Genomic DNA, 72,089 nt, shown 5'->3' with positions numbered 1-72,089 from the left:
TGGCTTACACGAAGGCATAATCACTATACCATTATTATTTGATTGTAAAATCTGAGTATTTCCAGGAGTGGCCTGAGGGGGCTGTAATCCAGCCCAATAAGGTTTGTATGTAAAGGTTGAGGTCAACCCTATGCTAATTGACCTGGTTTGTTTAGGTGTCGCTCCACCCGTTTAAGTGAGCACGTTATAGTGGTAATCCTTGTGTTTGTTGGCCTAGGCGGGGACATAGGTAATTGGCCGAACCTCAATAACATTTTTGTGTGTTGACTCTACTTTACTGCTTTCTGGTGCATGCGTGTTTGATTAAATTGTTTCATTTACTTTTTGGTATACATTTACATTACTTGTATTAGATTGACCATAGGGTTGTGAATATACTAGTGTCAGGAGATTAACCTAGGGCTTAAATTTTAAAAATATCAATTCACCCCCCTCTTGGGATCATGGTAAATCTAACAATTGGTATCAGAGCCACATAGCATAGACTAGCTATTAATTTGCAAAAGATCACATATGGCTCATAGCTCTATGACTCCTTTCCCTGAGGGACTATCTTCCACACGACCTCCTGTTTTCAGTGGTGTTAATTACACCTTCAGGAAACAGAGGATGCACATCTACCTTTAGAATACTAATTGGAAGGTGTGGAGGATTGTCTCTAAGGGAAATTATGTCCCTATGAAAAATGAGGGTTTAACTAGGGTTCCTAAGACTGAAGAAGAATTTAATGATGATGATATGAAAGCTGTTAGTTTAAATGCTACTTCCATGAATATTTTGTATTGTAGTCTTGATGTAAATGAATTTAACAGAATTATGGCATGCTCTACTGCTAAAGAAATATGGGATAAGTTATAAGTTACACATTAGGGTACTAAGGATGTGAAAGACAATAGGATAGACATGTTGGCCAATGAGCATAAGGCCTTTAGGATGAATGTAGGTGAGTCCATTTAAAGCATGTACACTAGATTCACACACATCATAAGCTCACTGCATGCATTAGGAAAGACCTATCCCACATATGAGATTATTAGGAAGATCATTAGAGGCTTATCTCCTGTTTGGGAAGTTAAGGCTACGGCCATCGCTAAGGGTGGAGACCCTAAGGCTATGACTCTAGATGAACTGATAGGTTCCCTGATTACTTATGAATTAGCCATAAATAAGAGACTCAATGAGCATAATAGGGCTGAGAAAGTAACTGCATTGAAAGTTTCTACTAACACATCTAGTGAGTACAGTGAATTTGACACGGATGATGAAAAGGCTATGCTAACTAGAAAATTTAGCAGATTCTTCGGGAAGAACAGGAAGTCGTCTTAAAAATATAGAGAGTCTACTATTGAGAAAGGAGAGTCCAGAAAAAGAAAAAAAAAAATCGAATGTTCGTACATGCTATAACTGCAACAAGGTCAGGAACATCAAACCCGACTTCCCACTGCTGAAAAAGGAGGGTAAGAAAAAGAAGAAAGTCATGAAGGCTGAAACATCATGGGACAAACGTAGCAGCAGCGACTCAGAATCAGATCACAGCGACTCAGATGTTGCTAATTTGTGCTTGATGGCACATGAGGATGAGGTATCTTTGTTAGAATTGGTGTATTCCCAAGAGGGGGGGGTGAATTGGAATTTTAAACTTTTCTCCTAGGTTGAACTAAATGTTAGCAAAATATTTTAACCTAGGGTCTTTCTATGCAGCTCCACATACGCTGATAAATATAATATACGAAATTTTAAATCAAGCGCATCATTCACATAATAACATACATGTGCAGTAAATATAAAGTGCGGAAAATATTAACAAACACACGATATGTTATCGGGGTTCGACCAACTGTGCATACGTCCTCGCCTCTAGCTCACAAGCCCGAGGATTCCACTAACAGCTCATTTAAGGGTGGAGCGACACCGATTACAACCAAGTCAAATTAATACAGGGCTGACCTCAACTTTAACAAGGTCAATTAGCGGGGCTGACCTCAACCTACACGCCTTAACCAAATGGCGCACCTAGCTTTCCTAATCGGGTCTAAGCTAATCCTAGACTATTCTAGGGCTAGTCTCCCTCTTTAGGCTCATTCCTGGAAATACAACAAATGTGTATTACAATCAAATGGTACATTGATTGTGCTTTTGTGTAAAGCACATATGTACCTATTACGTGCAATATCACATACACCACCAATGATATAATATGTAAGCTCAGTGTGGTCTAAATAGTTCAACTCTCAAATGAATTTCCTATTAGTGTAATGCGTACGTGAGAGTGTCAACCAGTATGATCTTTGTATCACAATATGTGTTCAATCTAATAGCTCACACAAAGATACAAGCCATACAATATATGTGTATATTTCAATCAGCAGATTTTCTCAGTTGTATGATGCTCAAGTAATGTATATGTTTGGTTTGCAAAAGGATATTCAATCTTTGTATTCAGCAAAGGATATATGAGTTAACGAATATTGCAACAAATATTTTATCACATAAACAAATATATCTTCAAATATTTTTCAAGATAAACACAATAGATATTTGAAAATGTTTTTGCAACCAAAATACAAATACAAACTTCTCGAGATATTGCAATGAAGGTGCAAGCTTACAAGATAAAAAGAAAGTCTTCTTAGGAGAGACTTATAAATGAAGTCCCCTAAGAGTACTTAGGTTTTGCTCCCAATAAAATCGTATCAACCAAGCAAGACAAGGAGAGCAAACCTATGAAAACAAGCACTCAATCCACTTACAAATGATGTAGGCACTAATAGAAGGTAAGCATGAGTGAATGAGGCTAAAAAATGAGTAGTATAAGTTTTTGGATTTTCAGAGAATTCTTCCTAATCAAAGTAGCTAATCCATGTCTAATTTTCACAAATGATCTCCTATATATAGACATGGGAGGAAATATGACCGTTGGGGACCTATTGGGTATTATTAAGAAAGTTTAATGACTTTTAAAACATTTTAACACTGTTTAAAATATATTTAATCGCGGTAAAAATCAGGGAAACCTGAGAGGTCCGGTTGACTAGAACTGTTTCGGTAGACCGAAAGTGCATTTCCAAAGGCGATCTTCTTATTTTACCGAGGTTCGGTAAACCGGGCCAATTTGAACTAGTTGGTTCGGTCGACCAGATAGCTGGAATTTTTCCGAGGACCCTCGATCGACCAGGTAGTTGGAGTACAAAAGTGGCTCGGTTGACCAAATGGTCAAAATGTTGACCCAAGGAGGTTTCGGTCGACCGGGGCTTTTTGAACTACCTAGTTCAGTCGACTAGGACCTTGGTCAGCTGTTGACCCAGGTCCAGTTCGGTCGACTAGGCCAAAGTGAACTGTGTTGGTTGGTCGACCGAAAGTACACCAAGTGTGCATTTTAGTCCCGTTTCGAAACATACAAATCCTATTTAAGTGCCTATCAAACATAGGTACAAATGTGTATGTCCTAGGGTCATTTAAGTCCAATTAAAGACACCGAAAAAGTCCGGTGTTGACTCCTAAGGTCTTCTAAGGTCATTTTTCACTTATGGTTTGTTTGAGCGTACGTAATAAATCATACATGTGATGTGTGTGCTTATTACAAACCAAATATCCTAATTACTATTACAGACCAAATAGATATGAAATGCATTACAAAAAGAGATTGGGTCTTCAACTTTACTTTCTCTTTGTGCCGTCAATGTATCTGCTAATGTAGATCTGCACATGAACTAGATATTTATTAAATTCAAGAGTATTTGTCATTATCAAAACCAGGGGTGACCTATAAGGTCAACATTCTCTTCCTTTTTGATGATGACAAATACGATTGGAAAAATATAGGGTTAAGCCCAAGAAGGCTCCCCCTCACAATATGCATCCAATGTATTGTTAAATAAACCCATTATTTTTGCCTTTTTCCATCTCCCCCTTTTGGCAACAGAAAAAAGGGCAATATGAATTAAAATTCTAGGCAATAGGTGATTATTACATTTATGCATGTTGAATTTTGGAAAGATATTTGAAAAATTTCGAAAAAGTGCCGTTTGTAAATCGGACTTTCCAAAAGGCATCCTATATAAACGTAACCTGTTTGAGTTTAAATTTCCTAACAATTTATCCACAACTACTCAAACGGTTCAATATGGTCCAATTACAACAAGTAAAATATCAATCTGAACATGAATTGGACAAGTAGTACAACACAGATGATAAACAGTATAAGCATGTGACAGAAATATGAACTGTGCATACAATCAACTTTTCATAAAGTCTCAAGCAAGAATATAAGTCCCATAAGAGAGCTCCCCTTAAAATTATGCAAGTTATGAGACATTTAAGTTTAGGAAGCATCTACTTATACTGACATTAATTATGAGAGTTCATTAAGTTTCTAATATTGTATAAGTAATGAAACAAATGAGACTCACAAAGTAAAACCAGTTAATAGCATGAGTCCAATGAGCTTGGTGAGTTATAATTCTCTTCTCAAGGATGGGGCTTAAACTCCCCAGTATAGTCTCAGGCATAAATAAGTGCATTTATGCTCAAGAATGAATTTCATTTAAGCACATCCATCGTATGTTCATTCTTCTTAGTATTACTTAGCATGCAAGAGATTAGGCATTAAGTTCTTACTGATTTATTCTAAGATTGGGACTTAAATTCCCATGTATATTTGCATGCACGCTTACTTGAATTAAGCTCAAGGATGATGTTCTCTTAAGTGTATTTCTTATATACTTATCCTATTAAATAAATTCAGCATGCAACAAAGATTAATCATGTAGCACATATGCATGACATATTACATTTCATTTTAAAAGCATGATAGTCAATTAAGACTATACTCAAAGTTATGCAATTTTGAAATACATGTGTGTATATAATAATAATGATGCAAGAGGAAAAAGAGTTTGTTTTGAAATTTGAACTTGCCAAAAGTTAATGTAGATATATATATATATATATATATATATATATATATATATATATATATATATATATACGTATGTAAATATATATCCCCCTATATGATGTTTGCTTAAAAATACAAAGGGTGCTTGCTGAAAAAGAAAATTTTAATTTTAAAACAAGCAAGCAACATTTTTCTGGTTTGTCAAGTATACAAATACAAAATTATAACAAGAAAAATGACAACCATAATGATCCTAAAAATTTAACATTCACATGCAAGATCATATGGCAAACACAAACAACTGTGGCGATATAAGCATGCTTCATATTATGATTTTCAATAAAAAGAAAATTTTAATTTTAAAACAAGCAAGCAACATTTTTCTGGTTTGTCAAGTATACACATACAAAATTATAACAAGAAAAATCACAACCATAATGATCCTAAAAATTTAACATTCACATGCAAGATCATATGGCAAACACAAACAACTGTGGCGATATAAGCATGCTTCATATTATGATTTTCAATAAAAACATTTCATTCAATCACATGCCATAATGAGTTCACAATAGATCTAAGCTAAACATATGAGTGAGCAAAATAGGGTAGCAATTTAATTTTACATGCTCCCCCTATCAATTTGAGTACGTGCTTTGATTCTTTAGCTACTTATACTAACCAAAGATTAGTTTCATTATGCTCAATAGTATAAGCCATCAATCAACATCTTTAAAATCAACTATACTGAGTATTTTTCAATTGCATTTTTCACTTGATTAGTATAGTTGTCCCTATAGACCATAGATGCATCGAAGAATATATATTAAGGTATGTAATATAGTTCAAGACCCACAAATATTCCATATCAAAATATTAGCCTTTAAGCACAAGATATAATGTTTATGGATTTTAGAAGAGCCTCAATATTTCAATAGACGAAAGTGACGTATATAAGTCATTTATGTGCTTCCTATAGGGATGAATCTGAGCCTTTCTAAATAATTGATGAGTATGCTAGGATAAATATTAATTATCTACTTGAGTTTTCACTCATCATTTCAAAAATGTTTTAACATTAATTTTATCATAATCATCTTTAGCACAAGGTTTTATTTTGGAAAAATTCCTGTCAAAATTTCGGCAGCATGTTGTCTGTAAATTAGACGTTTTTCCATAAAACCTACACCTGATAGGTTCAACTAAGCAATTTATAATTAAGTTCAAGATACACGAGAACCTATATCTGCTATCAGCATGCAATAAACAACATACTGCATCAGCCATGCAGTTGGCGTTCCATACAATCATGCAAGTAAATAAGTTTCTGCAACAGCCTTGCAGATGGCGTTCCATGCAATCAAGTATTATCAAAAAATATATTCAATAATAGCTCACAATACTAGATAATCATAAATCACTATCCATCAAGATATAATATGAACAATAAATAACAGTGGATAGTTTTGAGTTTGGTGTTGTGCTGCTTTTCATGAAGGCATATGGAACTACAATAATGAGAGCATTCAAAAGAGTCATGAAGTTTTGAAAGGAAATGCTCCCCCTAAGTTATGTACTTAACTCATTTAATGCATTTTCTTAATTATCTACTTTCTTTAGCCAAGGTTATTAAGATTTTCAATGAATTTAGACTTGGCATTTTGATTATAGGCTTAGTGGACCAAAAAGTCACAATGAATATCTTTTCTGTGAGTTAAGCCTATCTTGCCTCTTTTCTTATGAATCTAAATATGTGAAAGGCCTAAGTTTAAATGGCTTTTGATTTAAACTGCATGTGCATAGGTTTACTAAATTTTGATATAATCATCTAGATTGAGACCTAGGCAACCAATTTAGCCATTCAACTTAATTTATAAGGATGAAGCTCTAGTGAATTTTATTTAATGTTTGAGAGCATTTGAAGGGATGATAAATAAATACTCTTTGTAAATTTAAATCACTAATGGGTACAGAAGAGTATTTAGGATGAGTGGACATTTTCAAAAATATTTTCATGCTTAGTAATCATGTCCATGCTTGGGCAAAGAGCATATAGTATATGTGAATGTTGTGAACAATGCTCTTTGGTGATTGGAAAGTATCCTTTAGATATTATCACAATTTAGAATAAGGATACAAACCAGAGAAAGGATGAATCTATACCTGATATGATCATCATTTGGTATAGATCTCCTATGGAGGAATTGAACAAAAATTAAAAGGTTTACAATTTCAGCTCAAAGGGACCAATCCTCTAGTGGATGCCTCTAATTTGGTTATAGTTATGAGAAGCACTCAATATATATTAGCATTTATGATCAATAGTGCTTTAAGCCTAGAGTTATGACTTGATTTTGATTTTAGGATTTTCATATTTAAAAGTGAGTTTAGGGTATAGTAATATATGATATAAGATGGAACCCTAATACTTAATTTTGTGCAATGGACAACAATATGCTTAAACTTGTGATTTTTGTGTTAGCATGAGTTAAGCATTTTGAATTAAATGCCAGGCATAGATGTCTTGTCCATTAGGAAGTGGATGTGTATATAACGCTTCTACATTTTACACCTAAGCTACTTCCCAAATGTACAGTCATCACAACCCCCTAAACCTAAGCCTAGGAACTAAGGAAATATTAAATACTTAAGTAATATTTATTAAAACCATCCTTCCTTATCTCTAGTTGGGTTTGCTACCATGATAACCCACATCATTTCTTTACTCAAGCCTCTGGCACTTCTAAGTAGAAACTTAAACCATACGTGCCACATAGTTTTGCACAATAAGCAGGTATTGAATTTTCGTGAAGGGATATGCTTATTTATTCTATTTTTACTCAATGAGGCATGAAAATTTTGATGACAATGGGATTTATAAAATGAACCCTTTTTAAACGATTTACTTCTTTTAACTTCTAAGGGTTTGTTAGGATTATTCCTTTCATTTTTAATCTTAAGAGCAACTTTCGAATAATCATCTGTTTCTTCATCTAAGCATGCAATTTTCAATATTTTCTCAATCTTTTCCTTTTCAAGAATAACATGATAATTTTCTAACCCCTTTAGTTGTTTTGCTATTCTTTTGTTCTCATTCTTCAAAAATATTTCATGCTTAGATGCCCTAACTAAAAACTTGTGCATTTTCAATGAAGTCTTTTCTAGTTTTTCATACGATGACATGCATTTAATATTTAATTCATCACATGATTCAACACACAGTTCAACACAAGAATTATCATATGAATCTGTGCAAGAATTTTCAGCCAAAACATCACATGAGTTAATACATGCGTCATTGTCAAAGCAGTCGTTAGAGGCAACTGATGATTCAACATAAGGTATATCATAAGTTTTAGTATAAGAATCATCACATGCTTCATTACATGGATCAGTAAATGAGGCAGGGTAAGATTCATATACCTCATCATCTACTAACACAACCTGCTTATGATTAGCCACTACCTGATCATCATTTGGAGTGGCATTTTCTTTTTCCTGGGTCTCTCCATATCTCCTTTCCAGCTCAACCCAGATCTCCTGTGCACTATGACATGCCACACACTCAAGTAGAATATCAAAATCTAAAGCAGAGTAAAATAAGTCCATGACATAAGAATTCGCATGCATTATCCTGATATCATTTTCATTCAAGGGCATATGAATCCCATCAACAATCACCCGCCAGGCCATCCAATCAATTGATTTTATAAATATGCTCATCCTAATTTTCCAAGAGGTGTAATCGACACCATAAAACAATGGAGGACTGAAAGGTGACTATCCCTCTCCGAATGGGGATACACCAAATTGAGCCATTGTGATCTTTTTGCAAAAACGTTTAGGTCTAGTGCAACAAGACTCTGATATCAATTGTTAGAATTGGTGTATTCCCAAGAGGGGGGGGGGGTGAATTGGAATTTTAAACTTTTCTCCTAGGTTGAACTAGATCTTAGCAAAATATTTTAACCTAGGGTCTTTCTATGCAGTTCCACATATTCTAATAAATATAATATACGGAAGTTTAAATCAAGCCATCATTCACATAATAACATACACGTGCGGTAAATATAAAGTGCAGAAAATATTAACAAACACATGATATGTTATCGGGGTTCGGCCAACTATGCCTACATCCCCGCCTCTAGCTTGCAAGTCCGAGTATTCCACTAACAGCTCACTTAAGAGTGGAGCGACACCAATTACAACCAGGTCAAATTAACACAGGGCTGACCTCAACCTTAACTAAGTCAATTAGCGGGGCTGACCTCAACCTACATGCCATAACAAGATGGCGCACCTAGCTTTCCTAATTGGGTCTAAGCTAATTCGGGACTATTTTAGGGCTAGTCTCCCTCTTCAGGCCCGTCCCTAGAAATACAACAGATTTGTATTACAATCAAGTCGTACATTAATTGTACTTTCGTGTCAAGCACATATGTATCCAGTTATATGCAATATCACATACACCACCAATGATATAATATGTAAGCTCAGTGTGGTCTAAATAGTTCAACTCTCAAATGAATTTCCTATCAGTGTAATGCATACGTGAGAGTGTCAACCAGTATTATCTTTGTATCACAATATGTGTTCAATCTAATAGCTCATACAAAGATACAAACCAGACAATATATGTGTATATTTCAATCAGCAGATTTTCTCAGTTGTATGATGCTCAAGTAATGTATATGTTTGGTTTGCAAAAGGATATTCAATCTTTGTATTCAGCAAAGGATATATGAGTTAACGAATATTGCAACAAAGATTTTATCACATAAACAAATATCTCTTCAAATATTTTTCAAGATAAACACAATAGATATTTGAAAATGTTTTTGCAACCAAAATACAAATACAAACTTCTCGAGATATTGCAATGAAAGTGCAAGCTTAAAAGATAAAAAGAAAGTCTTCTTAGGAGGGACTTATAAACAAAGTCCCCTAAGAGTACTTAGGTTTTGCTCTCTGTCGCGACGTCCCGGAGGCGCGTGTGCCCCGGGCGGCGAAATAAAAATCAATTTTAATTTTCAATTAAAAATAAGATTATCGGAGTCGCCACTAACCTTTAGTGCGGTTAGAACACATGATTACTACCCCATTAGGGAATCGGTCTACATTACCAGAGTTGGGGTCGGGAGTTCGGTTACGCGAGGGGAAGGTACGAGCACCCCTTACGTGCCCGTTCTTACGAACGGTACCTAATTAATTTGAAATTATCCCTTAGTTAATCTAATAATTCTTTAAATTACTCCTTTTTATGAATTTATAAATACATAGAGAAAATAAATAAATAAATATATACATATATTCCCTCAGAGCTTAAGGTACGTGAAGCCCGAAGGCTCATACCCCCGCATTTAAATCATAGGGAAAAAAAATCGAAAATAATTTATAAAAATACACTCCCAAAATTTTTTTTAAATCTTATAGGGTTTTTTTCTAAGTATAAAACTACTAGCTCATGAGGTTTTTGAAATAACAAAATATATATATATATATATATATATAATTAAAGAAAATAGTGAAAGTCAAGTCAAAAATGTTTTTAGAATTTTCTCTTAGTTTTCTATTTTTTTTATTTTTCTGTATTTCACAAAAATTTCAAATAGCTAATAACAAAAAATAATATACTACTTAAATACAAATCATAACACGTAAATATTATATATCATAATAGTCCAATTTTCAATGATAAAACCCCAAGTATTAATAATCAAATCCTAATGATATACTCTAGAATGGAAATAATCAAACCCTAAAAATTAGGTACTTTTTATAAACATGTAAGGAGATAAGAACAAGATTATGGAAACCGTTCAAATAATAAATCTGCCATAGAATATGCACATAAATAATAAATACACAGGTCATTATATATACTACCATAATAATAATCTACCACAATACTTAATGAACTACCATAATGGCACACTACTTTTCTACATAATATGGTATCCTAATGATAAATTACCATAATAAATAATAAGAATACATTAATAAGGACTACTAAATATAAGCATATTAACAAAGTCATAATATTATATACACTAAAATACTAACAATACCATATAAAGCCAAATATAAGCAATACAATAATATAAGTACTTAATAATAATATAATAACAATATCTCATAATTATAACAACATAAAAATAACAATCAATAAAAACATATACAACAGTTAATCTATATAACAACAATGATAACATATAATAAATAAATAAATAATAATAAAATAAATATAAAAAAACTGGAACTTTAAATTTTAAACAGAACCAATATATATATATGTACGTAAATCGTGAGTGTGTGTATTGTGGCCGGCATGCAGAGGTCACCTTGGGATACCGCCGGAACTGGGTCGTGGTCGCTGTGCGGGTGGCTTGAGAAGGTGGCTGGAGTCTCGTGGAGTTTGGCGACTGGCTTGATGGGGGGCGTCGGCGACGGCGCCAGTTGCAGGAACAGGGGCTGGCCGACGAGCTGCTGGACGGAGGTGGTGCTTGCCGCCTGGTGTTGCCGGAGCTGGGCTGTGATGATTTTGTCGGAGCTGGGCTGTGATGGTGTTGCCGGAGGTTGGAGAAAGGCTCGGATGGATGACGGCGACTGGGCTGCTGCTGCGTCGTATCATGGCCGTGAGCAGTGACGGCGAGTGGGCAGTGGCAACAGCAACGAGGGCTGCGGGCTGGGCTCTTTGTGGCCGTGCTGAGGTTGCAGAAGGCTGCTGCTGGGAGCGGAGAGAGGAAGAAAGAGAGAGTGGGTGACGGAGACAAAAGATGAGGGAGGAAACGAGAGGCGAGGATGGGGATTGCAGAGGATGGTCGAGAGGAGGCTTGGTAGTTGAAACAGAGAGCTTTTTTTTCTTTGTTTTGGCTCTGCTGCGCGCCGGCTGGCTCTTGCTCGTCTGGCTGGAGGTCTGGAGTGGTGCAGCGGTGGCCGGAGGATGTGGAGGAGGGGCTGTGGGGTTTGAGTGAGGAGTGGCCGTGAGTTGCAAACGAGGAGGCGGCAAAGGTGAGGATGGATTCAAGGTACGCCGGAAGAAGAAGAAGAAGCAAAAGGAGGTTTTTTTATTTATTTATTTTTTTTGGTCTGAATGGCTCGCCCCCTTTTTCCAGCGCCCCCGGCTCCCTTCTTATAAAAATAATTTTGAAGAAACCCTAAAAACATTTCCTTTTCGGTTTATGGTATTTTTCTTTTTTTTTTGAAATAATATATACCACTATTATGTAAATAAGGAAATAATAATAATAATAATAATAATAATAATAATAATAAAAATAATAATAATAATAATAGTAATAATAAAGATAAATAAATAAATAAAATAATAATAATAATAGTAATAATAAAGGTAAAAATACTGATAATAATAATAATTAAAAATAATGTCAATAATAATGAAAATAATTAATAATAATAATAATAAACAATAAAAATAAAAATAAAAATAAAGGTAATAATAATAATAATAATAATAATAATAACAAATAAAATAATAGTAATAATAGTAATAAAAATACTGATAATAATGATAATTAAAAATAATATCAATAATAATGAAAATAATTAATAATAATAATAATAAACAATATAAATAAAAATAAAAATAAAAGTAATAATAATATTAAAATAATAATAATAATAATAATAATAAATAAAATAATAGTAATAATAGTAATAAAAAAAATAAAAAAAATACTAATGATAATAATAATAATAAAAATAATAAAAATAATAATGAAAATAATAAATAATAATAATAATAATAATAAAGTACTATTAATAATACTAATGAAAAATAATAATAATACAGAAAATAATAATAATAATAATAATAATAATAATAATAATAATAATAATAATAAAGTGGAAATAATAATAATAGTAAAAATATTGAAAAATAATAACAATAATAAATAATAATAAAAATAAAATAAGGTAATAATAAAGATAATAAAAATACCAATAAAAATAATAATAATAACAATGATATTTAAAAAATAACAAAAATAATGAAAATAAAAAAAAATATAATAATAGTAATATAATAATAATAATAACAATAGTAAGATACTAAATTGATAATAATAATATTTAAAAAGAATAATAAAAATAATAATAATAAAAAATAATAATAATAGCAAAATAATAATAATAATAATAATAATAATAATAATAATAATAAGATTAGTGAAAATTAATAATAACAATAATAATAATAAGAATAAATAAAATAATAATAATAATAATAATAAAATAACAATAATAATAATAATAGTAATACATATATTGGGCCTGGGTAAAAATGGGGTGTCTACACTCTCAATAAAATCGTATCAACCAAGCAAGACAAGGAGAGCAAACCTATGGAAACAAGCACTCAATCCACTTACAAATGATGTAGGCACTAATAGAAGGTAAGCATGAGTGAATGAGGCTAAAAAATGAGTAGTATAAGTTTTTGGATTTTCAGAGAATTCTTCCTAATCAAAGTAGCTAATCCATGTCTAATTTTCACAAATGATCTCCTATATATAGACATAGGAGGAAATATGACCGTTTGGGACCTATTGGGTATTATTAAGAAAGTTTAATGACTTTTAAAACATTTTAACCCTGTTTAAAAAATATTTAATCGTGGTAAAAATCAGGGCAACCCGAGAGGTCCGATCAGCCAGAACTGTTTTGGTCTACCGAAAGTGCCTTTCCAAAGGCAATTTTCCTATTTTACCGAGGTTCGGTTGACCGGGCCAATTTGAACTGGCTAGTTCGGTCGACCAGACCACTGAAATTTTTCTCGAGGACCCTCGGTCGACTAGGTAGTTGGAGTACAAAAGTGGCTCGGTCGACCAGATGGTCAAAATGTTGACCTAGTGAGGTTTCGGTTGATCGGGGCTTTTTGAACTACGTAGTTCAGTCGACCAGGACCTTGGTCTACTGTTGACCCAGGCCCGGTTCGGTTGACCAGGCCAAAATGAACTGTGTTGGCTGGTTGACCGAAAGTGCACCAAGTGTGCATTTCAGTCCCGTTTCGAAACATACAAATCCTATTTAAGTGCTTATCAAACATAAGTACAAATGTGTATGTCCTAGGGTCATTTAAGTCCAATTAAAGACACCGAAAAAGTTTGGTGTCGACCCCTAAGGTCTTTCTAAGGTCATTTTTCACTTATGGTTTGTTTGAGCGCACGTAATAAATCATACATGTGATGTGTGTGCTTATTACAAACCAAATATCCTAATTACTATTATAGACCAAATAGATATGAAATGCATTACAAAAAGAGATTGGGTCTTCAACTTTACTTTCTCTTTGTGCCGTCAATGTATCTGCTAATGTAGATCTGCACATGAATTAGATATTTATTAAATACAGAAGTATTTGTCATTATCAAAATTGGGCGTGACCTATAAGGTCAACAATCTTCTTCTATCTTATTGTCTTCTTACTATTCATCTGATAATTGTGATTCTGATTGCATGCCTATATTTAGAGAGTTGCAATTTGAATATATTCGTGTATCTAAACTGTTAGGAAAAATGACCAAAGAAAATAATGATTTGAAACAGAAATGTGAAAATTTGTCAAAAATTGTTTAATATGGAAAAAACCTCTCATGCTTCCATTTTAAAAGAAAAAGATGTTAAAATTGATGAACTTGAGAGAAAATTGGAGGATAGCTCCAAAATCATTTTTAAATTCACAAAGGCAAATGCAACCTTGAAAAACTACTTGGTGCCCAAAGAAGCTCCTTAAGTAAAAAGGGTCTTGGTTTTAATGGTATTGAAAATGTTAGACGACCTGATCTTTACTTAGGACATTTTACAGGTAAGCCAAAGTCCCATATTCCTCCTAAAGAACCTAAGTGTAGATTAAGATGTTTTAAATGTAAACAAATTGGTCACATTCAGTTTGATTGTCCACTTAAGAATAAGCATGCTAGAATTAGGAAAGTATGGGTAGTTAAAGGAGATCCTGTCACTAAACCCCATGGACCCAACAAAATTTGAGGACCAGCATCAGTTACTTAGTTTATTTTGCAAGTATGCCTAAGATCGTCCTCCTCCAAGGACTAGTGGTACTTAGATAGTGGATGCTCACGGCACATGACCGGCAACAAGGGAAAATTCATTTCAATTATTCCCAATGATGGAGGCTATGTAACATTTGGTGACAATGCAAAAGGTCACATTATCGGGGTAGATAAGATTGGTAAGGATTCATCTCTTACTATTAATAATGTTTTGTTGGTTGATGAGCTAAAGCATAATCTACTTAGCATAAGTCAGTTGTGTGACATAGGATATAAAGTATCTTTTGAAAATGATAAATGCATAGTAGAAAGCAAAACATATAACAAAGTACTTTTTACCACCGATCGCCATGAAAATGTGTATACTACTTCTCTTGATATTTTAGCTTCACAACAAGTAACATGTTTTTCTGTTGTAAATGAAATTAGTGGTTACAACATAGACGGTTAGGACATGCAAGTATGGATTTATTGTCGAAACTTGTTAGAAAAGAACTCGTAAAAGGCTTGCCTAAAATGTCTTTTGTAAAAGATAAAATTTGAGATGCATGTCAAATGGGTAAGTAAACAAAATCTAGTTTCAAGAAAAAGAAATTCATATCTACTACTAGACCACTTGAGATGCTCCATTTAGATTTGTTTGGTCCCAATTCTGTGCAAAGTCTTGGTGGTAAATCATATGCTTTTGTAATTGTGGATGACTTTTCTAAATTCACATGGGTATTATTTCTTGCACACAAAAATGAATCATGTGAAAAATTTACCAAACTTTGTAGAAGAATTCAGAATGAGAAAGGATACAAGATAACTCGTATAAGAAGTGATAGAAGCACCAAATTCAAAAATGAAAGCTTAGAAAAATATTGTGACTTAGAGGGCATATCTCATAACTTCTCTACACCTAGGACACCTAAACAAAATGGTGTGGTAGAAAAAAAGAATAGGTCACTGCAAGAAATGGGTAGAACTATGCTAAATGAACATAACTTACCTAAATATTTTTAGGTCGTGGCCAATAATACTACATGTTATGTTATTAATAGGGTGTTGATTAGACAGTCAATTAATAAAACCCCTTATGAATTGTGGAACAACCATAAACCTAATATTTCCTATTTTCATGTCTTTGGTTGTAAATGTTTTGTGCTTAGAGACAATGAACACTTAGGAAAATTTGACTCCAAATCTGATGAAGGTTTTTTCCTAGGTTATAGTAAAGCTTATAGGGTTTTCAATAAAAGAACATTGACTGTCATTGAATCTATTCATGCCGTGTTTGATGAATAAAATTCATTTTCTAATAAAGATGATGAAGATGATATTGATATTAGAAAATGCTTAGAGAAAATGTCTATTGAAAACAATGCAAGTGAAAATCAAGAAGTAGATGAAAAATCATCGGAAGATAATGAAAATGAAAATCAGGAGTTGCCTAGAGATTGGAAATTCATTAGGAATCATCCTATAGATCAAATCATAGGTGAACCGTCTCGTGGTGTAGCCACAAGAACCTCCTTGAGAAATCTAGTGAATCATTATGCTTTCTTATCCCAAGAATAGCCTAAAAATATTAAAGAAGCCATAGAGGATGAGTCTTGGGTGATGTCCATACAAGAAAAACTTAACCAATTTGAAAGAAGTAAAGTGTGGACTCTAGTTCCTAGGCCTAGTGATCATACCATCATTGGAACTAAATGGGTATATAGAAATAAGAAAGATGAGAATGAGGTAGTAACTAGAAATAAAGCTAGACTAGTTGCCCAGGGGTACAACCAATAGGAACGAATTGACTTTGATGAAACATATGCTCCTGTTGCTAGGTTAGAAGCCATTCATATGCTACTTGCTTTTGCCACTTTTAAAATTTTAAATTGTTTCAAATGGATGTTAAAAGTGCTTTTCTAAATGGCTTTATTAATGAAGAAGTATATGTTGAAAAACCATCCGGTTTTGAAAATCATAAATATCCAGATCATGTTTACCGATTGTATAAAGCCTTGTATGGATTGAAACAAGCTCCTAGAGCTTGGTATGAGAGGCTTAGTGGTTTTCTATTAGAAAATGGGTTTACCCGTGGCAAAATTGACATTACACTCTTCATCTAATCCAAAAAATGATGATATGCTCCTTGTTCAGATTTATGTGGACGCTATCTTTTTTGGAGCAACTAATGATAAGTTGTGTAATGAGTTTGTCAAATGCATGCAAAGTGAATTTGAAATGAGCATGATGGGTGAACTTAGTTTCTTCTTAGGGCTACAAATTAAGCAAGCTAATCATGGAACTTTCATATGTCAATCTAAATATATTAGGGACTTGCTAAAGAAATTTAATATGGAAGATTGCAAAATTCTTGGTACACCTATGAACTCTTTCATTAAACTTGATAAAGATGAGTAAGGAATCCCTGTTGACGTAAAATTGTATCGTGACATGATTGGAAGTCTCCTATATCTCACTACTAGTAGACCTGATATTATGTTTACTGTGTGTATGTGTGCTAGGTTTCAAGTTGCCCCTAAGGAATCTCACCTAAAAGTTGTTAAAAGAATCCTTAGGTATCTAGTTGGGACTATAGAGTTAGGCTTGTGATACCCTAAGCATACTACTTTTTAGATTGTTAGTTATACTGATGCTGACTTTGCCGGTAGTAAGGTTGATAGAAAAAGTACTAGCGGCACTTATCATTATTTAGGACAATCTCTTATTTCTTGGTTCTCCAAGAAACAAAACTCAGTTGCCTTATCCACAGCCGAAGCAGAATATATTGTGGCTGGGAGTTATTGTGCCCAAACTCTTTATATGGAACAACAACTTTTGGATTTTGGATTGCACTATGATACAATACCGATTAAATGTGATAATACTAGTGCGATCAACATCTCTAAAAATCCTATCTCACATTCATGAACTAAACACATTGAGATTAGACATCATTTCCTTCATGATCATGTACAAAAAGGAGATGTGGCTCTTGAGTTTGTATGCACTAATGAATAGTGGGCGGATATATTTACTAAACCACTTTCGGAGGATAGGTTCATACAAATTAGACGTGACTTAGGCTTAATGCATAGTAGAGAAGCTTATTAGATGTTTCATAATTGGCATAAATTTAGCAACTAATATTATTGTTGACTTGTCTTCTTGTTTAAGACTTTGTGAAAGTTGATTATTGATCGTGTGCACATGTATTATATCTATAGCATGATTATGATGCACAATTCCTTTGTCCACTTCATGATGATATTGAAATTTTATTTGATTGTTGGACCATACTGAACTGTTTGAGTAGTTGTGGATAAACTGCTAGGAAATATTTAAACTCAAATAGGTTACACTTATACAAGATTTATTTTGGAAAGTTCGATTTACAAACGGCACTTTGTCGAATTTTTTTAAAAATCTTTCCAAAATTCATAATGTACAATTGTAATACTTACCCATTGCTTAGAGCGTTGCCTCATATGGCCTTTTTTGCTGTTACCAAAAGGAGGAGATGGAAAGGGGCAAAAATAAAGGGGTAAAATAACTTGGTTAAAAATAAATTTGATGCATATTGAAAGGGGGATTCTTCTTAATCTTAAACCCATCTTTTTGCTGATCGTATTTGTCATCATCAAAAAGGGGGAGAATGTTGACCTTATAGGTCACGCCCGGTTTTGATTATGACAAAAACTCATGATATCTAATGGATATTTGAGATCATGTGCAGGAGCCTCACTCATCAAGATCAAGATGCACGTACAGCAAATGAAACTTGAAGACCGATTCTTGTTTATGATTGTAATATACATTTCATTTGTGTAATTGGTCTGTAATAGTAAATTAGGGTGTTTACCTGTAATAATCATCACACACATCATATACACGGTCTAGTAGGTAAACTCAACCTAAAATTGAATCATAACTAAAACTGGACCTAGAAAAGACCTAAGACACTCACCATTGCACTTATATGTATTAGGCACTTGAATAGGGTGATTGTGAATTAAAACAGGACTGAAATGCACACTTTATGCACTTTCGGTCGACCGACACGCGCGGTTCATTCTGCCCCCGTCGACCGAATCCGATTTTGGTCAATCGGTTGACCATAGTTCGATCGACCGTACCATAACTGTTCATTTGACCTTGGTCAACAGAAACACCTTGAAGTCAACAATTTGACTTCCTAGTCGACCGAGACTTTTTTTAACTACCCCAACCTGGTCGACAGAGTTCCCACGTGTGGGAACCCAACGGTCTGGTCGACTGACCATATAGTTCATTTTCACCCTGGTCGACTAAACCGCGCCATTTTGGAAAAATCGCCCTTCCTGGTCGATTAACCCTGAAGTTCAAAATTGGCTCGATCGACCGAGCCATATGAACTTCGGTCGACCGAAAGTCTTCTGATCGACCAAGTCTCTTGGGTTGCCTTGTATTTTTTACCGTGGTTAAATATTTTTAACAAGGTTAAAATAATTAAAACGTTATTAATCTTTTCTAATAATACCAGGCTTGTCTCCAACGATCATAATTCATGGGGTGTCTATAAATACTCCTTTATTTGGGAAAATTAGGATGATGATTAGCAAAAAAAATTGAAAAATCTCTCTCAAGCTAAAAACTCTCTACTGCTTATACTCTCACTGAAAATCACTCAAACTTACCCTCCCAAGTTTCTAAATCCTCTGTAAGTGTTTTAAGTGTTTGCGCAAATAGGATTGGTCTCTCATTGTTGTGTGATTGAATCGATTTTCAATAAGAGTTCAACCTAAGTGCTCTTAGGGGGCTTTGCTCATAAGTCTATCCTAAGAAGACTTGCCTAAACTTCTGAGTATTGCATTTGTGTTGCAATATCTTAGGAAGCTTGTATTTGTGTTCGAGTTGCAAAACGTTTTCAAAAACATACTCAAATATCTAGTGTGATTTATATTGGCATACTTGTGAAAAGATATTTGTGTTTGTGATATTAATCTTTGATGCAATACTTATTCACTTACATATCATTTGTTGAACACAGAGATTACATATCTTTTGCAAACCAAGCATATACACTATTTACGTGATCGATATTTTCTGATCTTTGGAATATTTTAAACTTGAGTGATATGTTTGTGTGAACCCAGTTGTTTGAATATCTTGTGATATAAAGATTTCTTGTTGACACTCTCACGTACACATTACATAGATAGTAAATATATTTGAGAGTTGAAATATTAAACCACACTGAGCTTACACATTAAATCATTTGTGATGTATGTGATTGAGCGCATTTGGGTACATATCTGTTTTACACGAAGGTACAATCACTATACTGTTATTATTTGATTGTAAAATCTGAGTGTTTCCAAGCGTGGCCTAAGGGGGCGATAATGTAGGCCGGTAAGGATTGTATGTAAAGGTTGGGGTCAGCCTTGTGCTTATTGACCTGATTTGTTTAGGTGCCGCTCCACTCGTTTAAGTGAGCAAGTTATAGTGATAATCCTTGTACTTGTTAGCCAAGGCAGGGACTTAGGCAATTGGCCGAACCTCGATAACATTTCTGTGTGTTGACTCTACTTAATTGCTTTCTGGTGCATGTGTGTTTGATTAAATTGTTTCATTTACTTTCTGGTATACATTTACATTACTTATACTAGATTGACCATAGGGTTGTGAATATACTGGTGTTAGGAAATTGACCTAGGGCTTAAATTTTAAAAATACCAATTCACCCCCCTCTTGGGATCACAATAAAGCTAACAAAGCCCTTAGGTGGATATTTTGTCTCGCATTGACACACATTTACACAATTATTTATCAGCGAAGGTTACCGAGAATAGGGGAGATTACATGCTCATATATGTAGCTCCCCTCTGCTATAATATGTTATGCAATCCGGTATGGCTACATCTGATACCTATCAGGGCACTTGCCTTTCTCAGCAAGCCCTTAGGTAGAGAGTTTACCTTGCCCCAAATAAATATAATAATACAGTATATAATACATTTATTCTTTACTCTGAAACTGATATCTCTGTAATACTCATCTCTTCAAGATCTATGTTCCCACATATGTTAGTATTTCACATCACATAAACCCATTTCACATTTCTCATCTCCTGTCTTCACATACTTAATATTCACAGATACTTCACATACACAATTATATAATATTCACCAATTAAATCAACAATTATGCATTTAGAACTCATTTCCAAATGGATAATACCAATCATGCTTCCCCCCATGACAGGTTGTGTAGTCTATAGGCTGGACTTAACCCTGGTTGGCCCAATAGAGTTAAATCAGCAACGACCTCTTCAGTCTATAAGTCAGATTGGTTGTTCCTATATTTGTCTAGACTCCAAGGGGACTCTACCCTTCTCCGCCCAATCGACCATTCCGTCTCCACACTCTCTCTAATACGTATGGGTGCACTAGCTCTTCATAAATCACGCGCAACAATACTGTGCATACAACCGTCCACCGGAGTTCTCAAACATACATTGCAATTTAACATTCACATTCGACTCTGATTAAACAATTCACATGCAGTATAATCCTAATACATTTCATTATTTTCAACATGTCATACTTATATCACAACCCAACTCAGTATATTCATTTTACTAATGCCACACAATTTAAATAATACGCATAATTATATCATCTAAAATAATAAGTCAACCCATATTTATCCTCTGTTTTACTAAAAATACACGTCATTACTTTGACCATTTCATTTTCGGAAATAATAACTAATAGCACAACCCTAGGCTCAAAAATCTTAGTTTAAAAGGTTGCCTTTCAATAAATATAACCAGTGAAATTTACAAATCTACTAGCTTAATTTATTCCCCTGACCTGGTTTCCTAAACTATGCGAGCAAGGACCCCAAAATGATGCATGTGGCACTCACTTGAACTCTGATCCAATAACCCTAGTTATCAGCTCAAACTCTAGATCAACAATTATTAAACATCCCCAAGCCCATACACCTCATTTAATAATTATATACTAGACAAACAATTCATTTCTACTATTACCTCAACTTTGGGGTGATGCCTAGAGAGACCCTGTTCAAAAATCCACTCCACTAGACTTGTAGAGAATTTACCCCAGATCTTCGTGGTAATATCCGATTGTCAATTTAGGCAACGAACGGAGAAATATCGAAGAGAGAGAGTGAGGAGCGTCATTTTTTAGAGAGAGAGGGAAAGAAATTGAAGTTTTCTTAATGAGGAAGAAAATAGAAATCCTATTTATAAACCATTGACTTGGCCAACCTTGTCGATGAAATGAAGTCTTATTCGATGAGTTGCAGAAGAACATTCGTCGACGAAAGAAGGACTTTGTCAACAAATCCAAAGCCTGAAATTTCTACTATTCGGGATTTCCCCGTCGAGGACATCTGAACTTCGTCGACGAGACATAGAAGGGCATTCGTCGACGAAAACAGGGGACTCGTCGATGAAGCCTACTGTTTCGCCCTTTTTAAATTCCTTTTCTTCTTTTCTTATTTATTTCTTTTTGTTTTTGGATTTGGGTTTCGAAAAAAAGTGTGCAAAAATAGTTTTTAACCTCAAAAATATTTTCCTAAATTTTCCCTAATTTTTTGAATTTTTTTTTGTGACTTTTATATACTTTTCCCGAATTTGTTTTAGCAATTAAGAAAAGAAAATGTTGAAAACCGAATCAAAAATATTTTTATAATTTTCCTTTGATTTTTTTTATTTTTGTAATTTTTCAAAATTTTCCTGAATTTATAAAAAAATAAATAATATAATAAAAAGGATAAATAAAACAATAAGAATCGGTTCAAAACTGGTTCGGAGGGGATTAGTCGGTTGTAGGAGGACTGGTTTGGTTCATCAGGTTTGGGCCACGTGTCATATCCCAGACAGAGACATGTGGCGTACCGGAAGAAGAGCATGCCCAGTTACTTAAGCTAATAGACAATGACTGTAATAACCCAAACCCAGAAAATAAAAGAAAAAAAAAATAAAACGAAAAGGGGAAATAAATAAAAAGAAAATAAATTTAAAAAGGAGTATAAGCAGGGACTCGTTGACGAACTCGTTATCTTCGTCGACGAACTTCCTTCTGCATCTCGTCGATGAGTACATGTATCTCGTTGATGAGTAATTATCGAAAGCAGAGAAAATTCAAGTTTTTAAACGATTCTTCGACGAACCTGATGTTCATGTCGACGAATGTCCTTCTTTGGTTCGTCAACGAACCTTTTGGACTCGTTGAAAAATGACAAATTATAAAGAGGTCGTGGATCATTTTCTCCACGAAATTCCTCCTCTCTTCACTCTCTTTCACTAGGGTTTCGGCCCAAGCTTTCTCTCTCTTCGATTCTGACCCAAATTTAGCCCAATTTGACAATCAGAAACCATCGCGAGGTTCTTGGGGCGATTATCTCCAAGTTAATTGGAGCAGAAACTTGATTTGGAGTTCTTGGGCACTACTCCAAAATTAGGGTAAGTAGGATATTTTTAATATTAAATTAATTATTGGGAATGTGTGGGCCTAGGAGATGTTAAATGATAAATATTTTGGGGTTGAACTGATTAAGTTAGGATTTTTGAAATACAGGGTTCCACTTTCTGTTTGTTATAGGCGGAACTTCGAGGAATAAGTAAGGGGAAATAAAATATACCAGACTTTTTATTAAATTTCAATTGGTTATTTTTGAGTATAGGAATCGTATAATTATAGTATAATTTTCTGAATAGTTTGGGCAATTGAAAATAATGATTTTGATTATAAATCATAATTGGGAAAAATCGTGTAGCATGAAAATAATCCTTTTTAATTAACTGTTTGTTAATACTGTATGGCTATGTATACCGTCTGCTTGTTAGTGTTGTATGGATGTGAGTATTGCCTAATTGTGGATACTTTTTGGTTGTGGATACTGTTTGGTTGTGAATACTATTTGTTTGTGAACATTGTTTGATGGTGATTATGGGTTGATTGCGAATACTTTCTGTTGTGAACATAAAAGTGTAGTGGGATACATAGCTGCCCTACGTGGGCCACGTATAGTGAAGTTCACAACAGTCTTATGTGGACCACGTACTGGATAATACGTAGTAGTCCTAAATGGGCCACGTACTAAGATGGTACACAGTAGTCCTACGTGGGCCACGTACATAAACATACAGTGAAATACGTAGCTGCCTTACGTGGGCCACGTATAGTGTAGTAGGCAGCAACCCTATGTGGGCCACGTACTAGGTTGTACGCAGTTGTCCTATGTGGGCCATGTACTGCGAGGTATGCAGTTGCCCTAGGTGGGCCACGTAATGAGTTCAGTGGATTGTACTGTATACTGTGCGAATGAACTATGACTTACATTTTTGCAGACTATGTTGAATGATTAATGTGAATGTGTGTGTATACTAGTATGTGAACTTAAATGTATAAATATTTATGGCAAAGTAAATCTCTCCGCCCTGGGGTTTATTGTGAAAGGTGAGTGCCATGATCGGTATCAGTTGTAGCCGCACCCGAATCAAAGGGTTCGGTTACAAATGGTATCAGAGTATAGGGAAGGTACATGTATGGGCATGTAACCTTCCCTACCCTCAGGAACTTTGCTGATAAATTTTTATGTTTGTGTGCTTCAATATGCATGTGTATGCTTTGTTTTGATAGATTAAGAAATGGCTTATATTTTATATATATTGAAACTCTTTTGTCATACATTGTTATAGATTATTTCTTCCTTACTAAAAGGTGTCTCACCACAAAAATATATATATAAATATATATATATATATATATATATATATATATATATAATCTTTTCAGGCCCGTCAGGTAATTGAGCTTAGAAAGCTCTGGGGCATGGTTTAGAATTTTGGAGACTTGTAAATGGTAGTAAAACTGAAATGTGTATAATAATGTTTTAAAATTTCTAGTTATGTAAAATATATGGATGGATACTCCTTTTTGGGTTGTATATAGCACTCTGGTATTTTATTTAAGGTTGTTCATTATTTTTCCACTACGTGAATGGTATTAGACACAGTGATTCGTTTCATCACACCCCAAGCACTACCTGGCAGGTTTGGGGAGTGACAATGACATCATGATGACGTCAAGGGCCACATGTCACGAGTGAGAGGGATGAGGAGGCATGGCCCAGATCGGCGAAGTGACACGATCGTGTCTGTTTCCAGAAACACGGATCGAACAGCTATATAGAAGCCACGTATCACCTGGCGTGAGTGGAGGTGAGTGCATCACATGTTGGCGGCCGAGTTGAAGGATGGGGAGTCACTCGAATCATTGACATGGTAAGATCTTGGCCATTATAGATAAGGCCTGATCAGACGGTTGGGATAAGGTGTATACGGATTGGTGATGTGGCATAATCCATGTTGTTTCCAGAAAGCATAGATCGAGCAACTTTAGAGAGAGCCGCGTATCAGCTTGCATGTGTGGAGGAGAGCGAGCCACGTGTCGCAATCTTGTGGTCTAGAGACAAAACAGATTTAAACTCAAATTTTTTTTCTCTCATTTTTCAGTTTTTTAAGCTCTTTTTCTCTCTGCTCTCTCTCTCTCTCTCTCTCTCTCTCTCTCTCTCTCTCTCTCTCTCTCTCTCTCTCTCTCTCTCTCTCTCTCTTTCTTTTCCTCTCTGCGATCTTTCCCTCGAAGCTCTAATCCCCTCTATAACTCCCTCTCACCCATCTTTCTCCATCTTAAGCTCTCTCTTCTCACTCTCTTGTCTCTCTCATTCTCCTTCCATTCTTGTTTGTTCAAACCAAAGAAAATCCTATCTCTGATCTCTCTGAAACTCCTATGATCTGAAGCTCTAACCTACTCTCTGATCTCACCCTGATCTGAAACTCCTCCAATCTAATCTTGCGAACCAACGAAAGCTCTAACTCTCATCTTCTTTCTCTCTCTATAGTAATGAAACCCTTGGAAACCCTAGCTCTGGTTCTAACTCTGAAACCCCTAATCCTCTCTCTTAAGATTTAACAGGGGCTCTCCCTCTCTCTCTGAAAATCAAAAAGACCTAATCCACATCCCTTTGTTAGAATGTCGGATCCTAATTCTTGTTCCTCTCTCTCTCTCTCTCTCTCTCTCTCTCTCTCTCTCTCTCTCTCTCTCTCTCTCTCTCTCTCTCTCTCTCTCTCTCTCTCTTTGCTAAAACGACACCATGGTTTGTTTGCCTTTGCCACGACGAATGATTTGAGCACCTGAAGATGCTTAAAGGGGTGGAACTCTATGCAAAGGCCGAGGAGAAACTTAAACAGAAGTCAGTAAAAGCTAAGTATTTTCTCCCTTTCTTTTTTATTTTTCACTCTGTCTGAAATCTAATGGTTGCATGATATAAATGTATGTGTGAGTGTGAATCAAATATTGTTGTTTTAATGGTTTAGGGTTTCAGACCCATTCCAGGTTAGGGTTTCAGGCTGAAGATGAGTTAGCTCATCTTAACCTGGTTAGCTAGTACCAAGTTGACTCACACGAGTCAAGCCGTGGGGATGTGTGGACTCGGAGACACTCCAAGTGGGCTAATGGGCTCTGGCACGTGTTAGGGATTGGGTTTTGAAAACGGGCTTGGGTTATTTTTTTGAAAAAAAAAAAAAATGGGCTTGGGTTTTGAAAACGGGCTTGGGTTATTTTTTTTTAGCTGGGTTTAGTGCTTGTTTTTTTTTTTTTTTTTTTTTTAAATCAATGGGTCGGGGCTTGCTTTTTTTAATATCAATGGGCTTGTGTTTTGAAAATAGAGTTGGGCCTGGTGATTTTCTTTAAAAAAAAAAGGATTGGAGCTTGGCTTTAAACAGGTACAAGCCTAATCAAGGGTTTTTAAAACAAGAGTTGGGCCTAGTGGGTTTTAAAACGGAACTCGGGCCTGGGTTTAACACAAGTTGGGACTGGGTTTGGCACAAGTACGGGTCTGGGAGGTTTAAAATGAATTTAGGCTTCGTTGGTTCGGTTTAGGATTCGGTTTTGGGTCAAGGGATTGATTTGGGTCTCGGTTTAAGTTGAGCTTAGTTGGGGGTTCGGTTCAGAGTGTTTGGGTCTAAGTAGAGGTTTTAGGTCCAGATTCAAGCTTGAACCTAAGAATTAAGTGTGGAGACTTACATTCACATTCTTACACATACTAGCGTCACTTGTCATTATTTAGGACAATCTCTGGTTTCTTGGTTCTCCAAGAAACAGAACTCAGTTGCCTTATCCACAGCCGAAGCTGAATATATTGTAGTTGGAAGTTGTTGTGCTCAAACACTTTTTATGAAACAATAACTTATGGATTTTGGATTCCATTATGATACGATTCTGATTAAAAGTGATAATACTAGTGCAATTAATATATCTAGGATTCCAATCTCACACTCACAAACCAAACATATTGAGATTAGACATCATTTCATTTGTGATCATGTGCAGAAAGGAGATGTGACACTTGAGTTTGTGTGCACAAATGAGCAATAGGCTGATATTTTCACCAAACCTCTTCAGGAAGATAGGTTCATACAGATTAGACTAGAGCTAGGTCTAATGCATAGTAGAGAGGCCACATAGAAAACTGATAGAGTGCACAAACTTAGGGGGAGCTTCTTAACATAGAAAATATATCGCTCTAAATAATTTAAATACATCTTTGATTTACACTTTATGAGTTTGTGTGTGTTTTTTAATGCATGCCTATCATACCTATTGCATGTTGATGGTTATACTTATGCTTTCTGTTTTGATTATACTGGTCTGTTTGAGTTGTTAGTTGTGGATAAATTGTAAATTTGAACTCAAATGAGGTCATTTTTATACAGATATTTTTGGGAAATGCTTTATTTTCAAACGACATGCTACCGAATTTTTATAAAAATTTTCCTAACCATATCTTGTATTTAAATGTTTCATGTTCAATGCCTTGTTTATATGCTTTAAACTCATGGCCCTTTTTGCTGTTGCCAAAAGGGGGAGTAGAGGAAAAATTGGGTACTTGGGATATGAGTTTAAAATTTTAAGGCAAAATTGGGTACTTGGGATATGTGTTTAAAATTTTAAAACTTTAAACTTCTCATTATGCATACTGTTAGAGGGAGTTTTTCTTGGTTGCATCCACTTTTGCATGATGTATTTGTCATCATCAAAAAGGGGGAGAATGTTGACCTTATAAGTCATACCCTATTTTGATTATGACAAATACTCTGGTATTTAATGTCTATCACGTTTGTGTGCAGGTTCATGTTAGCAAGATCAAATGATGGCATGTGTTATCTTGAAGAATAAAGACCCAGAATAGTCATTTCTTGTAATTTATATTATGTTTAATTCGGGTCTGTAATAGTGAAGTATGAATGGTCTGTAATATTTGATGTGCATCATGCATGTAGGAACTGATAAGCTCAAATACCTTAGAAAGACCCTAGGTCCTTGCACTTACACTTAAGTTAGTCCCCAAAATCACGTATTCTATCATGGGAACTTATTGAATTGAAATAGGACTCAAAGGACTAAAATAGTAAGGTTTCGGGCGACCGAACCTTGATGTTCAAAACACCTTGGTCAATCGAATAGTTGAATAGTTAGTGTGTTGACCTGACTTCGGGTGATCGAACTCAAAATGAACTGAGTGTCCACGGTCAACTAAACATTAACCCTAACTTTTTCCAACAACTCGGATGCCCGAACTTTACGCTCAGAATACACCCTGGCAACAGACCAAACTTGAGACCAAGTGATTGAACCTCGGACATAATGGAAAATCACCTTGGTTAGCAAACCGAACCCTCATTCAGGCACCCCGAACACAGAAAAGCTACTTTTCCTGATGTGTCTGTTCGAGCGACCGAACCTATGGCTCAGTCGACCAAAACTCTCGAGTTGGCCTAAATTTTATCGTGGTTAATTGAGGTTAAACAGGGTTAATTTTCTTAAACTCTTTTAAATAAATTTAATTATTCCTTATGTATCCCCAACGGTTATAATTTAGGTTTTCTCTATATATACAGGTTCATTTGCACAATTAAGGGAAGATTAGCACCTTAATTAGCAACAAAATTCTCTAAAATTTTCTAAACTATTTTTCTTCATACAAAGCCTATTCTCCTCATACAATCATTCCTTTGCTAAATCAGTCTTTGTGAGAGTTCTTTGAGTAGTCATACATTGTTTTATTTTACTAGAAAGTCTCATTGTATTTTTTGTTGTTTGATTTTCAAATTGAGAGTTGAGCAAAGATTTTTTTTTTCCCTGATTTTATTTAATAAATCTGTGTGTGGAAAAAATCTTATAGCTAGTGAGTCTTTGCATCTTCATTGCAAGATTCATTGAGCTTGTATTTTTGAGTATGCCACAAGCTCATTTGTTCAATATCTCTTGTTCTTGAATATTGAGAAAATATTTTTTTAGAGATATTTAGAATACTCTAGGTAGAAATCTTTCAAACCCTAAACTGTGATTGAGATTTATATCTATACTTAGTTTCAAAGATTAGCTTGTTGATACACTCATGTGCTTGATTGAATATATACATTACTTTGAGTGTTGATTGCACACATATAGCATTGAGCTTATTGTTCTTACATTATTGGTGTGCATTGATTGCAACTGGTGCAAATCTGCTTGACAGAGAAACAAATATTTTGTACACAAATTGTATTGTGATTCTATTGTATTTCAGGCGTGGCCTGAGGGGGCATTGATCCAACCCGGAAGGATTGGTTGTAAAAGGTTGAGATCAGTCTTGAGTTAATTTGACCTGGTTGTATTACGATACCGCTCCACCCGTGAAGTGAGCCTTAGTGCAATCATTGTGTTTGTGAGCCAAGGCGAGGACATAGGCATTTTGCCAAACCTTGATAACATATATGGTGTTATCTCTCTTTACCTGCTTTACATTGCATACATAATTAGCTTACTTATGTAATTTAATTTCAGCATATATATTGATTTATTTTATATCTGTACTAGATTGACCTTAAGGTTGTGTAATGTTGCTGCTGGTTAATTGACCAAGGAAAGAAATTTTAAAATACCAATTCACGTCCCCCTCTCCCCTCTTGGGATTATAGTAAAGCTAATACTTATTATTATTATTATTATTATTATTATTATTATTATATGGATATATGTGTATATATATATATATATATATATATATATATATATACATCTTTATTCCAATTAGTTTTTTTTTTCATTAGAATACTATTCATTTTATTTGTATAATTAATTAATAATTAATATAGATTTTTTTTTTCCCCGGGTTACTACATTCTTCCCACCTTATAGAAATTTCATTCTCAAAATTTGTTGAATATCACACCAAGTAAAATCCATCATTAACCTAACAAGTTTTGAGTTAATCTTTTAAACAACTCTATTAGAACTGGAAATTAACCTAAATTGTTGGATTATACATTCCGTCCTAATACACCTTGCTTAAGCACCAACACTCAACAATTTCAATTTTCATCTCCAGTCTTCCAAGATCTAACATCGATACAACCTTAGAAGATTAAATTGATAACTATCCTTTGATTATGACATGACCCAAAATTTTGTATTAGTTGTTTAGAACCCACATTTCCTGTTTAGCATATAATTGATGCTCTTATAATGTTTGTAAAATTAATCAAAAATGTTGTTCATGCTCTTCTTGAGTCTTTGAATACCCCAAAATTCATCCATAAAATTATAATGAATTGATCCAAGTATAGTTGAATAACTTGATTCATTATATCTATGAAAATGCAAGGTGCATTGGTAACCCCAATTAGTAACACCAATTGAAGTTATTTAGTCAGCTATGATCATTGATTGGACATTGTCTAGCGGCATAAATCTTGTATGAAATGGACCGAGAAGGAAAGGGTGATATTTATCTGTGCTAGAAAGTTGCTAATGGTAGAAGGATTAGATTCTAAAGATGGCTTCAAAAGCCAGAATCAATTGCAGACAACAATAGACGATTTCACATTAAGCTGTATACAAATCAAATCCCAACTGAGCTAATGCCTAAGCAGTTAAATTGGTGTCCCATTGCCAAGTAGGATTCGCACAGGAAGGAGCAAAAATATAAAGCTCCAGGTACTAGCATGTATGGTTTTCCTTCTGGATAGCGGATTGCTAAAGGTACGAGTATCATTATGATTTTTTCCTTCTAAGTAAGTTGCTAAAGATGATTCTGTTAGGTGTTAGTTGGTTCATATGATCCTTCGGAACACTTGACAATGTGATGCCCATTACATCTTATTCTCATGTTTGTTTTTAGATTATGGTGATAACATCACTTCCCAGGAAATTAAAAAATTTCCACAAAACATAAGAGTCCAATTGTTGCCCACTTAGTATCTTACATTCTTATGGGCATCTTAATTTTAGGATTAAACTGTCCCCACTATTTTGGCAGACCTATGGAAATATGGAAATATGTAATCGATGCACATTCTCATTGACCCATATTTATTTTTCACGAAAAGCAATGGTGCTCCTCAAGGTGACGCACTAAATCTGATGAATCCCTTATTCAGTAATTCCTACATCGGCCCTTTCAACTCCCTCAACTCTGTCGGGTCATTCCATACGAAGCCCTAAAGACTAGTGCTTGTCCTTAGAAATAGATCAATATTAAATTCAATTTCATGGTCAAGAGGTAACCCAGCTAAGTGTCCATTGCTTGTTCGGCTAATAGTATTTGTGGCGAGGTGCGCACACACATCCCAATATACTTGTACTTCTACTCCCCAGGTGGTCTGAACTCCACTTCCTTCTACTGGCATAACTAGAAGCTAGCTAGTCCATCCCTGGAATCACCTCGAACCCATGCATCTCTAAAATTACCAAATTAGCTAGTAAAGACCTTCCTTGAATCAAGACTGTATAGTTTCTGAGTACTTTTCTACACAACACTATAGCCCCAGTCGGTGTATAAACTGACAAACTAATGTCCAACTACAAAGTTTTTATCCCACAAAATTTAACAAATTCTTAGGCGATAAAAGAATGAGTCATACCTGAATCAAACAAGATAGTAGCTTTATATGACAGTATTAAAATAGTACATGTCACAACATCTTCTACCACCTCAGCATCTCTGGGTGTCAGAGTATAGACTCGTGCTGAGGCAGTATTCCTATGTTGTCCATGAAAACTAAGGTGTAGTCGCAAGAGGGGGGTGAATTGGATTTAAAAATTTTCTCTTAATTCCTTTTAAGACTCCTTAACCTCTTTTGCTTCTTTTAATCAATTCTTGACTTCTTGTTGATTTATTCAATACACAATAAATACTCATGTCTTTATACAATTCATAGTCACACAATTATTTAATCAATCAAGTAAACAACCAATCAACAAAACCAATTAATCACAAAGTAAGTAACCAATCAATTAACTACACAATATTCAATTAAGATGTTTAGTTTGTTTGTAGCCCTGTAGCGAATGAAAGTTTGAATCAAGCCCAGTATTTGTGAAATTTTTTTCTCAATTTGATACTCAACAAAACATCCACACTTTTCCCAAAATTAAGAATTCAAATAAACGCTTAGTTAATTTATCTTTGGGTGTTAACCAATTAACGTACTCCCTTTGAGGTTTTCACAAAGTATTGATCAACTAGCGTACTCTCTTTTGATTTTCGCAATCCCAAATCATAATTAAACTTTAAGTTTACTTAATTTTCAAATTTATGTAGTATATATGATTTATGAGTTTAAATCATCCACGCAGTTAATATGTACTGAAAATAATAAGCAAGCGAAAGAGAGAGTGAGACCATGGTTTTTATGAGTTTCGGCTTATCCCCAGCCTATGTCCTCGCCTTTGGCAAACCACCAAAGGATTCTACTAAATCAGTTCCTTTCCGTACGGAACAACACCGTTACAAGCGATACCCCATGTTCAACACCTCTTCAATAGGCTAGAGTAGTCACCTCTCCAAAAGATACCCCACGCTTGGTCCAACAACGATTCAAGAACCTGAACCATCTACAAAATAAAAACAATATTTGGTGTACAATGACACTCTTGAACAGAGCAAATTAGTATAACAATTCAGCACTATAATATACTTCAAAGTAAATAACAATATGGAATGAAATTGAAGCTCAATATAAATCTATTACTGGTATAATCTTTGAATGATTGAAAGATTCAGACTTTAAAGCTCAATTTCGGTGTGAGAAGATCAACAAAATCTCAGTTGTGAGAATAGCAAGATGTGAGCAAGATAGCCTTTGAGAGTTTAGAGCACTTGAGAGTACTTAATTTCTGAATAATTTCTTGGTGTGTTTCATCCTTGGTTTTAATCATGTATTTATAGAGTTAAAAAACATATTTTCATGTTTCCTAAGTTGCTTGGAGTATCCCCTAAGTTTTCACAAAGTTTGAAGCCCGAGAAACCAATTTTAGAAACTTTTCTCGACTGTTGAAAATTCAAATTTTTCGAACTCAGCCGCCTATCAAAAATGGTCAAGCTATTGCACAGCTATTTTAAAGGGGCATAGGTTGTCAAGCGCCTGGTGGAACACGGACAGGCGCCTCAGAGTACAAAGACAACTTCTAAAAGAATATGGACAGGCTGCTGTCAAGCTATCAACTTCGAGCACTCTTCAGCTTTTTGGTTATAACTTTTCTACATAACTCCAAATTTGACGTTCTTGGTGTCAAACGAAAACTAAGATAAAATACCACAACTTGTATGTTGAATACTTTTTAAAATAATGCGTTTCTGATAAAGAAAAATGAACATCAATGCGGATGTAGAAAAAATGATAGCAATTGGAAAATCTTCTTTTTGGTGCTTTTCATTCCAAAATAATTTTAACCTTTTTGAAATAACTTTTGACCTTATAAAAATATTTTCCAAAGATTTTAAAAGGTATCTAGGTCGAAGAAATTAACCTAAGAGATTCATGCATCCATATTGAAATTATTTGAAGTACTTACATAAAATTTTCTTAAAATTCTAAATCCTTCAACTCTTCGAGTCTTCATGTATGTCGTTACTTTAATTCCATCTTTTCTTCAAGCTTTCGATACACTTTAGGCTTTTAGTAAGTTCACTTTAATATGCATGCTCTCATAATCTTCAAGTTTTATTAAATCATCTTTGAATTCATACCTTAAGCTTCATATGATCATCATTCTTTGAAATATAAGCTTTCAATGGACCCTTGTGAATACTTGACCTTGCATTTTCATAGTTGAGTCCTAAAATGTCATCACTTAACCAAATATGTTAAGTTTCTCTTATTTATTATCATTAAAACAATAATTTAAGCCTTGTAAGGCCAACAATCTCCCCCTTTTTTATGATGACAAGCAAGGAGCAAAAATTTGAGTAAGCCTTAAAAAGATTCCCCCTTACAATAAGCATCATCTCAACATATTTAACAATATCAAGATCAAATTTTAAAAACTCATTTACTATCATGCTCATTACATCATTCAAGTTCAAGATCAATCAATATCAAATACTTCTCCCCCTTTTGAATATCATGCTTAATTTTTGCTCAAAACTTTTTCTCTTTTTGACATCAATCAAAAAGAGTTGGATATAAAAAATAAATCATATTTTTTGAGCATATGAATATCAAACATGCATATCAAGCATATGTACATACTCAATTCATTATTTTTCAATGTGGCGTGTGTGGTGTGCTTCAATAGTCAAATAGTCATGATACCAATTGAAAATTTCATTAATTCATGATATCAATTTGAAAAATAGGGATTTAATCATAATATACGTCATAACACTCTCCCCGAATTTAACATTCAGATTTGATATTAATTATTTTTTTAAGTTTATCATCTTATGCTTCAAATATTGATTTATGTCATATATGTGCTCATGGATACTAATATCAATTACCATGTCAATATCATCAATATCTTCATGCTCATGAATACAATTATGCTTGTCATTCTCAAATACCAATTGTACTTTTTAAATTGTGAAATCAATTTTTCTTTTAAATTGTGGTACCAATTAAAGTATTCGTGGAAACCAATATTATATTATGTATAGCTCATGGATATGATCATATCAAAATTTCATGCTTCAAAATCAAGCTCAACAATTTCAAAACCAATGTTTCATTAGGTTTCATTTGCATGCTTTGTAAGGTCATGCGATCAGGTGCCATTTCTATCACGTGGCGGTACTGAGCTATGAAGGAATTTGCCAGATCTTTCCAAGTACGAATTCGAGCTCGATCCTGCTGAATGTACCATCTGATAGCTGCTCCAGTCAAACTATCTTGAAAGCAATGCATCATCAACCTTTCATCATCAGTATGTGCAGCCATTTTTTGGCAATACAAGCGCAGGTGGGTCCGAGGACAGTGGGTCCCATCAAATTTTTCAAAATCCGGCAACTTGAATTTTGGCAGCAGAGTGACCTTTGGTACTAGGCAAAGGTCATTAGGGTCAACGGAATCAAATGTATTATACCCTTCAATTGCTTTCAAGCGCTCCTCCAATACGTCACAACGACGCTCAGACTCAGGTCTATTTATCCCCATATCAGGAGTTGCTAAGGGGAAAGTCCCTGCCACTGGAAACCCCTGTGCAGGCACAGTTGGGATAAATGGAGGCATATTTGGCATTGGATCCCCCATGACACCCAACGGTGGAGCTGATGTTTGTCCATGATTTAGGGTGAACCCTGGAGGATGAGTAGGGTCTATATCTGTTTCAGAATCATTTTGTACTGCTTTTCCTTTGTTCATCAACAATTCCATAATTTTACTCATTTTTTCAATCAATTCTTCCTGTCCTTATTCTATGCCCAGGACTCTACCTTCCAATTGTTCACTCATTTCTTTTGCCCTTCTCCTGGTATTGTATTGATGCGTGACAGTCTCAATGTTGCTTGCTCAGACGAATTCTGTGGCTAGGCACTGCAAACCAAAACCTTTCCTTTTTAGAATCGTGAATGCATAGGTATGAATGCATGGATGCAATGTATGTTTGTGCATGAATGTAACTAGTGCAATTACACATACAAATAGAGATATGAACATGCATGTGACCTAGCGTGCATGATTACGCGTGAAATTACGCATGAATACATGGATGCAATGTAACCTAACTAACTACTTTGTCAGCATTCTAGGAAAAGTCCCACTAATGAGAGATTTCAAGACAATCATTGATGGGCCACAATTTAAATTCAATTCTTCCCTCAATCGGTTCATGTATCTCAGATTCTATGAAGGGTCAAATTATGATCTGAGGTTGGGGTTGACCCAGGTTGGTCAACCCGTTGGATTTGTTCAGTGCGGACTTGTGGACTTTAGTGTGCACTTGGGCCTCAAGTATTTTAAAATATGGGCTTCAATATACTTCATGATGGGATCAGACCCTAATTTTAAAAGGATTTGGGCTTGGATTTTTTAGAAAATATGGGCCCGGATTTTTAGGGTAATAAGGCCGAAGCCCATTTATGGAAATCTGGATTTGACCCATTTTGAAAATCAGGCCTGGACCGAGTTTTTACTTAGGAAAAGGTTGGGCCTATACCTGTTATTTCTCAAAAAATTGGGCCCGAGTTACTTGAAAAAAGTTGGGCCAACCCATATTTTAAAATGCTTGGGCCAAGTGTTTCATTTTTTGAAAGGATGGGCCATGGTCTCATTATTGGGCTTTTCCATAATACTGGCTAAGTAGTATGTATGGATGTCAAATGTATGATATAATACAAAGTATCTCATAGCTTATATACAACACACTATACATGGAGAAGGATGTGGCTCCTGTCCCAACCCAGGGTAGGTACACCTATTTTGTAGGGTTTCTTCATGGCTCTATCCTAATTAAGGGAAAATTATGGACAATTACGTGTAGGTAGGCTTTAATCCCTATTGACAAAAAGGTCCCCAATTTGAAATTTCATCCTCCCCCATAGGGGTCCGGACAAAACTCGCATTGAGCGGGGTGGTTCACAGGTCCCATCAAGCTTAAGCTACGAAGGGACAAACGTTATTACACCCCTATCTAATCTTTGCAGGTAAAGCTCGGGTATAGAGCGTGAGAGTGTGTGAATTCAAACTTTAACCTAATCCCGCTATCCCCACATTATTCACATGCTATAAAGAATATGGAAGCAAGATATCTACCATTAATGTATTTATTCACAAGATATGGAAACATATTATCGGCCATTAACATGTTGATTCTAAAAAATTTGGAAACAAAAAATAAGGAAACAAAATATTTATGATTAGTATACAAAATATCTATAATTAATATGCTTATTCACAATATCTACAATTAATATGCTTATTCAGAATATTTAGAAACAAAATATCTACAATTAATGCTCAACAAATTAGGAAACAAAATATTTTTAATTAATTTAGGTTTTTTACAAATTATGGAAGTAAAATATTTATAATTAAGTAAAGTTATTTACAAATTACAATATTTACAAAATAAGGAGTAATTAATAGATTTATTAAATTTAAACTTGGGATAATTTTCAATTAATTAATGGCTCGACTCTCTAGGTCCCCAGTGGAGTCGCCAAGCTGTCGCGACGTCCCGGGTGCGCGTGTGCCCCGAGCGGCGAAATGAAAATCAATTTTAATTTTCAATTAAGAATTGGAATGTCGGAGTCGCCACTAACCTTTAGTGCGGTTAGAACACATGATTACTACCCCGTTAGGGGTAGAACGGTCTACATTACCAGAGTTGGGGTCGGGAGTTCGGTTACCCGAGGGGAAGGTACGAGCACCCCCTACGCGCCCGTTCTTACGAACGGTACCTAATTAATCTGAAATTATCCCTAAGTTAATCTAATAATTCTTTAAATTACTCCTTTTTATGAATTTATAAATATATGTGAAAAATAAATAAATAAATAAATAAAGATAATATATACATATATATTCCCTCAGAGCTTAAAGGTAGGTGATGCCCGAAGGCTCATACCCCCGCAATAAAATCATAGGGATCTACGTACACGAAAATAAATAGTAAAATAAAATAATAAGAGTAAATATCATAATACATAATACCAAATTTGAACATACCCGAGAAACAAAAATATAAAGAATATTTGATATTAATAATAATAATAAAAAGTAATAACAATAGTAACAATAATGAAACATTATACTATAATAATATTCATACACTAATAATACCATATTAATATTGCAAGCTATACTGTAATAATAACATACAATGATATCACAATGATACTACATAAAATAATTAAAGAATAATAATTATATACTAATAGTAATTTCACATGATAATAACACTACCTTAGAATATGAATATGTACGTAAATAAATGACCTGTGCTCTTATATATTGTAATAGTAATACGGGAATCAAATATATATACGTACACTAATAGTAATAATAACATTTATTTTAACACACACACACACACACATATATATATATATATATATATATATATATATATATACCTGTATAATAATGTAAAATAATACTACATATCTAAAAACATATATATATGTATATGAATATAATAATAAAGATGATAATTACAGCAATACTAATACTAATAATGATAATAAGCATATTTTAGTAATACCAAACCTACCTTAATATTAACACATAATTAATGAATACACGTACAATATGGAAATAATTAAAGAAATAAATTAATCATGTAATTAACACGTAAATTATGCAATTTGGAAACAAATCAAGTGGAATTATGGGAACAATTCAAATTACAATCTATTATACAAATATAAACATGTACAATATGGAAACATGTGATAATTCTGAAACATAGCAAAAATCTAAAATTGAAATACAATAATAATACAAGCTAATATACAATCAAATGTGCAGTCAATAGTAATGTAAATATCCAAATAAATGTATGAGGCAATCACTATAATAAATACACAAACTATACAATTAAATGACAATATAAATATGCCAATAAAATAAAGGCAATGACAATAATACATATGCAAATTAAATATATAATTAAAATATGCAATCAATAATAACATAAATATAAATATATAAGGCAATAATAATAATCACATAAATATGAAAAAATATATAATAACATAAATATGCAACATAATAATATGAAAAATAAATATACAACAAGATAAGCACACAATACAATAATATGATAAATATGCAAAATAAATGTACAATAAAATAAACATGCATCGCAACAATATAACTATGCAAAATAAATACACAATAAAACAAGCATGATAATATTAACATGGCAACGATATTAAAGTATACGACAATAATAACAAGAAAAATATATCATGGATACTAAACATTAAAACAAATAATGAAACCAACAACAATAATATTAATATTTTTATTTATACAATAAACACAGCAAAAAGCACACTTTAAATATTAAAAAAAATTCAAACAATAAAGATTCTACAATAATAATAATAAATGTCTAATATCTCTCAACAAAAATGAAAAAAAAAAAGAATATTACTGAAACGATTATAAAAAAAAAAAAACTTATGATAATAATAATAATAATAAAAATAAAATTTACGTGTGTGTGTGTGTGGGTGGGTGTGTGTATGGTGTGTGTGTGTGTTCTCTGTGTGTGCACAGTGTATGTGTGTTAGTGTGTGCGAATGGTGGCTGGGAATCAGGAAGCTTACAGAAGGGGCCGCTGGTGGAGGAGCCGTAGAGGGCTGCTGGTAAAGGAGCTGAAGAGGGGTTGCGTGGTTGGTGGCTGGTCGTCCAGAGCTGTGGAGACGCTGGAGTCGTCGGGGATTCCGCCGGAGTTGGGTGGTTGGTGGCTGGCCGTCGACGTGATGGCTACAGGGCTGGGTGGTCTGGAGCTGCTGGCCGCTGGTGTGTTGTTTCGGCTGTGGGTGGATGGGAACCCCTTCTGGCAGCGGAGATGGCTCGTACGTGGTGGCTGGCAGCAGCGGTTGGGTCGTTGAGGGTGGATGACTGTGGGTGTCTCCAAGAAGAAGAAGAAGAAGAAGAAGAAGAAGAGCAGCAGCTGGAGTTGCCCCTGCTGCTGTGCGGGTGAACCAGGGAAGCAAAAAATTTTTCCTCCCCTTGGTTGTGCCCCCTCTGTAGCCGTGTGCTCCCCCCTCTTATAAAAATAATTTTTGAAAAAAAACCCTAAAAACATTTCCTTTTTCGGTTTTTGGTATTTTTCTTTTTTTGGAAATAATATATACTACTATTATGGTTATAAGGAAATAATAATAATAATAATAATAATAAGGTAAAAATAATAATAATAATAGCAATAACAAAGATAAATAAATAAAATAATAATAATAATAGTAATAATAAAGGTAAAAATACTAATAATAATAATAATTAAAAATAATGTCAATCATAATGAAAATAATAAATAATAATAATAATAATAATAAACAATATAAATAGAAATAAAAATAAAAGTAATAATAATAATACTAATGAAAAATAATAATAATAATAATAATAATAATAATAATAAATAAGATAATAGTAATAATAGTAATAAAAATACTAATAATAATGATAATAAAAATAATAAAAATAATAATGAAAATAATAAATAATAATAATAATAAAATAGACGTAAAAAATAAAAATAAAAGTAATATTAATAATACTAATGAAAAATAATAATAATAATAAAGAAAATAATAATAATAATAATAATAAGAATAATAATAATAATAATAATAATAATAATAATAATAATAAGATTAGTGAAAATTAATAATAATAATAATAATAAGAATAAATAAAATAATAATAATAATAATAATAAAATAACAATAATAATAATAATAATAGTAATACATATATTGGGCCTGGGTAAAAATGGGGTGTCTACAGAGGCCATCAAGCAAAATATATGTATATGATATATGCTTAAGCCTCTTCACATAAAACCCCCAAGAATATTTTCTCCCAAAATGATTTTCAAATAAAAGAAGAGTAGGAGAAAAATGAGAATTTAAAGAACAAATGGGGTATAGATGTGTGGGAGAATCAAAGAATGATAAACTAATTTAACAAAGGCATTCTCCAACAATTTTCAAGTGTTTTGGGGTTGTATTCATAGGTAAAAACCTCTTGTGACCATTATATAGCCGTTGGGACCTTAGAATATATTTTTATTTTGAAAACTAGCCATTTTTCGGCCATTGGGACACTTTCCCGAGAAAGTCGGTCGACTAGGCTCAAGGTACGGTCGACCGAGGCTTGAAATCAACGAGTTTTAGTCGACCGTAGTGAAGGTTCGGTCGACCAACCTCGACTTTTCTGTGTAGACATTATTCAGTGTTTCGACCATAACTTTTCCTATACAACTCCAAATTGGCTGTTCTTGATACCAATAGAAAGATAAGAAAACATCCCACAACTTTTATGTTGAACACATTTTAGATAATGATGTTTGGTTTGAGAAAAATGTCCATCAATGAGACGGAAGAAACATAAAGGGAGTTTTTCTCTTACAGACACGTTTCAGTGTTTTGGCCATAACTTTTTATGTGTAACTCCAATTTGGACTTTCTTGGTATCAAAATCAAGCTATGGGAAATTTTCACAATTTTTATGTTGAACATGGTTTGATATGAGATCTAATTGAGTGAGAAAATTGTTCATTTCTAACATTCGGTCGACTGGCCGGTTGACCGACCCCTTTGAAAATTTTAGTTTTTGCATTCTTTTAATTTTAAAATCATTTAAAAACCTTTGTATAAGTTAGGAATTTTATGAAAAGAGTTTTCCATGTTATTTGGAGGTCTTGTGGTCAATCTAAGGTCAGGTAGAGTTTCAATTTTAAATCATGTAAGATGCATGCACATTGAACCCTAATTACTATTACAACCCAAAAAATAAATAAGTCTTTGTGTCATCTGCTCCTCAATGCTCCATGGAATATGCCAATTGGTGTTCTTCTCAGTGCTCTTTACGACTTCCTTTTTGCATTCATCACTTGTGCTTACAAAAATATAAACCTGTTTACACTCAGTTATACAAGTTGGATACTGTGATTTGTCATTATCAAAACAGGGATTGGACTCAAAAAGTCAACACTTTGTTTCCAAAATGTATAATTTAAACCACAAAAGATGGATGGCCTAGTTGAGGATTGTCCTTCTCCAAAGGGAGCTATGCCTAAGTGTGCCATTAAGATATTTGTATAGCTACTAATTAAGATTTTCTATAACCCAGCTCTGATGACTAAGGTGCTGTTCCAAGAGGGGGGGTCAATTGGATTTAAAAATTTTCTCTTAATTCCTTTTGAGACTCCTTAACCTATTTGCTTCTTTTAATCAATTCTTGACTTCTTATTGATTTATTCAATACACAATAAATACTTATGCCTTTATATAATTCACAACCACACGAATATTTTAATCAATCAAATAAACAACTAATCAACCAAACCAAATAATCACAAAGTAAGTAACCAATCAATAACTACACAATATTCAATCAAGACATTTAGTTTGTTTGCAGCCCTATAGTGAATGAAAGTTTGAATCAAGTCCTACATTTGTGAAATTTGTTTCTCAATTTGATATTAAACAAAACACCCACACTCTTCCCAAAATTAAGAATTTAAATAAACTCTTAGTTAATTTATCTTTGGTGTTAACCAATCAACGTACTCCATTTGAGGTTTCCGCTAAGTATGATCAACTAACGTACTCCCCTTCAGTTTCCACAATCTCAAATCAAAATTAAACTTTAAATTTACTTAATTTCCAAATTTACATAGTATATGATTTAGGAATTTAAATCATCCACACAGTTAATATGTGCTGAAAATAAAGAGCAAGGGAAAGAGAGAGTGTGTAACGACCTGAATTTTTAAATGAAATTTAAATAATAAAGAAAGGAAAATTTGAAAAAGGGAAAAGAAGGGAAGCTGCCAAGCTTCGTCGACGAACACAGGGTTTCGTCAACGAAGGCTTTAAAGATTTCGTCGACGAACACAGGGCTTCGTCGACGAGAAAATACCAAGAGGGGTTCTAAGGCTGCCTGAATTTTGTCGACGAATATAGGGTCTCATCGACGAAATTTATGAAGAACTCGTCGATGAAGATCGGGCTCGTCGACGGGATCCGTCGCCCATAAATATGAAAAATCCAATTTTTATTTCATTTTTCACGCTCCACTCTCTCTCTCTCCTTTCTCTCCTCTTCGGCTCTCTCACTCTCTCTCTTCAATTTTGGGTTAGTTTTACGCCGGATCGAAAATCTGAGGCTACCACGACGTTTCTGGTGAAGTTCCCTACAAGGTTTCCGGAGCGGATCGTTGGGAAAACAAAGTTGGAAATCATCCCTGGGTTGAGGTAAGGCTTTTTAAGTCAAATTAGACTTTATGGTAGTTAGAGAAATTGATGTATGCATGAAAATATTGAGGTTTAATACTGGATGTTTTGAGTTTCAGGGTATTGAGTAGGAAATCCTATGGGGGTCAGGCTAGGAATTTTAGGAGCTTTCTCAGTAGTCAGGTAAGGGAAAAAATTAAAGCAGATATTTTCCATGCAAGTCATTATTATTTATGAGCACATCTATTTTCAGAAAAGCCTATGTTATAATTGTTTATCATATATGAAACGTATGTTTGGAAAATACTGCCATTATAAGAAAAATGTATTTGTATGTATGAGATGCCAGAAAAATTATGCTTTTAGTATGACTTTTAACAAAGCATGTGTGGCATGAATATTATTTTACGTGAAATGAGATAAGATAGGAATGCTTTTATGAGTAAAACACATTTTCAGGTATTATGAAACGATGAGTTATATTGTGATGGTTCTGACGATCGTATGATGAACGATGTATTTTCAGAATGTATATACCTGAAACAATTTTGGCACGAGGCCGTATTTTATGTTATCAGCACGAGGCCGTATTTTATGTTATCGGCACGAGGTTGAATTTTATGTTATCGGCACGAGGCTGTATTTTATATTATCAGCACGAGGTCGTATTTTATGTTATCGACACGAGACCGTATTTTATGTTATCGGCACGAGGCCATATTTATGTTATTGGCGCGAGGCCATATTTACTATGATGTTGGCCCGAGGCCATTTGTATGATTTCGGCGCGAGGCTGTATCTATGTTTCCGGCACAAGGCCGTAATGATGTTATGTATGATCATGTATTATATGTTATCACAACCAGGATGTTAGTTTAGTTTAGACCAGGAGTTCGGTACCGTAGCTATGGGTTCATTTTGGCATAAGGCCTTATTAGTGCTACCATCCCACGAGGGGATGAGAGATGGATAGTTGATGAGGCTTTCAGTAAAGTGTAGACGTCCACCTGGTAGTCCGGACCAGGGTGCGGCGGGCCCATCGTACTTATAGGCATATTTGATTCGGAAGTGGTCGGCCAACCATTGTTGTGTCCCACCTTTGGGCTGCACAACCCGTCGTGGGGGTAATACTTGATGTAGACACCCTATTTTTACCCTAACCAAATAGAACGCGGGGTCTCCTCTTATTATTTTCATTATTATTATTATTACCTTATTATTATTATTATTATTATTATTTTCCTATATTATTAGTACTTTACTATTATTTTTCTAGTATTTTTATTATCATTATTATTATTTTTTCATTTTTATTATTATTACTAGTACTTTTATTATTTTTATTTTATTTTTACTTTACTATAATTATTTTTATTTTTCATTTATTTTATTTTTTTTATATATTATTATTATTATTATTATTATTATTATTATTATTATTATTATTATTATTATTATTATAAGCATTTGTATCTTATTTTGGCTATTATTATTTTTATTATTTTTGGTGATGTTATCATTATCATTATTATTATTTATTACTTTTAATATTAGTATTATTACTTTATTTTTATTAATATTATTATTATTATTCTATCGATAGTATCTTCATTTTTATTTTTTACTATAATTATTTATTATTATTTACTATTAGTAGTATTATTATTATTATTATTATTACCTTATTATCCTTATATTATTACTATAATAATTATGATTATTACTATTTCCATTTTCATTATTACCATAAGAATAAAAGCATAAAAAAAATAAATAAATAAATTCAAAAAAGGGAAGTTTTGTTTTAGGGTTTTCAATTTTTTTTTATATAAGGGCAATGAGGCACGGAGCCAAGAGCGGGGGACACAGCGCACAAGGGAACCAAAAAAAAAGATTTTTTCTGTTCTCCTTCTTCTTCTTCTTCTTCCCGGAGACACAACCTCACGCACAGCCTCCCTGTTTCTAGTTCTTCCATCATCTCTCCTTCTCCTAGCCACCTACACTGCAGCACCATTGCCAAACACCCCTCCTTGCTCCGGCCATCTGGATTCAGTCCCCTCCATTGACGCCGTCGCCGTTGACCCCCACTCGCCATCGGCGCCCATCTCTTTCGGCCTCCCGGCGGTACAGCCCCAGCAGAGCAGCACACCCGACGGACAGCAACCCAGCCAGCCACCGCCGTCATCACTCCCTCACAAAATCGTGTCCAAACCCGAGCACTACCCCGCAACCTCTGCAACTCGTCCCGGCAACCACAACGGCCACATCCGTGAGCAACCACGGTGAGACACGACACCACAGCATAGCCTCTCGAGTTCCAGCTGTAGCCAAGCACAGCGCAACCACTCCTAGGCCACAACACAGCAGATTTGAGTGCCTCTGCAGCAGCAACCCAGACTCTCTCAAGCAGAGCACTTCAACTCTGCAACCTCCCAACTTGTAGAAGCTCTCCTCTGCAACATTCTAGCCCACCACAGCACTTCCTGCCACAGCTCCTCTTCGTCCAGCCTCTCACCACAGCAGCCAGCTGTAGCTAAGAGGTCTTGCTCCATATCTCCACAAGCCTCGACGATAAGACCTCCCAGTGCCCCTTACTCCATTCTCCGGCAACCCCCTTAGTAAGTGCCCCAGCACACACAGCAACACAGCACACACACTGCACACACACACACAGTACACACACACAGCAACACACACACAACACACACAGAAACGCACACACACAGCACAAATACACAGCAACACACACACAGCACACACACAAACAGCAACACACACACACAGCACACACAGAAACACACACACACAGCACACACAGAAACGCACACACACAGCACACACACACACAGCACACACACACACACAGCACACACAGTACAACACACACAGCACACACATGTTTTTATTATAAAGTTTAAATTTTGCTTGGTTATTGTTTTAGGATTTTTAAAAATTAATGTCCATATTTATAAATACTAATTTGTTTATCTTCATTATTGTAGGATTTTTTCTTTTTATTGCCAAGGTAAGATCGCATTTGTAATATTTTCTATTGTCATATTTTATTTTATTTTTTTAGTGCACACTATTTAAGTTGTATGTGTAATATGTATTCTTAGGTTTCGGATTATTATCTTGTTGCGGTTCTTATGTGTAAGATATTTTTTATTTTATTCATGCTTATATTGTATATTAACTTTATATTATATTATTAGTATTTTAGAATTTTGGTCATGTTATATATCATGTTAGGATTTTTAGTAGATTAGTTGTAGTACATGTGGTATTTTAGAACTATAGTTGTATGTGTATTTAGTATTCTAGAATGTTAGTCATATTAGGTATTTAACAACTTAAGATTTATAAGTAACATCATACATCTAATTTAGTATTTTGGGTAACTTTTAATATAGCATCTTGAGTAATACTATATATTTATTATTATGATATTTTTAGCATGTTAATATATAATGTATTATTTATTATGGTAAGTTTAATATTTTAGGTAATATAGTATATTTGGTGTTTTGGTATCATGCTATTTTAGTATATATAGATTTATAGTAATTTGTTACGTATTATAGTATTTGTGGATATTTATTATTATTATCGTGATCATGTATATTGTGGTATGTTTGAGATTTTTTTGTTTATAACGTACATGTAGTATTTTAATATTATCGTATTGTCATTATCTTAGTCTATATTATATATTTTATCTTCTACTATCATTAGTATGTTGGATATTTTAGCTCGTGTTATATATTTAGTCTTATAGTATGGTGGTATGTTTAGAATCTTAGCAAATACCATATATTTATATCTAGTATTTTGTATTGTGCTAGTTTTAGTATTTTAGCTTGTATTATATATGTTGATTAGTATGTATTGTGGTGTCCTAATATTCTAGTTTATTACTATTTTTTATCTTTATTATTATGTTTAACTTATTATATCTATTATCCAAAACCTCCCAAACTAGTATTTTCATACTTAGGAAAACCCATAAAATTTCTAAAATTTGGGAGCATATTTTATAAAGTATTTTTGATTTTTTAATCCCTATGATTTTATTGCGGGGGTATGAGCCTTCGGGCATCACGTACCTTAAGCTCTGAGGGAATATATATGTATATATTTATTTATTTATTTATTTTTCATGTGTATTTATAAATGCATAAAAAGGAGTAATGTAAAGACTTATTAGATTAACTTAGGGATAATTTCAAATTAATTAGATACCGTTCGTAAGAACGGGCGCGTAGGGGGTGCTTGTACCTTCCCCTCGCGTAACCGAACTCCCGAGCCTAATTTTGGTAACGTAGACCGATTCTACCCCTAACGGGGTAGTAATCATGTGTTCTAACCACACTAAAAGGTTAGTGGCGACTCCGATATTCTATGTTTTTCCTTGAAAATATAAAAATGATTATTTAATTTCGCCGCCTAAGGCACACGCGCTCCCGGGACGTCGCGACACTTGACATTAGCTAGCTATTCATCCTGGGTTGATTTTCAGTATTACGAGTTATTACAGATATTTATGTATGTATGTTATGATTTATTAACGAATATGAAAGTACATGATTGTCTAGTATGATATTATGATTATTTCTAGAGTTATGAAATATATTACACATGTATAAGCACTCTAAATATTCATGTTGTCACACAGCTGTATTTAGTTTAATTTCCCTTACTGAGAAGTGTCTTACCCCCAACATTATTAAATTTTTCAGGAGCCCCTAAGAGACTGGCGGGTCAAGGCCACCGTTAAGATTAGTGAGATTACCCTATGAGGAGGGTAAGATTTTGTACTAGGGTTAAAATTATTTTGTGTTTGACCCTAAAGATATTTTGATGTATATGAGGATGTATAGTAGTACAACATCATAATGTTATAAAAGCTCTGGTATTATGTTTTATGGATGGATGCATGGATTTTTATGTTTACTGCTGCTAGGTTTTCCGCTGTGTATGACAGGAGTCCCCGTTACCCACGGGTTTGGGTCGACCTATTTATTTATTATGTTGTATTTTATTGAGGGATGCTATAGAGTGAGACCACGGTTTTTACTAGGTTTGGCTTATTCCCAGCCTATGTCTTCGCCTTTGGCAAATTACCAAAGGATTCCACTAAATTAGTTCCATTCCGGGCGGAACAACACCGTTACAAGCGATACCACATGCTCAACACCCCTTCAATGGGCTAGAGTATTCACCTCTCCAAGAGATACCCCATGCTTGGTCCAACAATGATTCAAGAACCTGAATCGTTTGAAAAACAAAAACAATATTCAGTGTACAATGACACTCTCGAAAAGAGCAAATTAGTACAACAATTCAGCACTATAATATACTTCAAAGTAAATAACGATATGGAATGAAATTGTAGCTCAATATAAATCTATCACCGGTGTAATCTTTGAATGATTGAAAGATTCAAACTTTAAAGCTCAATTTTGGTGTGAGAAGATCAGCAAAAACTCAGTTGAAAGAAATGCAAGATGTGAGCAAGATAGCCTTTGAGAGTTTAAAGCACTTGAGAGTATTTAATTGCTAAATAATTTCTTTGTGTGCATGATCCTTGGTTTTAATCATGTATTTATAGAGTTAAAAAACATATTTTCGTGTTCCCCAAGTTGCTTGGAGTATCCCCCAAGTTTTCACAAAGTTTGGAGCCCAAGAAACAAATTTTAGAAACTTTTCCCGGCTGTTGAAAATTCAAATTTTTAACTTAGCCACCTGTCAAAAATGGTCAGGCTACTGCGCAGCTATTTTAAAGGGGCAGTAGGGTGTCTGGCGTCTGTTGGAACATAGACAAGCACCTCAGAGTGCAAAGAGAGGCTTCTAAAAGAACATGGACAGGCTGCTATCAAGCTGTCAACTTCAAGCACCCTTTAGTTTTTTGATTATAACGTTTTCTACAAAACTCTAAATTTGATTTTCTTGGTGTAAAACGAAAGCTAAGATAAAATACCACAACTTGTATGTTGAACAATTTTTAAAATAATGAGTTTTTGATAGAGAAAAATGTACATCAATGCGGATGTAGAAAAAATGACAACAATTGGGAAATCCTCTTTTTGGTGCTTTTCATTCCAATATAATTTGAACCTTTTTGAAATAATTTGTGACCTTATAAAAATATTTTCCAAGTATTTTAAAAGGTATCTAGGTCCAAGAAATTAACCTAAGAGTTTCATGCATCCATATTGAAATTATTTGAAGTACTTATATAAAATTTTCTTAAAATTCTAATCCTTCAACTCTTGAAGTCTTCATGTATGTCCTTGCTTTAAGGACATGTTTTCTTGAAGCTTTCAATGTACTTTAGGCTTTTAGCAAGTTCACTTTAATATGCATGCTCTCATAAGCTTCAAGCTTTATTAAATCATCTTTCAATCCATGCCTTAAGCTTCATATGATCATCCTTCTTTGAAGTATGATCCTTGTAAATACTTGACCTTGCATTTTCATAGTTAAGTCCTGAAATGTCATCACTTAACTAAATATGTTAAGTACCACTTATTTGTTATCATCAAAACAAGATTTTAAATCTCATAAGGCCAATAGTTTGCCTCGGGGTGCCTGGTGACTTCCTCGATATGGCTTGGGAGTAGGCGTATTCACTGGCAGTGCTCGGCAATCACTCACCATGTGGTCTAGCTGAAGGCATCGGTAACATACCATTTCCCTAACCCGACATTCTCTCGAGTGTCTCCTATAGCATATGGAAAAGAGAGGGGGCATCGGTCTGCCCTATGCCGCTTGGTCTCACATCCACTATCTCTGATCTCCTTTACTATCCTGCCTCCTCCAAGCCCTCAGCTGGACCCTGCTTGAAAATCTAGAGGCGTGGGCCTCTTCCTCTAACTCTGTGCCACAGCGCCTCTCTGTATGATGGTCTCGATCACTGTGGCCTTATCTACTAGCTCTGAGAAGGTTTGGACCTAAAAACCCAGTACATGCTCATACAAACCCTGTCTCGGACCCTCCTCAAATTTCCTCGCCTTTCTTTCTTCATCCGGCACAATATACGGGGCAAACCGAGGCAGCTAGATGAATCTGGAAGCATACTGTTTTACCGTCATATGCCCCTGTGTCAAGTGCAAAAACTTCACTGCCTGCATGCTTTAAATAGTAGTGGGGAAGTACTGCTCGAAAAAAAACTCCCTGAAGTGGCTTCAAGTCACTGCTATAGGCTTAGGTCTCTGCTCCTCTAGTAATCTCACTGATCTCCACCAGCGTTTTGCCTCTTCAGTTAACTTGAATGCAGTAAAAGATACCTTCAGCTACTCAGTACAAGGGAGCACTTCCAACATATCCTCTATATCCTGGACCCAATTCTTAGCCACAAGTGGGTCAGCCCCTCCGAAAAATGACAGGGTGTTGTCCTTTAAAGGCTAAACATCCTATTTTAATACTAACAAACAAAAGAAACTTAACATATTTGGTTGAGTAATGGTATTTCAGAACTCACAAGGATTAAGCATGTAAATGTAAGGTCAAGGATCCATTGCAAGCTTATACTTCAAAGAAGGATGATCATGTGAAGCTTAAAGTATGAATTTCAAGATGATATTTTAAAGCTTGAAGAATATGAGAGAAAACTTAAAAGTATATCAAAGCTTGAAGAAAAGCAAGAAAGCTCAAAGAAAAGAGAAGTATGAAGACTCAAGCATCAAGAAAGCTAGAGAGCTCAAAGAAAAGACAAGCATGAAGACTCAAGCGCCAAGAATGTTCAAAGTCCTAGAAGTCTTTATGTAAGTACTTCATATTTTAATTATCTTTTGAAATATTCTTGAAGCTCTTTTAGGGTTGAAAATGGACTTAGAGACCAGTTTTTTAAAACCTTGGAAAATGTTTTTGACAAGTCACGTTTAAGTCTTTCAAATAAAAAAAGGGTTTAGAAATAAAAAATGAAAGTTTTTTCAAAAAATGAAACTGGTCAGCCGACTGACCAGAACACACTAAGATTGGCCAGCCGACTAACAAACACCAAGAATGAATAAATCTGCTCAATCGACTGATAGTTTGAACTAGAATTAGTCAGCCGACTGACAACCTAGTCTGTCCAGCCGACTGACTATTTTGAACGTGGTTGGGTCAACCGACTGAAATTTTATAAAATTTAATTTTTGGCAAATAGAAAGGCCTCAGCCGCCTGTCCAGACAACTGACTTCGTGAAATGAACTACCTAGTCACCTATCTAGCCGACTGACTCCACGGGAATTTAAATTTTGAACTTTAATGGGAAAATTCTAAAAATTAGTTTTTCAAATATGAACGTTATAAAAACTTGGTGGACACTCCAAGTAACTTGGGGAACAAGGAAACTAATCCTAAAAATTCTATAAATACTCCCTTAACCCCAAGAAATTAATGACCAAGGCAATCACACGACACTCTTGTATTCAAATTCTTAATCTCTCTCAAAGTTCTCTACTGCTCATACTCCATTTGGGAGATATCTTCTGAATTATTGTTGTTTCACAAGCATACGGTTCTAATACTGAGTTTTCTCAATCACTAAAGAACCCTTGGTGATCTCTTTACTTGAACTTCAATTCTATTTCACATTGATATTTAAATTCTTGAAGTACATAGGGCTGAATTTGTACTAATCTACTTTGTTTTGAGAGTTTTCTTATATCCAGTGTTTACTTCATATTTTCTTGTAGTTCTTGGACGATTCAAGGTGTTTGGATCGTTGACCAAGCGTGGGGTATCGCTTGGAGAGGTGTAGCTCTAGCCTATTGAAGGAGTGATCGAGTGAGGGGTATCACTTGGAGAGGCGGGCTCTAGCTTACTGAAAGAGTGTGTAACGATTTTGTTCTGCCTGGAAAGGAACTGGTTTAGTGAATCCTTTGGTGGTTTGCAAAAGGCGGGGACATAAGCTAGGGATAAGCCGAACCTCGTAAAAACCCGATCTCACTCTCTTTCCTTTACTCTCTTTAATTTCCAACATACATATAAACTGCGTGGATGTTTTAAATTCTTAATCATAAATACTACGAAATTTGGAACTTAAATAAATTGAAGTTTAAATTATTTTTGGGCTTGTGGAAACCGAAAGGGAGTACGTTGGTTGATCAATACTTTGCGGAAACCATAAGGAAGTATCTTGATTGGTCAACACCCAAAGACTTTTTAACTGAAAGTTTATTTAAGGTCTAAACTTTTGTAAAGAGTGTTGGATTTTACATTGCACTTCATTTTGAGAAAGCAAATCCATTAATACAGGGCTTTATATCAACAAACATACATTATTAATCTTTACTTTAAGAGCTTGAATCAAAAAAAAAAAAATATATATATATATATATATATATATATATATATAAGGCTGCAAACAAACAAAAGATGAATTCTTGTAAAAAGCTTAATATTATATCTTGGTTTGGATATTGTGGTTAATTGGATAATTGATTGGTTTGGTTGATTGATTTGTTACTTGATTGACTAAAAATTGTGTTGTTGTGAATTGTATAAGGACTTAAGTATTTGTTGTGTATTGAATAAATCAACAGGAAGTTAAGAATTCATTAAAAGATGTAAAATAGGTTAAGGATTCTTAAAAAGATTTAAAAGAAAAATTTTAAACCCAATTCACCCCCCTCTCGGGACTACACCTTGGTTTTCACGGGGGTCACATGCGCGTCAACTGCTCAATCATGTAGCTCCGCTCCCCTAAACTCCTAGTCATCTCTGCCATCACCTACTGGATGACACTACGTAGCATTGCATCGGGGTCTCCATACATACTGGAAGGCTCTGTCTCATCACCTCCAGCATGTGCACTGCTACCCCAAGCTTCATGCTAAAAATGATACAAAACAGCCTTAAAATTCTATCCTCATAATACCACTAATAAACTTAACAAACTAGGGTCCATAAAATAATCTTCTATAACCATTCATCTTAACATCCTCAATTTCCACTTAAGATTCAATCCTTCCACTCAAAAATAAGAACCGGCAATAGTTTACTATGATTTTCTTGAAGTCGTCATCCCAGGAAAATCATAGAAACAACTACGGAACTCCTGCCTCCAAGCCACAAGATAGAACCCTAAATTCCCCAATCTTATCCCCTAACAATAACTGACTCATATCTCAATCTACCCATCTCTTACTCTAATCAAAATCCATTCCTATACTCTGGTATTGTATTCCGCTGTTTATTAAAGTCTGCAGAACCTAACAACCTAGGCTCTGATACCAAACTATGACACCCCAATTCTCATACCATTTTTTTCCTCTTCAATAAATAATAAATATTAATCAAATATCGGCCACGTCACAAACTCTGATACCATATCAACACAACCCCACTTGAAGTGGGTACTGGGTAAAGAGTCAATCTCATACAAACATACCTAACAGTGGAAGTCAATATTAACAAACCATCCAGAATACAAATAACTAGAGTTCTAACCATCCATATATATGTCTAAACACATTCCCAAAATCAACTAAATACTCTAAGGGAATCAAACATCCCTAGCTCATAACACTCACCCTATCTATCAGGGTACCAACTCCCTTCTATCTCGAAGCTCTATCACTTGGTCTATCTTGATTTCCTAAAATGTTTAAATATTTGGGTGAGACAACTCTTAGTAAGACGGAATGAATTATTTACAGTGTGTTTCAGTATGAGTTTAGTTATATAATAATATACTCATTTAAGTGATTATATCTTCTAAGAAAATATACCTGATATGTGCACATAATCATACAAATATAAAACATAATCTTTTATAAGTTTTTATTCCACTTTTCAAATTCGTACACATGCAACCCATAATTATCAACGAAAGCTCCCGAGAATAGGGGAGATTACACGCCCATACATGTAGTGTCCCTATGCTTTGATATCGTTTGTAACCTTACCCAATTAACTCAGGTGCGACTACAACTAATACTTATTAGGGCACTCACCTTATTCAGTAAGCCCTCAAACAAAGAGTTTTACTTCGCCCTAGTTATTTATGTTATTAAACTCACACTATTTCATTTCTCATATTCATACACTATGGTTTTCATAAGCTTTTAGTTCTCAAATGCATATTCAATAGCTTTCATTCTCAAGAACATGTTCTAACTCAATAAATATCCATGTATACGTAAATCCACATATATGTACTTTACATAATACAACAGATCACCTAATTTTAGCTCTTAACAGATACTTACTTAAGAACATGTTCTAGCTCAATAAATATCCATGTATACGTAAATCCACATATATGTACTTTACATAATACAACAGATCACCTAATTTTAACTCTCAACACATACTTACTTTCTATACTGAGCATTCCTCCCCAACGACATCAGTAGGAACTTCACAATATGGTTTCCATACTGAGCATACCTCCCCAATGGCGTAAGTAGGAACATCACTCATACAATTTCAATACTAAGCATACCTCCCCATCGGCATTAGTAAGAACTGCACACACACAATTTCCATACTGAGCATACCTCCCCATCGGTATCAGTAGGAACTACACACACAATTTTCATACTGAGCATACCTCCCCATCGGCATCAGTAGAAACTCATTTTCACAGTTCAATATCACATTTTAGTATTCTCATTTCAGTATATTCGTTCATCTCATCACATTAGTAATATTCTTATCATTTTCTGTTTCATTCTCATCATTTCGGTACACATTCCATTCTCATAATAGTATATATGTCATTTCACACATATTAACATTTCTTAATAAAACATATCAATATTTCTTATTTCCTTATTTATCATACAAAACATTTCTATACATACATAACATATTACAACCCTTTCTAGTAAAATACACATTGGTATGTCACAATTCATTATTTTCATTATTTCAAATCTCATATCACCACAATTCAGCATATAAAACTCAACTCGGTTTTTCCTTATCTTTATTTCTGCATAAAACATTTATATATATATATATATATATATATATATATATATATATATATATATATCATAGCCTCATTATTCTCAGTGCAAATCACATAACTCAGTTTCAAATACATTTCCAATATAAATCATATGCCACATAATTTAATTTGATATTCGTATCATAATAATCACAGGCAAAGCATCATATTCTCTTTTTCACATATTTATTCAACCAATAATTTCTAAAAAATAACTGTTATAATTTATTCCCCTTACCTACTTATTGAGAAGCCTACCTAAAACCCTAAATCCACACCTGCAGTGCTAGAACTCAAAATTTTGAAATCACATTTCCCCCAAATTAATCAATTCAACTCCCTGAATAATAACTATTTTAATATTTCCTAGGCCCGCACACTCCCAATAGCTAATTAAAATTTAAAAATAATTAAAGGAAATAATTCCACTATCCTACCTTAATCTTGGAGTGGTGCTTAGGAAATCCAAATTAAAACTCTGCTCCAATTAAAATGGCGAGGATCGGAGCTAGGACCCCATGGTGGTGTCTGATCCTTGATTTGGCTAAAGATATAAGGAGAAATTGAGGAGAGAGAGAGAGAGAGAGAGAGAGAGAGGTTACCTTACCTTAGGAGTGGCACCTACGTTGCTCTTGCGACAAATCCACTCCCGTTAAAATGTCGGTGGTAGAGAATGGAACATAGTGGTATTTTCTATTTTTTGATTGGTGCTCGTTCGGTTGAGGAAATCGAGGAGAGAGAGGAGGGATAGATGAGGGGCTGGTGAGAGAGAGAGAGAGAGAGAGAGTTGACGGCTAGTTGGGGGGCGCCTCTGTTGATTTCTCAATTCAATTCCTTCCTAATTCTTTAGGAAGAAATGTATATGTATATATTAAATTAACATTATATATATACATCTTTATTCTAATTAGTTTTTTTTTTCATTAGACTACTATTCATTTTATTTGTTTATTTAATTAATAATTAATATATATTTTTATTTTTGTTTTTATTTTTTTCATGGGTTACTACATGTATATATGTATTTGAATTTTGAATAATTCGTATTTGAATTTTGAATAATTTATGAATGTTTTAGTAATTAAGGTTTAATTTTATGCATGCGAAAATGTAATTACAAGTCTACAAGAATTTTCAAAAAAAAAAAAAAAATTTCAAAGTATTAGTAACGGTTTACAAAACCATTACTAATAATAGCAGGACGAACTTTTAGTGACGGTTTAATAATCGTCACTAAAAGTCTAAAACCATCACTATAAATCACCATTTTTTGCATTCAATTTCGTCACAAAAGGCACAATATTAGTAACGGTTTTAGAATCATTACTAATAGTATATTATGAGTGACGGTTATAGTAACCGTCACTAAAAGCATAACATTAGTGACGGTTTATTGAGCGTCACTAATAGTATCACATTAGTGACAGTTATTAAATCTGTCACTAATACTTGCCCTTTAGTGACAATTTTGATCCGACCATATGTATGATGACGGTCGTAATCTAATAGTGACGATTTTTTTTTTTCCATCACTAATACTCCACTATTAGTGACGGTTTGAATATTTTGTCGTTAATAAGTATTAGTATCCGCAGATATGGTGGCAAAGCTGGAACCGTCGCTAATACCGACAAAACCATGACTAATACTATTAGTGACGATTTTTTGATTATTAGTGATGGTTTAAAATCATCACTAATAACTTTTTTTCTTGTAGTGTGAACATGGTCAACTAAATCAATTGCAACATGGTTAGCTTAGAAAATTATAGTCAATTAATGGTAAATGATCTCGACCTTCAAAATCTAACCTAAGTTTATTTAGCATCTCTATTCCATAATTAAAATGACCTGACAAAAATTAGGGTGTGTACATTAATGTATCATTTATAAAAGATTTTTCTTTGGGTAACTTGGGAGGCCAATTTGGTCTTAAGCAACACGTGCAAAGGGGAGGGTGTTGTCACTTAATAGTCAAAAAATAAATCTAGTTTAAAATAGTCCGACATCACCTAACTAGCTCACAATAATGCCATATTATTGCATGACACATATTTGAACACAAACACCGGTGCAGAGGAGGATGACCGCATAGAGGGGGTTATGGCTTATTCCAAATCCAGTACTCTTTGCATCCCTTTTTTAAAATTAGAATCTAATACCTTAAATATTAAAGTTTTACACTCTAATAATTATTGGAGTGTTCCCTTGGAGATTTATGAGAATTTTAACACAAATAATCTCATCTTCTTTTATCATTTGTAATTTTTCTCTTAGCATTATTTAATCCAAAAGTTGAGATTCACTTTTATTCATATTTGTTTCCTCTATTTTTAAAATTTAATTAAAAGGGGGGGGGGGGTGGTGGTGGAGAAGCCATTTCCATAGCATTAGGGTTGTGGTATAAGTGCATGAGAGTTACTAGTTAAGATACGGTGACCAAAGTTTTGTGTGTGTGTATTTAAAACTATTAATTAATATCGATTTGATTATTATTGCCAATGATTACCCTAATTTCCATTTGACAATTACATGATGGCTTTAAAATGTACATAAGTTGAAGCTAACTTTTTCTCTCATTCATGTGCATGCAAATATATAATAAGATATTTCATGACATCCATAAAACTCAAGTACAAAAGTAAATAATAAAGTACAAAGTACAACTTCCCATGCTTTTGGAGACTTATTCAAGTCAACCATGGATTTAGACTGATCACAATAATTAATTAGAAAAACAAGCAATTCCCACATCACCACTGGCTATCACATATGTTATTGTACGATTGATAATGTAACTATCAAAATATAAAAATATCTTGCTTAATTTAAGCACAAGTAAAGCCAGATGGTGCAGTCCTCCCACAAGCATTAAGAAGCAAACTGAGGGAAATTTGAATGTTAAGATTAATTATACCCAACACGTTAGCCCTGATAGCAGTGCACAGACAAACTGCAGCCTCTAGGTCAACCAAACCAGCAATCAAGCTGCAGCATGGAGTGGTAGGTGGAGTGCCAAGGACAACTCCAAGTAGCCCATTAAGTAAATTTGCACATACGCCTAATTTTAGAGTATCTCTAGGACAAGTTAGGGTTTGGCCGGGTGGAACACCTACAGGAGTGCAAGTAGAATCACAATATTGTCCAGAAACTAGGGCAAAGAAGAGGAGATGCACCGCAAGGAAAAGAGTAGTCGAGAATGAGGTTTTGGAAGCCATGTCTGAAACGCTTGGAACAAGCTAATTAGAATCAAGAAGAGATTAGAGAAAGGAGATATGTTGAACTTTGATGGGCTGATGAGCTTGATCTATTGCTGGGGATTGGGTTTTATAGGGTGTAATATTGGTGGAGTTGTTAATGGAAAATAGTAAAGAAACAGAAGTTGGCTTGCATGAAGAATGAGTTCTTGGATTTTAGCAGACTTCCGAGGGCATGATCCAGCTAATTAAGAGGATGACACAATATTCTTCAAATCAAAAGATTATATTTGCTGGAATTAATTTCAAAGTCAAGAACATTTATTTTATTTTAATCGTCCCATTGCTATTGTATTGGATAGTTAATTGTTAATTAATGATCACGTCCTATTATATGATGCAAGTGTGAATTAAAAATTGGTAATTTGTATCCATAAAAGCCGTGAAGTGCAGGTATTTGGCCTTCATGGATGTAGCTGGAACATGGGGATGAGTTGAGAGTATTGCGACCCGTGAACATTGATCAACATAAATAGTTTTAAGGGGCATTTTCCGAGCAACCAGTTTATAGAGAAATATGGGTAAAAAGCCAACACTACTACCTTACATGATGTGCTGAGTCGAGATCATTATAATATTAATTTGATATTATATACTGCATTAATCTTATATGGGGTTTGTATTAAGGCTAAAAAATTATAGGATAAGGGGTCAAACTTATGACTTTGGAGACCCCAAGGTCACGGGTTCGATTCCCTTCTAAGACATTACGTTGGTGAATTATCAAGGGTGTGTCAATGGGCGGGTAGTAATACTTCACTCCCATGAGTTTGGTGCCGCACCCGGGGGGGCCCAAAAGACTCATCGGTGGCTAGAGTTCTCACATCATAAAATAAAAAATACATATAGGATACGCCGGTTGTAATCTAACTTGATTTTGCCTTATGTGTGTATATAATTAAATTAGGTAATTTTTTTTTTTTTTTTTACATATGGCAAAATTAAGTTAGATCGGTTGTACACCCGCTATATTAAATAATTTGTCATTGAGGATACACCGGTCAACCTAAGGAGGAGTCTTTTTATGGATTAGTTAAATTCGTCAAATTAAATGCATGTGCGAATTGCAAAGTAGATAATATCTCACGGAGTTGATCAAAATTGCTATATATATATATATAAATTTTATATAGATTATGCGCACAGACACACACACAACAATCATCAAACAAAAATTGCCTCATGGTTTCAATCCTTGGATACAAATATATTTATATATGTAAAAATTTTAAACTACCCTCGTATGATAAAGTATTGTAGTGGTCAATGTGTTTATAAAGCATTGTTTTATTCACTAGTTAAAATTGAAATTAGAGGCAAAAAACGAACCAAATAATTATATAGAATTATATGTTAACTAGTAATTGTTATTTAAAAATATGGTTTCAAATTTAAATATAGCACTCATGTCTAAAATATTAGGAATACAATTTGCAACCCATTCGACTATAAATAAGAGGTCTCATTGGCAAGATTTAATTTTAAAAAATTAAAATTAAAACCAAAATCCATCTTGCCTCCTACACTTATTTCTTCTATAGTAAAATACTCTATTTCTAGAAAGTTCTATAGTGAAATCTTTAAATTTACTTCCTGCAATTTTTCTACGGTTTTATAATATTATGGAGGTGGTTTTTACTTTTTTTCTTGTAACAAATTTATTCGAGTCGGAATAAATATTATCAACCCAAAGGCAGTAATTATTCATATCTCAAAGCCAAATTTTTTATAAAAAAAATTTGTTATCATCAAAATGAGATTTAACCTTGTTAGGCCAACACTCGTTGTGCCATGTATCATCGTACGAATGGTGACAAGTGTCCCACTTACTTTCCTTTTCTCTTTTTTTCCATTCTACTTTCTCTCTCCTCCTTCTTCCTTTCCTCTACTCTCTCTCTTCCTTCTTCTCTACTCTCACCCCTTGGACTGCAATGAAAAACCCATCGGATTCTCTGTTTCTCTCCTTGCTTCTCTCTCTCTCTCTCTCTCTCTCTCTCACACAATCATTATCTCTGAACATCTCCTTGAGCGTTTTTTTGGTCTTGTAAACTCATTTCACACCAATAGTTTTGCGGCTCTTCGGGAGATTTGTCAACTCCCAAGTTTTGTTCTTCTTGATGGATTGAATCTCCTCATCCATCGATTTTCTCCATTTGTCTTCTTCGTTAGCCTCTTCAAAGCTAACCAGGTCGCTGGTCAACAATAGACAATATAGTATAACATACTCTTCTATTGGTTCAGTAATTTCATATAGGTCAATTAGATTTCGAGCTCCTCTAGGCCTCATGTCTGAGATTTCACGTTCAATTGCAAATGGAGATTCATTCCTTTGTGGTGAACCGTGTGGAGGTGTCTATAGCTCGAGAACTTGTGACTTTATAGCCACTTCTCTTATTTGTGTGGGTTTTTCTCCTTTGAGCGTCAATTCCGCATCTTTAGAAGATTCAGCTTGGTCCCACTTCCAGGATTCATTTTCTTCAAAAATGACTTCCCTGCTGTGAATAACTTTCTTGTTGATGGGATTATATAGTCGATATCCCATGTGTTGTCATCGTATCCAATAAGGATATATTTCTCTCATTTATCTTCCAACTTTGTTCTTTTTGCCTCTGGGATCCTAGCATAGGCAATGGAAACAAATACTCTAAGATGACTTACACTAGGTTTGTGAGTGCTCCAAGCTTCATGTAGTGTCTTTGTACCAAGACTCTTCGTAGGATACCACTTGAGTAGATAGAATGCACATGATACTGCTTCTGCCCAAAAACTCTTGGGCAAATTTTTATCCTTTAACATGCTCCTTGTCATGTTAAGAATCGTGCGGTTCTTCCTCTATGCTACACCGTTCAAGTGGGGAGTGCAGGTCAATGTGAAATATTTTTGAATCCTTTGTTGCTTAAGGAATTCCAGTAAAGTTTCGTCCTTATACTCTCCTCCTTGGTCTGATCGCAATGATTTGATGCAATAGTCACTCTATTTCCCACAAGATCTTTGAACTCTTTGAATTTGTCGAACACCTTTGACTTTCTTTTTAGGAAGTAGACCCAAGTCTTCCTTTTTGTAATCTTCAATGAAGGTGAGGAAGTATCGGTTCTGTCCATTTGAAAAAAGTCTCAATGGACCACACACGTCTGTGTGTACTAGTTGGAACGGCATGGTAGATTTCCAGTTGACTTGCTTTCTAAAGTTGTTTCTATGTTGCTTGCTTAAAACACAGCTTTCACATATCATATTTGGGTGGTGGATGTTGGGTAAGCCTTTCAGCATCTTCTTGCTTCCCAATTGTCTCAAACTTTCAAAGTTAAGATGTCCATACCTGAGATGCCATAGCCAGTCTTTAATGATAGCACTCAAATACCTTGGCATATCATGTTGAATGGCGAGCGAAAACATTTGATTCTTTGCCATTTGTACTCAAGTAACGAGCTTACCTCAAGCGTCTGTTATTACCATCTGCTTATCTTTAAGGCTAATTTGGTAGCCTTTCTCCACAAGTTGTCCAAGACTCAATATATTAGTCTTCATAGCTGGAACATAATACACGTTGGAGATAAAAGCATGGTCTCCATCCTTCCTCTTGATTAGGACATTTCCCCTTCCTCGAACTGGGACTTTAGAGAGATCACCAAATGATATCTCTCCCTGAACTTTCTCATCAAGTTCAATAAACAGGTTCTTTCATCCAGCCATGTGATTGCTGGCTCCAGAGTCAAGGTACCAAACATTTTGGTCCTGGTGGGTTGAATTGTGTGCCATCAGCATCAACGATTCTCCTTCGGCTTTCTCTTTTCCTGCAAAGTTAGCATTTTCATTTACTTCATGATTTTGGGGATTACCTCTGCACTCATTACTGTAGTGTTTGTACTTGCGGCAGTTGTAGCACTGAACATTTCTCTTTTCTATGTTCGGATGGTTATTGTATCCCCCTCTTCTTCCTTATCCTCTACCTCGTGGGACATAATTCTGTTGATTGCGTTCATCTCTAATGGGACCTCTTTCGCCTCTACCACCTTCTCAAGATTCAAAATTTCCTTAATTTCTTCCACGAGATCCTCGGCCTCATCCTCTTCCACGTTGTGACGTCCCCCCTTTATCATATCTATCTGTAGTGAGGGACAACTTCATTTGGAGGGCTTGCTCCAATGCTTTATCATGACTCCTTCTGTTGACTTTCTCCACATGGGTTTGGAGTGAGCCCACAAATTCTTCTGCAGACATGGTTTCAAAATCTTTTGCTTCTTCCATAGTCATATACAGTTGTATAATCATATTTTAGATCCAAAGATCGTAAAATTTTCTCGCAAATTCTCTCGTCGTTGAGAGTCTCTCCATTTCTACTTAATTGATTTAATACAACCATAACTCGTGTATAGTAATCAGCAATAAATTCAGTAGATTTCATTCTTAAGGATTCGAAATCACCTCGCAATGTTTGAAGATGAATCTTCTTTACTTTGTCTGCACCTTTGTGTGTTCGATGGAGAGAGTCCCAAACTTCTTTGGATGTCTTGGCGGAGGTGATGATTTTGAATGTGACCTCATCAAGACCTTGGTAGATTATGAACTTTGCCTTGCAATCCTTCTTTTGATCGAATCGTAAGATCGTTCTTTGAGCATCAAACATAGATGCTTCGTATTCTTTTGATGGGACTTCTTTGTACCCATCTTCAACGATGTCCATGACATCCTGAGAACCTAGTAGGGCTCTCATTTGAATAGAACAATTGTCATAGTTCTCCCGTGTCATCTTTGGAATCACTGCTTGTGTAATATTGTTTTCCATCAGGTTTAATATATCAAAAAATAGAGTGATAGAGATTGATTTTGGAAAATCTGATACTAGCAATGTCTTCAGAAGGTCGAAAAACCTTAGGAACCAGTTTTGGGTTGCAAAGAACTGGTTTAAAAATCATTAAACCGGCTAAAAAATAATTTTAGACCGGTTTGCCTTAGACCGGTTTTTCTTAAAAGAGAAACGGCGTCAGTTCTTACCGTTAGTCCATGTGGCGACTTCTAGGCATGCCGCGTGTCAGCAATTGGATGTGGGACCGTCAGTTGGGTCAGGTCGTGCTCGTGAGTTCGGATCCAGGTTGCTGGACCGGTTCACGGATCGGGTTTCTGGGTTGAATCACGTCAGCCAGGCAGAGAAGACGCGTGTGGGCACATGACGTCACCGGTAAATAGTCTTGTCAGCGTGTGTCATTGACACTGATTTGTCTGTCAGCGCATGTGGAGGCTCCCAGTGAAAGAACCCAATTACCCAAGATAAGTGTATTAAATAAATGAGGAAAAGAGAAGGAAAATTTAAAAGGTAAAAATATGCAAGGCTCGTCGACAAAGCTTCCTTGCTCATCAATGAAGTCCCTTGTGTAGTTCCCAATGAATTTCAATAACCCGTCAACAAGGAGATGCCGAGGGATTTTGGGAAATCCTGAAATATCAGGCTCATCGATGAGGCCACCTTGGCGTCGACGAACTTCCTTCTGCGACTTGTCGACAACGACACCATCTCTTCGATGAGGTTGGTTGGGTCAAAGGCTTATAAATATCTTTTCACTTGCTTAATGAGGAAGAAATAAAAAATCCTCTCTCTCTCTCTCTCTCTCTCTCTCTCTCTCTCTCTCTCTCTCTCTCTCAAGAACTCGAATCTTCTCTCTCTCTAGGATTTCGGGCTGTCAGTTGTTGGAATCAATGATCCGATGTTACCACGTGGATCAGGAGGAGAATCTCTACGTTTTTAGCGGATCGAAAATTTGTTTCGAGGATTTTTGGGTTTTGGCCCAAAATCGAGGTAAAGGTCTAATTTCAGTTTCGTTTCGGTATATATGTAGTAGTAAGAATTATAGTGAAGAATAGTTCTTAGATGTTTAGGTTTGGGGAACTTGGTTTGTAAGTTTGGAGTCATAGAGTTCGTATTTTGGTATTCAGGAAAAGGTATGGGAATTTTGTTTATATCGTTTATTTTTTATATCAGAATCGGTAGACATGTAGTTTACGATCGTATGTATGTTTTGACTATTTATTTGGGAAAATCTATCGGGTGAAAATACGGGATTGTCAGGTTATAGTTTTGGAAAAATTTGGGGGTTTCGGGTATCATCTCTATTTTATTGAAGGAATTGTATGTTGTGCTAAAAATGTAGTACTGAGATAACCGTACCCATATTTGTATTAAACTGTATTTTTGAACTGAAAACGATATGATTTCTTGTATACCAAATAAGTGTGGAATGAAATGTTGTATGTAAAATGTTCAAGTTTTGTAAAACAACTAGGGGCAGCTAATTACCGTACGCTCATGAGTATAGGGACATGAGTTCTAAAATTGTTCCAGGTTTTTGTAAATTAGCTAGAGGCGGCTAACTATCATATGTTGACGCCATGTCTCAGCTAATTACTATGGGCGAGAGTGTCCGGCTCTATATCCGTGGGTGTGAAATATCACCTAATATTTTCTGCTGGTCACTGATGGTTGTGAGTTGACAACGTAGTGGCAACGATATCATTGTGAGGCTTTGGTTATCACAGGTTATCAAGTGCTCGTATTGGCAACGTTATCACTGTGAGGTTTCGGTTATTGCAGGGTAATTGGGTGCTTATTGTGACGACACTGACCGTATGTATGGGTATCGTATGTATTGGAACTGGATTATGAAAAATACTTTAACTGTATTGTACTGTATTGTATTTGTGTTATGTTTTACGCTGAAATAACATTCAGATGCCACACATTGATATAACATGTTTTCTTCCTTACTGAGAGGTGTCTCACCCCAAATTTATAAATGTTTTTTAGGTCCTTCAAGTAGTCACAACTAGCATCCTAGCGTTCGGAGATGGGTGTCGGTTAGCTACGTATAGTATTTATGTAAGTATGGATTCTATAATTGGCTAGTCATTATTGGGTTTTGTAGACACCCGGAGTATGTATGGTATTTTGGAATGTAGATTCTAGTTATGTATAGACTCTAGTATGGTATGTTGTATGTATTAGGAAGAATATTTTCGCTGTGTATTTGAGGTGTATGTATGTATATGTGAATGTGTATAGGGTTTATGTGTACCCCACGGGGTCGGACCCTCATTTGGTGTAGTATCATGTATGATTTTAATTGATACAGAGATAGATTATGTTACTAAATTCACACCTAGGGCCCATCTGCAGGTTCGGGGCGTAACACTCAGACTCCGTTTGAAGCGTGGTTTTCACCTCTGGACTCATCTCGGTGCGAATTTCACAATAGTATACTCAATTTTGGATTTTGAGCAACTGAAAATATGGGAAAAATTTTGAATTTCCCCTTTGTTCACCTCTGTTTGGCGAATTTCAATGAACCTGGATACTCTGATACCACTTATGGGTTTAGGGAACTCACTCAATCACTGGTTGTGATTAAAACTCAATGAGGAATTGCACTTAATTGCAAAAAAATTAACTTCAATCTAAAAAATTACAGAGGAATTCAAAATACACAAACTCTCTTCTCATTGGTTATTCGCCCTCTCTACACCACACATTACATTGCGCACACACACACACACACACACATCTATTTATAGCAATTATTATAATAGTATAATCAACAATGGTGGGCTGGTTGATGAGGTTGGTGGCCAACTCCTGCTCAAATTCAACAGAGGTGGGCTGCCGGCCAACCCCAATCAAGTTTAATTTCATCACTTCTCTCCCTTGCCGATTCTCTAACCGTTTATTCTTTCTCTGATCTTCTTTCGTTCTCTAATTATCTCCTTTCTTCTTTCGCAAAACCTCTCTCTCATTTCTCTCAGATTTTTCTTCTTCCCCATTCTTCTTGCTCTTTTTATTCATTTTCTTTCAAATTTAACACTCTCTCTCATTGTTTTTTATTTATTATTTATTTTTGTTTCCTTTTCTCTAATCTTATTTCATTTGTTTTTTTTTTTTGCAAATCTAAACCAAGAAGGGAGTTTCAAGAACGGAGCAAACTTCTCTAACAATAAATTCCTCGTTCCCTTATTTTTATATTTTTATTTTTTCATTTCTTAGTTTTGTTTTAATTTTCTCAGGAGAATTTTCCCAAATTTTCTTGTTAACCAAACAACTAGCTAGTAAACTGAATTTTTGGGCTTGAATTGATTTTATTTTATTTTCTAGGTCAAATAATATTCAATTTGGGCTTGGGTCTGGACTTGGTTTGGGAATTGGGCTTAGGAAAAAAAATTAATTGGGTTGGGCCCAATTCATTTTGGGACACTGCTAAAAAAATTAGGTTGGACCCAAACTAGTTTGAGATAGTAGGCTTCAACTGTTGGATCAACAGGTCAATGGATCCAAATTGGATCTTGGGTTTTAGGGTCTCCCAATCAAGGATTGATGGGTTGGATCCAGGTTCGAGTCAATGGGTCAGATCTAGACTAATGGGTCGAATCTGGTTCAAAGATTCTAGGTATTCAGGTTAAATTATGCATATTGTTTCTTATCCAAAGTGTTAAACACCAAATTTAAAATTCACTATTTCTACTAAAAATTTTTAAAAAATTGGTACTTACCTCTGAGCTATCCCAATCGTTCTGTCTGAATTCTCCTCAAACTTCAAAACCCCGTCACTATACACCCCGAAAATCCTTCAATTCCCTCGACTCCAAATTCTGATTCTGAAACTTCAAAAACTTCAGAATTCCTTCTTCTGCAATATGCTCTGCAACTCTTCAATTCTTTGGCCAACAATTCTCTCAAATTTTTAATTCACCCTGAATTACAATGAAAACTCTCCTATATTCTCACAATTGCCAATATGATTTCTCTTTGTACTTGTCTGTCTATGTGAATGCCCAACTCACTTTCAAAAACCTTTATTTATAAGCTTTAAGATTCAATGAGTTTAATGTTGATTTAATCAACCAACACTTAATTTCATCAATCATCATTTATCTCTAATTTTTGCACATTTTTCACACATGTTTATTTTTCTTTGCAGGTTTGATCTTGTAACCGAAGACTGCTGGCCCACTTCTTTATTATTGTTTTTCCTTTCTTTTTTTTTTTTTTTCATTTTCCATGTAAAAATTATTTCTCCGTATTTTTTTCCCATTTTATGGAAAAAAATTTGTACAATTTTATTATATTGGCCCCGAATAAAATGGGGTGTCTATACTGTGAGGCCCATTGCATTTGCCGAAATGGATAGTACCTCACAGTATTTTCCAAAACTATTATATTTGACACTAGTCATTTTGATGAGGTATCAAAGATCATTCAAGAGGTAGAACGTTACATTGATTGTTGGAACTTAAAGATTGTAATATAGAGGAGAGGAAAAAAGCCTTCATAAACTTTTGTGAATTGTGACACATTAGAAGTTTAAGAGAATTGGATGGGTTTATAAAACATTTTTTACCTTACTAACAATCGGTTTGGACTAAGAATTTTACTTAGAAAAAGAAAAAGAGAGGAAAATAAGGAGAAAACATATTTTCCATTAAATTTTCTTTTTATATTAAAGTTTATTAAAAGTGAATGTTTGTTTTTTATATAATTAAAAGTTAAGAAAAAAAATAATATTAATAATATATAAAATCAAAATTTTGTTCATGAATTTGATATATCTTTCATTTTCTTTCTTACTTTCCTTGATAATCAAATATGAAAAATGTGGATTCTTTAATATTTTTCTTTTCTTTCCTTAATATTTTTCAAATTTCAAACGGAGTGTAATTAAAATTAAAAAATTGCAAGGGTGGAGCCATTTGCTTTTCTAAATATGAGCTAACCCCTTCATAAAGTTTGTTGAAGCCTTTCTTTTTTATACGCATACATATATGCACACACACACACATATACATGATTTTAAAATTATTAATTAATGCCGACTCAATTATTATTGCTTATGATTAACCTAATTTCCATTTGATAATTTAAATGATGGCTTTAAATTGTACATGAGCTCTTTGTCTCACCTGATTGTACATGAGCTCCTTCTCTCACTCACGTGCAAATAAATAATATAATAAGACATTTCATTAAATTCATAAAACTCCAGCACAAAAATAAATAGCAAAGTACAATGTCCCATGTTTTAGGAGACTTATTCAAATCAACCATAGGACTATACTAATCACGATAATTAATTAGAAAAACAAGCAATCCCCTTAAATTCACCACTCGCTGTCACATATATTATTGTACCATTGATAATGCAACTAGAAAAATATAAAAATCTCTTGCTTCATTTAAGCACAAGTAAATCCAGATGGTGCAGTCCTCCCACAAGCATTAAGAAGCAAACTGAGGGAAATTGGAATGTTAAGATTAATTATACCCAACACGTTAGCCCTGATAGCAGTGCACAAACAAACTGCAGCCTCTAGGTCGACCAAACCAGTAATCAAGCTGCAACATGGAGTGGTAGGTGGAGTGCCAAGGACAACTCCGAGCAGCCCATTAAGTAAATTTGCGCAAACGCCCAATTTTAGAATATTGCTAGAGCAAGTTAGGGTTTGGCCTGGTGAAACACCAGGAGGAGTGCAAGTAGAATCACAATATTGTCCAGAAACAAGAGCAAAGAAGAGGAGATTTACTGCAAGAAAAAGAGTAGCAGAGAATGAGGATTTGGATCCCATGTCTGAAACTTGGAGCAAGTTTATTAGAATCGGGAAGAGACTGGAGGAAGGAGATGATGTTGAACTCTGATGGGCTGATGAGCTAGATCTATAGCTGGGGATTGGGTTTTATAGGGTGTACTTTCGGTGGAGTTGTTAATAGAAATATTAATATAACAGAAGTTGGCTGCATGAAGGATGAGTTCTTGTATTTTAGCAGCCAGTTTTAATAATATAAATGGGTTGATCCAGCTAACAAATGGCATGATAATTCTTCAAATCAAATGATTGTATTTATTGGAATTACAAAGTCAATAAGATTTATTTTATTTTAATCATCCCATCGCCATTGCATTGGATGGTTAACTAATTAATTAATGGTCATGTTCTGCTAATATGATGCAAGTGTTAATTGATAATTGGTAATTTGTACCCACAAAAGCTGGGGAGCGCACGTGTTTGACCACCATGGATGTAGCCGGAACATGGGGATGTGTCTCTTGAGAGTTGAGAGCCTTGAGACCCATGCACGTTCATAAACATAAATAGTTTTAAAGGGGCATTTCCTATATATAACACTAATCCAACTATACCCTACATGAAATGGGTCGATCGAGATCATTACAATACTGCTTTTGATTTGATAAATGAGCTGATAAAGATTCGCTGAAACATTTGATCGTAACGTTATTTACCATTGGAATATTGGCTTCAGTTCTAGAAATCTTTAGGAATAGAGAATACAACGAGTGCACCAACTACATATTAGTCATTTTTTCTGAGCAAGAAGGTGAGATAAGTGATGTCTCAGTTTCTGTTCTTGGAGTTGAAATGATTTTTATCTATCATGTCCGACTATCAGTTCGTGAGTCATTTGTACCAATGCAACAATTTACGCATGCTCGGTCTGATCTTTCCAGCCCCACTGGTTCCATCGTTTGCTACATTGATCATCCTGCCCATTTAGTTGCTCTTTTAGGATGGTATTTCTGTTGTAATGTTGCTCAATTGGTTTTTCTGGCTATTGCTGTAATTCTGCTTTGGTTGCACAGGCAGCTTGCTTGTGCTCCATTGCTCCTTTCTTTATTTGAATAAATTTACACCATTACCTTATAATATATATATATATATATATATATATATATATATATATATTTGGTATCACGCTAATGCTATATGGGGTCTGTACCCTTTTAAGAGACACATTAATACTATGAGCTTAGCGCATTTTCCGAAATGGATAATGCCTCACAGAATTGTCCAAAGCTATCATAGAATCACCCTTGAGGTAATGGCATATATTGGTCTCACATAGTGGTATACATAGGCTGGTCATTTCGCTGAGGCATGAAAGATCATACAAAAGGTAGTATGTCACATTTACTGTTGGAGTTTAAGATTTTAATGTAAAGGGGAGGGAAAATGTTTTTATAAACTTCTGTTACACAATAAAAGTTCAAGACAATTGAATGTTATTTTAAAACATTTTTCATCCTACTAGTTAAAATTAAAAAAATTGCAAGGGTTAAGCTGATTGGTCCTTGGGGCTTGTCACCATTTAATTCTTCAATGGTGTTAAAATTTACCCTTCCTCAAGGGGCTTTTCTAAATCTGGGCTAACCTCTTCTGAAAGTCTATTAAAGCTTTCTTTTTTTAGAGTTGACCTCCATTCAAAGGGTTCTTAATAAAGGGGCTAACAGTAAATAAGCATTAATTGTATGGATTCCTCACTCAACAATCTTTGAATGAAATTTTTTTTTCTGTGAAGAGACAGCATTTTATGAAATTTCATTTTTTTTCTGTGAAGAGATGCCATTTTATGAAATAATTTTGTGTTTCTCCAAGAAAAATCCTTCATCTAAATGGACCTTTAGATGTAAATAATAATAATAATAATAATAAAGGTGAAAAGGGATGTTATCTTCGGGATGATTGATCCAATTCTAGATTTGAAAATAGGCATCTCAGCTTGTTTTCCTCTTTTGGAATCCAAATCTTTAAAAATGAAATAGAGAAATATGAGATTTAAAACAAGACAAATAAAATGAGAAATAAAAAAATAAAGGCGAGATGAATGACAGAGAAAGAAGATATTTAAATCATCCAGTGCTAATACAGATGGCCACAATGCAATTTTATGCTCTCTCTCTCTCTATCTCCTTTTTTTTTTCCTAGTACTATTTTCTCTATCTCTTTCATACCTCTTTTAATATGAATTCCATAATCACCTCTATAGAGATCCGGTGAATTATAACAATTAAATAATAAGAGAAATGATAAAAAGGAAATTTTAAAGGAGGAATTCAGCACAGTCTTGTCGACGAACGGATCTTGGGCTCGTGACATGCGTCTCGTCGACGAGAAGTTACTGAGAGGGCTATTCCAGGACCTAAATTTCACCGACGAGGGGTAAGTGCTCGTCGACGAAACTCCTTCTTGGACTCATCAACGAGGTCACGTGGACAAGCAATTCTATAAAATGCCCACAACTCATTGTCTGCAAGAGAATCATGCAGAATTTCTCTCTCTCTCTCTCTAACTTCGTCTCCCTCCCCTTCTCTCTAGAAATCCGTCCTTATTTCACGTCAGTTCGACAATCCAAAATCACAACGCTACTCTTGGGAAGATTCTCTTCATATTTGTTAGAGTAGATCTTGGTTGGACCAACTTGAGCACCATCCCAAAGTTTAGGTAAGTTAATTATTTTAAGTTTTATTAGGTTTTTGGTGTTTCTGGACTGAGGAGAATATATAGGGTAAGATAATACTGAAATTTTGTTGAGGGGAAAATGTAATTTCAAGGTGTTGTGCTAGGAACACTGTAGGTGTAGGGTTGGTTGATTTGTGAGCTTCTTAGAAAGTCAGGTAAGGGGATAAATTAAGTTAGTATTTTTCATGATATTATTTACCATACTTCAACATTTATTTTTAGAAATTATGTATGTATTAGCACAGTGTTTGGGAATATTGCAGTTGAATTGGAAAATGGATTTAATGTTATTTATTAGGAAATATGATTTTTAGATCAAGTCTTATGCTAAAAAATATTATTCATATTTGTGTGGCATGAGTAAAATTTTCATGAAATTATGTTATATCAAAATATTATGTTTTTCTCAGTTTTTATGAAAACCATAAAAATAAT

The 72,089-nt window shown here is 34.5% G+C and overlaps 2 protein-coding genes across 2 annotated transcripts; both read right to left on the bottom strand.

Annotated features, from left to right (window-relative positions):
* Positions 1-57,938: 57,938 nt before the first annotated feature.
* On the bottom strand, positions 57,939-58,328 carry LOC131146758 (14 kDa proline-rich protein DC2.15-like). The gene has a single exon (XM_058096528.1). The coding sequence runs from the start codon at positions 58,326-58,328 to the stop codon at positions 57,939-57,941; it is 390 nt and encodes a 129-aa protein (XP_057952511.1).
* A 10,248-nt stretch (positions 58,329-68,576) lies between these two features.
* LOC131146756 (putative lipid-binding protein AIR1) lies at positions 68,577-68,966 on the bottom strand. Its single transcript, XM_058096527.1, has one exon. It carries the CDS (start codon positions 68,964-68,966, stop codon positions 68,577-68,579), a length of 390 nt encoding a protein of 129 aa, XP_057952510.1.
* Between the last annotated feature and the right edge of the window lie 3,123 nt (positions 68,967-72,089).

The sequence above is a fragment of the Malania oleifera genome, chromosome 13 (assembly GCF_029873635.1).
Source record: "Malania oleifera isolate guangnan ecotype guangnan chromosome 13, ASM2987363v1, whole genome shotgun sequence".
Classification (NCBI taxonomy): Eukaryota; Viridiplantae; Streptophyta; class Magnoliopsida; order Santalales; family Ximeniaceae; genus Malania; species Malania oleifera.
The sequence above is the reverse complement of the archived record's forward strand: the minus strand, read 5'-3'. Positions and strand labels throughout refer to the sequence as shown.

Excerpts from the sequence above, each read along its gene's own strand:
- LOC131146756 (XM_058096527.1), bottom strand. The coding sequence starts at position 68,966 with ATGGGATCCAAATCCTCATTCTCTGCTACTCTTTTTCTTGCAGTAAAT.
- LOC131146758 (XM_058096528.1), bottom strand. The coding sequence starts at position 58,328 with ATGGCTTCCAAAACCTCATTCTCGACTACTCTTTTCCTTGCGGTGCAT.